At 51.1% G+C, this 60,686-nt stretch overlaps 1 protein-coding gene and 1 long non-coding RNA gene across 2 annotated transcripts; one reads left to right on the top strand and one right to left on the bottom strand.

The window, feature by feature from the left end:
* Positions 1-13,317: 13,317 nt before the first annotated feature.
* LOC117803369 lies at positions 13,318-26,091 on the bottom strand. Its single transcript, XR_004627161.1, has 3 exons — positions 25,820-26,091; positions 24,482-24,647; positions 13,318-13,376 (listed from the first exon to the last, which is right to left on the bottom strand). It is a non-coding gene; the product is annotated as an uncharacterized LOC117803369 (long non-coding RNA).
* Positions 26,092-26,095: 4 nt separating this feature from the next.
* Positions 26,096-48,471, top strand: P2RY2 (purinergic receptor P2Y2). The gene is given in 3 exon segments (XM_034666383.1): positions 26,096-26,252; positions 41,376-41,834; positions 41,836-48,471. Coding segments are annotated over 2 exon segments (1,131 nt in total). The 5' UTR covers positions 26,096-26,252; positions 41,376-41,379; the 3' UTR covers positions 42,512-48,471.
* Positions 48,472-60,686: the final 12,215 nt, after the last annotated feature.

Here is a 60,686-nt window from a genome sequence, read left to right as displayed (position 1 = left end):
GCCGACGCACGCGCACAAGCCGCCCCCGCCTCCTGCCGGCTTTTGGGCTGCAGTGTTTGTGTGTGTGTGTGTTTGTGTATATCGGGGGTGACACTCAAGAGTGAAGTTTTTGCCATGGCGCGGAGGGTAGCGTGCCTGTGGCAGTAGGAGAGTTCCGTTTTTTACTTCTTTTCGGTCTTCAAACACCCCTTTCTGGCGAGTGAATGCGCTGTCCAGATAGGCAAGTGTGAGGGGGCGAGCATCGACAAGTTCTTTCTCAGCCGCCACAGGTGCCTGACTGCTGCGGGGGCGGGGCAGAGAGGGAGGTCTAGTTGCCCTGCAAAGGAGAAAACGGCTCTCCGCTAGGGCGCATTCACGTAAGAGCACGGACTCTGCTGAAAGGGAACCGTGAGGTCGTTAAGCATCCCCAATTCACAGATGGGGAGGCTAGTGCCCATAGGAGAGGAGAGACTTTTTGTAGGTCACACAGCAAGACTAGACTCTCTGGGCCACCAAAAAACAAAAACAAAACAGGTGCAGATGATAACCATGAGGAAACGTAGAGGAGGCAGCAGGGGCAACGGAGGAAGCTCTTGTCTGGGAGTCAGGACGTCTGGGAGTCAGTCCACTCTGCCTCTGACTGGCTGGGTGAGCTCTGCATTCTTCATTTGTCAGTGAGGCTGTTCATCCAGCCAGCCCCCTTCACCCACGTTCCTGCCCTGTCCGGATCATCTGGGGATAGGGGTATGAGCCTCCCTTGGGGTCATTAGAAGAATAAAAATACCTCTTCTGGAGCCACATGGATGTATGGAGGGATGTGTAGATCGCCTCAAGGCTTTATCAGAAGTTGGGGTACCAGACGTCTGTTCTCAGAAGTGTGGTCAGGCAAAGGAGGAAAGTGAGGCCTGGAGAGACCCAACTAAATTGTCCGAGGCCGCAAGTGGCCAGAAATTGGGAAGATGGAACTTGAACCCAGGTTGTTCACATTGAATTACCTAGATTCTTGTACAGGAAGGTGATAGAATCAGCTGTGCATGAGTCAGATTGTGTAGGAACTAGGAGATCGGGCTTGTTTTTTCTAGTTTCCTTGAGGCTATTCAAAAGTCAGCCCTAAACCAGAGTCCTCAATCACTATCACGGAAGGCCTGGGGCAATGGAACCAGTGGGCAGAGGCCCTGCTCCTTGACAGCTGTGGGGCAGCAGTGAGAGCTCAGGTCTGAGGTAGCCAGGCTGGGCTCCAACCTCAGCTCCAGCACTAATTCATTGTGAGGCCTTGAGCTAGTCAGTTTCACTGCTTTCAGCCTTTATTCTCTCACTTGTAAAATGGGGATATAATACCAGCCCTGCAGGCTTGTTGTAGTAAATAGAATTTCTTCTACCACAGGCCCTGGTGCATAGTCGGTGCTCAATAAATGCTTACGGATTCATCATTCATTACAAAAATATTTTCTAAGATTCAAGCCCTGTGCCAGACACTGGGGGTACAGAGGTTAGCAAGACAGAATCCCCCTCAGCCTTCAGCAAGGCTGAGTTCCAGACCAGCCATTCCATGAATGACACTAGGCTAGTGGGGGAGGGGTAACAGTGCTTGCCCAGATGCAGTGTCATGCACACAGAAGGTGCTTAACAAAGATTTACTGGATCTTAGTCCTGGGTGCAACTAGTCTGGCCCAGAGATTATCCTCCGTTCACCTCTTTCCTGGAGGTGAGGACTAGGAGTATAAAATTGCTAGATGTTGGGAGATTTGGGATCCAGCCTCTACCATTGATAAGCTGGGCCTTTTCTGGGTCTTGATCCCCAACTATGAAATAAAGAAAGTGAATGAGCCTAGAATTTAGTAGGCTTTTCACAGATGAAGTACAATTCCGGGGCTCTATTTTGTGGGTTTACAAGGGCGTCCTCCACCTGATTTGCCATTATTCTAAAACCAGGAACAGCATTGACTTTCTGGGATGACTTCCTTTGAAGGTGTGATAAAAAGCTAAGGGGCAACACCAGATGACCTGCTAACTGCTTTTTCAAAAATGTGTTTGTTTTAAATGTGTTTAACATTTCCTAAGTGCCTTTCCCAAACTCCAAACTTTCGTATTACTTTCCTGAGCCAATCTTCACTATAATCCTGTGAGACTGTTCTTTTATTCATTTTACAAATGAGGAACTGGAGCCTCAGTGAAGATAAATAATTTGCCCTGAAGTGATGGATTTGGGACCAGAATCAGTTCTCCTATTTGCCTCTTGTTCAAAGGAATTGAGAGAGTTCACCCAGGAAAAAAGCAGACTTGGGAGGATACAATCCATATAATCCAAACTCTACAGGGACGGGGAAAGGGATTTCTATGATTTATGAAAGCCTGACTTAAAATGTACTCTTTGAACCAGGCTGGGAACTTCCAGAGCCTTGCTCCTACAGTGCAGATAAGCAGTGTGTGACCAGATGTAAGATCTCTTGAGATTCTTTGGGGTAATGCCACAGAGCTGTCCTGTGGCCACGGAGCAGCATGCATTATGGCCCCAGAGACAGAAGTGGGACAGGTCTCAGCTGCATCTAAGGAAGAAGCTTTTCCAGGCAGAGCTGCCCCTCGAGGGGCTGAGCTCCCCCATCCCTGGGGCAGTGCAAGTAGCTGTTGGCTCCTTTCCATCAAGGGGGCCACTGGTGGGATTCTCACCCTGGGAAGGAATTAATAACAGCTACCATTTATTTTGCCTCTTCTATGTTTCAGGCACTGAAGTAGGCATGGTATTTACATTATTTCTAACCTTCACAACTTCTCGTGGTACATATGACCCCGTTTCACAGATTTCACAGACTGAGGATCAGAAGTGAAATGACCAGCCCAAGGTCACACAGCTGGGACAGGAGAGCCAGGCCTGGCCCCTGGGTCCCTCTGGCTCTGAAGCTATGCTCTTCCTCCAGGGTGCGTGCTGCTATACAATCTCCCAGAAGGAACGTGATTCTAAATTTAAGTGAGACCCAGGATTAAAAGCTGGCCTAGAGTAGGCATATGAGTAGGGATTGGAAGATGAGCTATTCCAATATTCCGCAGGGCTCCCAGGAGATACTCCAAGGATGTGAAGTGTGCAGCAGCCCTTGAGCATGACTGGAATGTGAACAGCACCCCACCACAGTTGAGAGTGGCCACCCAGGACAGACTGGCACTCCATCCAAGGCTCTAGAGAAGATGGCCACCATCCCATACGCCCATGCTGCACCAGGTCACCTCCCTGTAGCTAAGGTTCACATCCTTCCCTGCTCCCTTTCCTGCTCTATCATTATCCCTCACTCACATTGGCACAGGCTGTTCAGGAACACCTGTTAGCCCATCCAGATGCTGGGTTTGAGCCCCACTGAGGCTACCTGGCTATGCTGCTGCAATAATGCAGTCTGCGGACCCTACCCCCATTCACCTCCCTACTACCCTAGTCACCTTTCTCCTTGTACTTCCACTCCCTGCCTCCCTCCTCACACACACATATCAGCTTTTGCTCCTGCCTGAGCTAATCCCCTCAACACAGCCCTCTGGTAAGCCTAGTATGGGAGCATGCCTACATTAGTTAGCTCTGAAGACAGAGAATCACAGCCCACTCAAATGAGGCTTCAAGATCAGTAGAAGAGGGCAGTGGCTCTCCCTAGAACACAAAGTGAGTTCGTGGCAGAACTAGACCTTGGATTCTATCCAGCATCACTCAACAAGTCCCTTCTTCTGGGCTCAGTCATGAGCAGGTCTCTGTGATAAGACCCAGGCCCTGGCTCCAGGAACTCCCAATCTCAACACATGGACCAAAGGTCATAGCAGTGAGTCCAGAACATGCAGGGTCAGGAGAGTCATAGGGACCCAGATTCCACCAGGTGGTAGCAGGGGTCTAAGGCCAGAGGTAGGTCCCTGAGAGGTAGGCACTGGGACAGGGTGCCAGGTCAGCTGGTGCCAGGGAGTGTTACAACTTGGGTGGGGGTGAGGGACAGCCAGTCCCAGCTCCCCAGTAGGAGCTGACAGTCACATGGGTTTGATATCAAGAAGCAGTAAACCAAGGTTCCAGTCCTGTCTTTGCCAGGCACTTGCTGAATGTGACCTTTTTGGCACAGCTATGTGCTCTGTAAAGAACTGAGGAGCTGTGTAAGCTAGTGACTGCCCATCTTGGGACACGTCAGGGAAGGCTGAGTGACTGCCTATGTGGGACACCAACAAGGGCCTTCCCACTGGGAGCTGCACTGTGATCACAACTCTGTGAAACTTGGACTGATGGATAAAACAGTCAGGTTTGGAAGGCAGATTGACATCACTGGGACTTGGGGGCAGGTAAACCGGGGTAAGATGTTTGGTTCCTCTTCTGCCTAGCTTTGGGCTCTTGACCAAGTTCTGAAATCTCCTTTCAACTGAATTCCCTTGCCCTTAAAAGGGGAATGATGACTTTTTGCAGGGTTGTGGTGGAAATTAAATGGGAATGTTTACATAAAATGCCTGCAACGGTCCTAGCCCACCAAAGTGAGTTTCCTTTGTGTGTGCGTGTGTTTTCCTTCAGTTTCCCTTCATTTTGTTCTGGTTTTGTTTGTAAATGTAAAAAACAAAACACAAAAAGAGGAATTCCCATGGGAGGGTGTTGAGCCCAACTACAGTCCCAGTTTTGCCCCTGACTCATTGTGAAGACCCGGGAAGTCCCAGTCCTCCTTCAACCTTCGTTTCCTCATCTGGGACACAGGGACTTCCACCAGGGACTTTCTTCAAAGCCCAGCTTGAGATGCTACCGCTTTGAGAGTCCCTTCTGTGTAGAGGACCCCCCAGGCTGAACCGGCGGTGGGGGGGGGTGGTCAGGCAGTGACCAGGGGAAGGAGATGGGAGCTGTAGGGGAGGGACAGCAGCATGGGGAGGTGGGAGCTCGGCAACCACGGCGACCTAGCCTGTGAAACGAGCAGGCCCCGCTCAGCTTGGGAAGCCTGCCGCCTATTTTCCCACAGCCTGCCCAGTTAATGCCAAAACAAAACATATTTGTCTGCTCCCTGCCGGAGGGCAGTGGGCCAAAATGAGTGTCCTGGAGGGCTGACAGATGCCCTGGCATGCTGCCTGTCCTCCCTGGGCACCCGCCCTTCCCCCGTCTGCAGCACATCCACACACCCGTGGCCTGTGGCCTGGGTGAGCTGAGCATCACCCTCAGCCAAAACCGGCCCAGGCTGCGGAAAGGAGCTTCCCCAGGACCTGTCCTCCCCCCTCTTATTTCCAGGGCTTCTAAATAGACACTCCATCACCTAAACCTGCCTGTCTTTGCAGTCCAGCCTTGGCCCCGAGATGTGATCTAATTCTCCCCCATGCTGCTGTGGGCAGAGCACGTGGCATTAGAAGCCGGGAGCTGCTGTTGGTGGCTACGGGAGGGAATTCCCTGGCTCAGGAAAGCTCTTCCAGAGGAAGGGAGCAGGTGGTGCGTCTCCCCGAAGAGACAGACACCGCCAACGCTGTAGGCAGAGCCAATCCTGGGGTAAGAAGCACCACACCCACCACCCCCACCTTCTCTCTGATGCTTGTCTCCACGGGGCACAGTAATAATAATAGCTTATACTTTATAATAGTCACTGTGTGTCAGCATTCACATCAATAATTTAATCCTCACAATAACCTTGAAGTAGGTACTATTATTAGCCCCTTTTTACCCTAAGGTCATACAGCCAGTAAGTGGCAACCTGAGATTTCTACCCAATTAATCAGGCCCCGGGTCTGTGCTGTTAACTATTGCCAATCTGCCAGCAGAAGAGGGTAGCCCCCATAAAACCCAAGTCCAAACTCAGAATGTGGCAAAATGTTTGCCCTGGTCTCCTACAATCCAAGCATTGACCCAGACTCTCCAGAAGCTGGAGAGTCACCTAGGGCTGCTTGTTTAAAACACAGGGCCCTCCTCTGCGGATCCAGTAAGTTTGACGTGGGAAGAGAGGCAGTGCCTGACATGTGGAAATTGCCCAAAAAAAGCATTTGTCAGACGAATGAATGCCCTGCCTTCTCTGAGTCTCCGTTCGTCGCTAAAATGGGGTTTCAGTTCCCCAGCCGACCCCATCTCTAAGTGCCGCTGTGTGCTGGGCTGTGTGTCTGTACCAGCTTTGCTTGGGTGTGAGGCGGTGTTTGCAAGCACACCCACTGGCTCCTAATAATAGCTGTAATGACAATAGCTAACATTTCTTGCATGCTTATGAAGTACCAGGCACAGCTCTGAGGGGTTCGACTGTGTTAACCCATTGATTCTCACAACACCCCATTATTCTGACTTTAAGGATGGAGAAACTGAGGCTCAGAGAGGGTGAGTAACTTGCCCATGATCGCACGATTAGTAAGAAGCAGGATTTGAACCCAGATGTTCCTGCTCTAGTGTCCAGAGGTTAACTACTCTATCATAGTGTCTGGTCTCCCCCAGCCCCTCCCCTTGGGAGCTGGGCTGTCACAGTTGAGCAAATGGTGACTTCACCTATCGTGTTCAGGAAGGGGAGAATGGAAATTAAACTAACAGAGACAAGATTTAGAATCCCCTCACTATTGTTTGAGCCTGAATAAGAAATTCCAAGGCACGGAATCAACCTGCTGTAGTCATTCCATGTGGGGAAGGCTGCCTCTGTCGAAACCAGGGGAACCCAGGAGGCTGCCTTGGAAGTGGCCCTGGAGGCATGGGAGATAGACACTCCCAGGAGAGCAAACACCACAGGCTGGATGGGCTGAGCCATGTTTGGGGACAGTCTGAGTATCCCAAGAAATGAGCCTACAAAGGTGGACTGCAGTCTTGGCTGTCCCACTTGGATATTTGCTCTAAATTCTGAAAAGCAATCTTCCTTTATGGTGTTTATCACACTCTGTAATAGGCGTGTGCTTTGCTTATCTCACCCATCCTATCGGCAGTGCTTCCGTCCCCACAGATCTTGGGAGGAGATCTTGTTTGTCGCTGTACCACCAGCACCTAGGACAAGGCACGCTGGATGGATGGATTTGAAGGCCTGAAGTCCCAAAGGTTTACCAGCCATGGAACATTCAGTGTGGGCAGCCAGTCACAGAATAGAAGGCCCAGGACAGCACCCTAAGGAAGGGTGTCTCCTGTTTGTATTCAGCCCTCTGTCCTCACACACTGCACTGAGGTCCCAAACCCAGTGACCTCACTGCTGTTCCTCCCGGGTGGAGGTAACATGATTCCTGCCCCTCCTTCATCCCTGGTCTCTGGGTGGGTGCCTCCCCATCCTTCTGTTTGTTCCCTTCACCTGCCCACATCTCAGGACAGCCCATCTTTCACTTGAACCTGAGAGGTGAATTGCTGCCTGCTGGCCTCCTGACTAATATAGGACCTCCCACCTGGATCTGCCTATTTGGTTCAATTAGTTCAGCACATTTCCCAAAACAAAGAACCAACCAGCCTAGCCCATGAACAGCCCTCCCATGTGCCTGCTCTAGGGAAGGCAAGTGCAACCTGGCTTCTTTGGGGGCCCCAGAGTCTGATTCTGACTTCCTGTCCCTCCTGAAGAACTCCTGTGGGCAGCGTCTGTTGAGACAAAGGCACCTGCAGCAAGGTGACATTGACCGGCACGGTGAACAAAGACGACAGAACAAAACAGGCCTCAAGACAGAGCATGGTCTCACCCCCACCTCGGCAAGTTGGGTGGCAAGGCTGTGGGAAACCAGGAACCTGCACTGCTCAGGGCAGGCCTCCTGAAGGGCTGGGAAGGGCCTGGTCGGGAACCACAGGTGCTGGAAAGGCAGGGAGAAGAGGGAAGAAAAGTTTAGCTCGGGAGACAGTTGAACAAAGGCTTGGCTGGAGGAAGTGGGCTTCCTGAGGGCAGGAGTGAGGGGCAGGGACTTGGTGGGGCACACCGTGGTCTGTGGCAGGCTGTCCCTTGGCCTCCCTCAGGACATAGCCTCTCACCCTACCCTAGCCAGGATCAAGGCTCCCACATTCCTCACAAGGTATCCCACCTTCCCCTAGTTTGGGCTGCCTGTCAGCCCAACGGTTTCACTTCCCTTGCTAACCGCACCTGCCCAGACCACAGCCATAGTAAGGCCCAGGTTTCAGGTCTCATTTCCTCCACAGCTCTGTAGACTCCTAAAGTTTCAATTTCTCAACAGGGGTTGGGCCTGACAAACACCTGGAGAGCAAGTGACACCCGCTACAACTGTTCAGCAGTGACACCTACAGACTGTGGAGCGGGTCACGCTCCACTCCGTTCATCTCCCATTGTCATCTGTTCCAGTCCTTATAAGGGTTTTAACCCCCACCCCGTTTCCTCTATTGTAACATACAGATCTTCCTCGGCTTATAATCGGGTTACGTCCCAAGGAATCCATCATAAATTGAAAATAGCTTTAAGTCAAGAATGCATTTACTAAACCTAACCTCCTGAGCATCATAGCCTAGCTTGGTCTGCCTTAAATATGCTCGGAACACTTACGTTAGCCTAGTCGGACACATCACCTAACCAAAGCCTATTCTATTTTATAATAAGTTGTTGACTGTCTCATGGACTTCGTTGAATACCGTACTGAACGTGACAAACAGAATGCTTGTGTAAGTACAGAGCGGTTGTATGCACATCGGTTGCTTACCCCCAAGATCGCCCGGCTGACTGCGAGCAGCGCTGGCCGCCACCACCCGGCATCAGCAGAGAGCCTGGCAAAGATCAAACCTCCAAACCCAAAGTACAGTCACTGCGGAATGTGTGTCACTTTTCCACCATCCTCCACTCNAGCACATCGGTTGCTTACCCGCAAGATCGCCCGGCTGACTGCGAGCGGCGCTGGCCGCCACCACCCGGCATCAGCAGAGAGCCTGGCAAAGATCAAACCTCCAAACCCGAAGTACAGTCACTGCGGAATGTGTGTCGCTTTTCCACCACCCTCCACTCGAAAAATCTTAAGTTGAACCCATTGTAAGCTGGGGACCATCTGTATTCATCACAGCTAATGAACCAACATTGATTCATTATTAACTAACTGTATTTTATTATTCATTATTAACTAACTGTTTGCATTTTATTTGGCTTTCCTTAGCTTTTACCTAATGTCCTATTTTTTTTAAAGATTTTATTTATTTATTTGACAGAGAGAGAGACAGCCAGCAAGAGAGGGAACACAAGCAGGGGGAGTGGAACACAAACAGGCTGCCAGCAGAGGAGCCTGATGTGGGGCTTGATCCCAGGAATCTGGGATCACGCCCTGAGCCGAAGGCAGACGCTTAATGACTGAGCCACCCAGGTGCCCCCCTAATGTCCTTTTTATGCCCAGGATAGCACATCCCCAGGCCTTTCTGCATCTGCCCTCCTTCTGGTCTGGGACCCTTGCTCGGGCTTACCTTGTTTTGATGACCTTGACAGTTTTGAGGAGTATTGGCTAGATACCGTGTAGACTTTCAATTTGAGTTTTCTTTCCTTTTTGGAGGTAAAGTTTATTTATTTATTTTAGTAATCTCTATACCCACCACAGGGATCAAACTTACAACCCCGAGTTGATGCTCTTGACAGTCACATGTTCTTCCAGCTGAGTCAGCCAGGCGCTGCTCGGTTTGAGTGTTTCTGACGATCTTCTCACGGTTAAACTAGAGTTACAAGTTCCTGGGAGTAAGATCAGGCAGGTAAAGCGCCAGTCTCATCACATCAGATCAAGGGTATATTTTACCAGCATGACTTAGCGCTGTGGTCATTAACCTTGATGACATGGCAAAGGTTATGTCTGTCGGTTTCTCTGCTGCAAAAACGATGCATTCTGTGTCATGCCAACCCCGATCACTAAGGTGGGAGGGACGGCACCCCTGGAAGTCTGCATGGTGGTGATAGTAGTAACCAGCGAGAGAATCTGCAGTGTGGAAGGTGAACTTCAGAGGGTAGCCCCCCTCTCAGCTTCAAAGGCTTTGGGCTCTACCAGCTCTAGCCGGGAGCAGGTCTCATTCATCTTTATGCTCCCATACCTGGCACAAGGCTGTCTCCTGAATGCGTTGGGTATCTTTTTCTTTTGTAGCTGCATTTTTTTTNCCCTGGAACCTGTGCACTTCTCATCCGCTTTACCCAAGAACCTTGACAGGAGTCTGAGACCTTATATACCAGGTACTGCATGAAGCACGTGACGTGAATTATCTCATCTCATTCTCCAACAAGCGTACGAAACAGACATTATTATTATCCTCACTTTACAGTTGTGGAAACTGGGGTTATAGGGTTTAAGTAAATTAATAAGTGATGGTATCAGGGTTTGAATCTAGGGTTCTGTATTCCAGACCATTCCGCTTAAACTCTCTACTTCCCTACCTTGCACTTGTAGCTAGGCCTTGGTCTAAGGCCTCCACGATGTCTTCATGTACCAAATGGAGGGATGTTTGCTCAGTAGAGAAGAAAATGACGCCTGGTTAATGGGCAGGAGTGTCTGTGAATATTATGTTGGATTAAGATATTGGCCTATTGTTGACTTAGAACGTAACCATCAGCCCCAAGACCACACCCCATGGGAAGACAGTGAGATGTCTCATCTGAGGTTCTTCCTGGTGTAAGTCCCCAGAGAAGGTGTGTCCAGGGCCTGGAAAGAAGGACTTCTGTAGGGTCCTAGGTTATTGAAGAGAGACCATGGTTCTCTTAGCCTGGATTTTTAAAGGTACGGGTGTCCACAAGTGGGCTCCCAAGTCAGGAAGAGACAATGAGGGACTCGGAAAGCAGGGTCACCATCAGGCAAGACCTTATCTTTCTCTCTGGGGTCAATTAACACCTGGAGAGCAAGTGACACCCGCTACAACTGTTCAGCAGTGACACCTACAGACTGTGGAGCGGGTCACGCTCCACTCCGTTCATCTCCCATTGTCATCTGTTCCAGTCCTTATAAGGGTTTTAACCCCCACCCCGTTTCCTCTATTGTAACATACAGATCTTCCTCGGCTTATAATCGGGTTACGTCCCAAGGAATCCATCATAAATTGAAAATAGCTTTAAGTCAAGAATGCATTTACTAAACCTAACCTCCTGAGCATCATAGCCTAGCTTGGTCTGCCTTAAATATGCTCGGAACACTTACGTTAGCCTAGTCGGACACATCACCTAACCAAAGCCTATTCTATTTTATAATAAGTTGTTGACTGTCTCATGGACTTCGTTGAATACCGTACTGAACGTGACAAACAGAATGCTTGTGTAAGTACAGAGCGGTTGTATGCACATCGGTTGCTTACCCCCAAGATCGCCCGGCTGACTGCGAGCAGCGCTGGCCGCCACCACCCGGCATCAGCAGAGAGCCTGGCAAAGATCAAACCTCCAAACCCAAAGTACAGTCACTGCGGAATGTGTGTCACTTTTCCACCATCCTCCACTCGAAAAATCTTAAGTTGAACCCATTGTAAGCTGGGGACCATCTGTATTCATCACAGCTAATGAACCAACATTGATTCATTATTAACTAACTGTATTTTATTATTCATTATTAACTAACTGTTTGCATTTTATTTGGCTTTCCTTAGCTTTTACCTAATGTCCTATTTTTTTTAAAGATTTTATTTATTTATTTGACAGAGAGAGAGACAGCCAGCAAGAGAGGGAACACAAGCAGGGGGAGTGGAACACAAACAGGCTGCCAGCAGAGGAGCCTGATGTGGGGCTTGATCCCAGGAATCTGGGATCACGCCCTGAGCCGAAGGCAGACGCTTAATGACTGAGCCACCCAGGTGCCCCCCTAATGTCCTTTTTATGCCCAGGATAGCACATCCCCAGGCCTTTCTGCATCTGCCCTCCTTCTGGTCTGGGACCCTTGCTCGGGCTTACCTTGTTTTGATGACCTTGACAGTTTTGAGGAGTATTGGCTAGATACCGTGTAGACTTTCAATTTGAGTTTTCTTTCCTTTTTGGAGGTAAAGTTTATTTATTTATTTTAGTAATCTCTATACCCACCACAGGGATCAAACTTACAACCCCGAGTTGATGCTCTTGACAGTCACATGTTCTTCCAGCTGAGTCAGCCAGGCGCTGCTCGGTTTGAGTGTCTGACGATCTTCTCACGGTTAAACTAGAGTTACAAGTTCCTGGGAGTAAGATCAGGCAGGTAAAGCGCCAGTCTCATCACATCAGATCAAGGGTATATTTTACCAGCATGACTTAGCGCTGTGGTCATTAACCTTGATGACATGGCAAAGGTTATGTCTGTCGGTTTCTCTGCTGCAAAAACAATGCATTCTGTGTCATGCCAACCCCGATCACTAAGGTGGGAGGGACAGCACCCCTGGAAGTCTGCACGGTGGTGACAGTAGTAACCAGTGAGAGAATCCGCAGTGTGGAAGGTGAACTTCAGAGGGTAGCCCCCCTCTCAGCTTCAAAGGCTTTGGGCTCTACCAGCTCTAGCCGGGAGCAGGTCTCATTCATCTTTATGCTCCCATACCTGGCACAAGGCTGTCTCCTGAATGCGTTGGGTATCTTTTTCTTTTGTAGCTGCATTTTTTTTTGAAAATTGAGGTGAAATTGACTTAACATAAAAGTAACCATGTTAAAGTGCACAATTCAGTGGCTTTTATACATTCACAGTGCTGTGCAACCACTCCCTCTATTTAGTTTCAAAATGTTGTCATCACCCCCATTTCCCCTCTTCCCTCAGCCCCTGTATCTATTCTGGTTTCTTCGTACAAAGGGAATCATATAACACATGACCTTTTGAGTCTGGCTCCTTGCGTGTAGAATAATGTTTTCAAGGTTCATCTGCGTTGTAACGTGTCAGAACTTCATTCCTCTTTATGGCTGAGTAATATCCCTTTGTATGTATATACCACATTCTGTTTATCCATTCATCCACTGATGGACATCTGAGTTGTTTCTACCCTTTAGTTATTGTGAATAGTGCTGCTATGAACATTTACGTGTAAGTATTTGTTTTCACGACCTGTTTTCAATTCATTTGGGTGTATACCTATGCATGCCTGGATTTGTAAAGAAGGTAATACTTCTCCACGGGTTTTTAGGATGCTAATCAAATACAGAGGCTCTGGTTATGGACCAGGGCCTGTGGGAAGGAGATTTCTGACTTGGGCCTGGTTCAGGTTATCGTCTTATCAATAAGTTGCATAAACACAGCACGCATGCATCAAACTCACCCACAACAAGGAGCCAAGAGGGAGAGCTAAAATTCATGATGCAATTGCATAAAGAAGGCAAAGTATTAAGTCTTACATTAGGTTTCTTCAAATGATGATCCAAGCACAGAATGTGGGAGAATAGTGATGCAAAAAGGAGCTCAGAGGGCGCCTGGGTGGCTCAGTTGGTTAAGCGTCTGACTCTTGATTTCGGCTCAGGTCATGATCTCAGGGTTGTGAGATCAAGCCCCGTGTCGGACTGTGCACTGGGCATGGAACATGCTTGAGATTCTTTCTCTCCCTCTCCGTCTGTCTGTCCGCCACCACTCTCTCTCATCCTTTCTCTCTTTCTCTTCCTCTAAAAAAGGAAAAAAGAAGCTCAGAGTTTGAGTTGACCATAAGCTTTACGCGAGCCAAGGCATGGGCTGCGCTAACAGAGGCATAGGGTCCAGAACACAGAAGGTGATTGCCCGGCTCCACTGCACAGTCAGCCCGACCCACTTGGAGCTCTGAGGCCTCTTTGACCTGCTGGGGTATGCTCTGGATCAGAGGAAAGTGACCAGACTACAGAGGCCCAGGAACCAGGTCATGCAACCAGTGGGCAGAGGCCTCAAGTGTAGGCAGGATGGCTGGAACAGGGTCTTTGTGGCCTGGGGTCTGCAGGGTTGGCTGTCTGGGAGGAAGACCTTTTTCCTACCAAGTAGTGAGTTCCCTTCCCTTTAGGGCTGGGCATGTGGAATGAGCAGGGGACAGATTCAGAAGGACATCAGGTGAGCTCAGGTGACTCTGGGGGTCAGGTGATTGCCCTGAGGTTTTTCAGTACTAAGAAACAGACTTAGCCTGAGAGAGGAGCAGAGAGAATGAATCTTGAGGTGTTGGGTTTTCTCTCCCCCTCCCCCTTTACCTCTCTTCCTCTCCTCCTTCTCCCTCCTCCTTTTCCTCCAGGCTGGCACCCCGAGCCATTCTATCCTGGGGAGAAGCAGCGAAATCCCAACACAAATTAAGGAGTTTGTTAAAATGAGGGGCTGAAATCAACAGGGCAGGATTTAACTGGCTAGGTTGTAAAAACCCAGGAAAATGCTTGTCTCGTTATGGTGACTGGAAAAAAGCAGAGTATACAATTATGGATATCTTATGACTAGGTTAGAATGCATAAAAAACTCTAGTATAAAACACACCAAAATCTTTTTTTTTTATTATTGAAGAATAGTTGGCATACAATGTCATATTAGTTTCAGGTATACAACATAGTGATTTGATAATTCTATACATTATTCAATGCTCACCATAGTGTAGTCACTATCCATCACCGTATAATGTTATCACGGTATTATTGACTATATTCTCCATGTTGTACTTTTTCATCCCCCAAACACACCAAAATCTTAACCTCAGTTATCTGTGTGGGTCAGAACTGTCAGAATTGTTTATTTTGTGTTTTACATTTTTCTGTACCTTTCAAATGTTCTATAATGATGTCTATAATCAGAAGAAAAAAAACACACTTTAATGCTTGAGAATGAATTTAACTGGGATAGACGTGGGATGCCATGGTTCCCAGAATTCTCACCTGGCCTCTTCCTGCTCTGCCCTGCGCTGGCTGTATGACCCCTCACGTCCCTGCACCCACTCTCCGTGGTTCTTCTGGTCCCCTGGAACCGCCCGTACAGGGCCCTGTTCCCAGCAGGCACTTGGGAAACTTTAGTAAACACATGACATTTAGCTTGAAGAGCCATACAAATAAGTGACTGTAAAGGAGGAGGGAGAACCCTTGCTCACTCTGAGGTAGAAAAGACCTGAGGGGTGGGGAGGCCACAAGATGGATGCAGCCGGAGGCGTGGGGCATCTGCCAGTGGAGCAGTCCTCTCCTGTCCCACTGGCGCTGCAGTCACCACCCGCCTGGCAGGGGACACAGGCTGCCAGGGTCCTGAGGAGCCAGGGCCAGTGTGTGGGACTCATGTGGTCTCCAGACATCACCACAGGAGAGCCCAGAGTCACTGAGCACCTCCCTAGTGCTGCCGTGGGCTGACCCTTTACCTGCATTCGTTGAATCCGCACAGGGAGCCCACCAGGTCGGTGTGGTTACCCCATTCTGCCTCCAAGAGAACCGAGACTCAGAAAATGAAGCACCAGGTCCCACAAACACACAACAGAGGTGCTCTTCACCACGATTGCACACTGCTTCAAGAGAGCCTCCAACACTTCAGCTTTCCGCTCCGTGGCTTGTGTCTTGTCCTTCTTGGCCTTGATATAACCACTTATGGTTTGGTTATCGCACGTGATGACACTTTAACTGTGGCCATGGAGGAAAGAACTCCTGCTCACTTCCTCCTCTCTCGAGGATGGCAGAGTACTGGAAGTGGGCAGAGACCCTCACCCCCACCCAGCCTTGGCTCTGGAGGGCTGTTCTGGGCCCTGAGGGCAGGGGGGATCTCTGTGGAAGTCACATAAGGGAGGTCTCAGGTCCCAGGTTGGGATGAGTGACTATAGCTAAGGGCATTGTCATCAGAGCCTGCCCTGGACAGTGGGACTCCCTAAAAAGGGAATAGGAGGACATGACTGCAGAGGGCCTTTCTATCCCTTCAGATTCTAAACTCTCAAGTCCAAGACTCTCAGATATTCGGGGGGAGGAGGCAGTGGTCAGGCTGTGGTTGGTGCCTTCTGTCCAGGGTTAGAGCCATGGGCACCACTGCCACATACCAAGAATGGCACTGGTGTTTGTGTGGCTGTTGGTAGGACTTCTTCTGAGGGTGAGAGAGACTAGCCCCTGGGGGTCAGGGTACAGCTTTCTCTGAACTAACTTGACAAACATTTTCTATCATGTGCTGGGGAGAAGGGTTATCTGGGCTGAGTGCTGGGGACACAGAGGGTGATCACCCAGTTCCTGCCCTTGGATGGAGGCAGATAGACCCAGAGCTAGGGGGCTCAATGTTAGGGCAGAAGGACATACAGGGGACACAGGAGGCAGAGGAAGGGCCCCTAACTCTGGGGACATGCACCGAAGGCTGGTTCTTTCCTCCCTCTGGTTCCAGGAAGGCCTCCAAAAACTTGTGTGGCCCATGCTGGTGACCTCAGGATGACCAGGTTTGTGCCGAATTTGCCTGCTGCCCAAGCCTCAAATACACCACATCGTGGCAGCCCCGCTCTGGTCCCTGGACGTTAGGAGAGAGTCATGACTGTCTCATGTGGCCCGTTGGGTAACTGAGGAGAGGCTAGTGGTTTGTGGGCATTGAGTAACCGCTGGGCTTCCTGAAACTTCAAGTTTCTTTCACTCCCCACCTTCCTCTTTCAGGGTCAAGCTGGGGGCTGGGGAGTAGCCACATGCCCACGTTTGTGTATTTTTTCATTCAGTAGTCAGTTGCTCACCACCTCCCCTGCTCCTGCCTGTCATGAGCTTGTAGGACTCAGTGAGATATCCATGGGGCTCTGCCCTTCTGGATTCCCTGGCTCAGATAATGGCATCTATCCCTACAGCCAAGGCAGAAACCTGGGCATCAGCCTAGACTCCTCCTTCACACCTCTTCTTGTCCCCCTTCTCTTTCCCTGTAGTGCTGCGTGCTTCTCCTGTCATCATTTATCATCTTTTCTTGAAAAATCTCCAATGGTCCATCTTTCCCTTCTAGACTCAATGAAGGCAGGGACTGTGTTTATCTTGTTTCCTGCCATATTCCTGGCACCCGGCACAGTGCCTGGCACTTAATAGATGCTCATTAAAGAGTGTTGAATGAATTAGTAAGTCCCTTTAATCCCATTTCCTTAATATTCCTTGGATCCATACTCTCTTCCTCTCCCGCAGCCACAGCCTTTCCTCAGATCTCATCCTTCACAAAACTACTCACCAGATACCTCATCATCTCCCCCATCCACTTTATTTGCCACACTACAGCCAGAGTGCTCATTCTAAATTGCCCATCTGCCCTACTCAGAACCCTTCCTGGCTCCGCACCACTCATAGGAACAAGGCCACATTTCTGGGATGAAAAACTGGTAGCAGATATGACTGATCAGCCCAAGCCCACTCTCAATTCCCTGTGTAAATGATCAGGAAGATAAGCAAAAATACAAAACTTGCAGTGATTACTATACACATTAAAGATAAGGGAAGATCACAAGGCAAAGTCCAAGGGAGAAATTACATTAACTAGATGACAAATGGGGACAGATTGAGAAACACATTCTTGGATGACAACATTACCTGCTCCTCCCTCTGAAACAGAACAGTATGTGTACATGGTGTCATTAACTGACCATGTCCCTCTCCTTTCTTTACTGCAAGCTCCTTAAAGACAAGGACCATATCTAATTTGTCTTGGTGTCTCTGGCACCTAGCTCAGAAGTTGGCCCATAGTGGGCACTCAGTAAATATTTATTGAATGAATGAATCAGAGGATTAAATGAATTAGTGCATGAAGAACCGATGGCTTCCAAAGTCGATAAAACAAACTAACCCCCACTGTTTACTCTTTTTTTTTTTAAGGTGGGGAGGAGGGGCAGAGGGAGAGGGAGAGAAAGAATCTTAAGCAGGCTCCATGCCCAGCACGGAGCCTGATGTGAGGCTCGATCTCACAACCCTGAGATTATGACCTGAGCCAAAATCAAGAATCGGGTGCTTAACTAACTGAGCCACCCAGGTGCCCCAACCCACTGTCTACTCTTCTATCAGGGACCCACCGACTAGATGGACATTTGGTCATACTCTGATAACACAGGATATGTTCTAAGCCAGTCAGAGTGGTTGAGGACCCAGATTCTAGGACCAGAAAACCTAGTTAGAGTACTGACTCCACTAGTTATTAGCTGTGTTAGCTTAGGAAAATAATATAACCTCTCTGTGCCTCAGTTTTATTTTCTGTAAAATGAATATAGTAATAATACCAATCTTATAGGGTTGTTGTGACAACTAAATTTACATCTGTGTGTTAAATTTAGTGTGTGTGCGTGTGTGTGTGTATATGTTCAGCCTATATATGCACACATACCTATATGTAAATTTACATATATCCTATAGATTACCCTATATTCACTATATACACAATATATATACTATATATATACTCTATATATACAATAGAGTATATATATACTATATACTATATGCTATATATACTATACTATATATACTAAATACTATATATACTGTATACTGTATACACATATAGTATATATGTATATACTATATATCCTATATATACCATATACTATATATACTATATACTATATGCACAATATACAATATAGTATTGTATATTTTCTATATATAAATATCTCTGTAATACTATATACATATAAATATCTATATAATACTATATGCATATATACTTGGCATCGCTGTTTAAATGACGGTGAATGTTAATGATGACGGTGATGATGGGGCGCCTGGGTGGCATAGCGGTTAAGCGTCTGCCTTCGGCTCAGGGCGTGATACCGGCGTTCTGGGATCGAGCCCCACATCAGGCTCTTCAGCTATGTGCCTGCTTCTTCCTCTCCCACTACCCCTGCTTGTGTTCCCTCTCTCTCTGGCTGTCTCTATCTCTGTCGAATAAATAAATAAAATCTTTAAAAAAAAAATGATGACGGTGATGACATATCCCTAATCCACCCCATCAGCTTTTATTTTTCTGTGTCTACACTGTCTGCCTAATGGTGGAACCGAGACTGCCATTGTTAGGAAGCAATGCCACATAAAGTTGAGAGGGTGAGGAGGTGGTCCCCAGCCTGGCTTTATTTCTGCCTGTTCAAGACAGTGAACAAAAACAATAAGGAACCTATGAAAAGACCACACACAAGGAGGAAGAAAATTGTTCTGAAGTTTCATATGAAGAGCTTATTATCTCCGAAATGATTTTCTGTAAGAAACGGAATAAAACCCTAAAAGTCATCTGTTTGGTATTCTCAGAACAAACACACAGCCCAGGAGGCTTTGATATTGTGGTTATTTGCTGGGTGCCCCCCAAGTGGGCAAAAGATGTGAATAGTCAGGTCACAGAAATGGCAAAGCAAACGGCTCTCAAGGAGGAAAAGATGCTTCTCTCACTCCTAAGAGAAGTGCAGACCAAAATTATAACAAGACTTGAGTTTTCACCTACCAAATTGGGGGAAATCCAGGACTTTGTTTTTTCGTAATGATTTTATTTATTTGTTTGTTTGTTTTAGAGAAGGAGAGAGCAAGAGCCCCCGGGACTATGAGCAGGGGGAGGAGCAGAGGGAGAAGGAAAGGCAGACTGCATGCTGAACCCAGCTCAGGGTGGGATCCCAGGACCCTGAGATCTTGCCCTGAGCCAATACCAAGAGTCAGACGCCCAACCGACTGAATCAGCCAGGCGCCCCCAAGTCCAAGACTTTACTATTGCAGGATCGTGAGGCCCTTGTGAAATCCATTGTGAAATCCATTTTAAATCCTTGTGGGGACTTTACTTCAAAAAAGTCATCCCTCCCTCATTCCCAGCAATGTTATTTAACTGAGATTTCCTCCCTTCCAGCTCCAGGGATGGCCCTGACAGGCTGAAGCCTGCTAACGTTCTCATCATCCAGAAGAGATCATCAAATATTATGGGGTGACCTTGGGCAAGCTACTTGGTACTCTGAGCTTTGTTTCTTCATCTGTAAAAGGCAGATGATGGCACAGTCTTGTGGAAACCAGCCAGGATAGTGGCTAGCACACACTCGGTAAGACATTTATTGACTTGGTAATTGGATACATAAGAATTTCAATACATGTGCTTGACTAACCTAAAGGTTTATACAATGAACAAATTAGAGTTCTACTTTCTAAAGCATTATAGAAGATAAAAACAAGAAAAGCCTAGAATATATAGCAAAGCAATAAGGAAGCACAAAAATAAAGAGGTAAAATGAGACTACATCATTTACGAAATAGTTACAAATAAATTAAGGTATGCTATTGAAGGCAAATTTTCTCACATTCTCACGTGTATTTTATTTTTTTAAGATTTTACTTATTATTTGACAGAACGAGGGAGCACAAGAAGCGGGAGCGGCAGAGGGAGAGGGAGAAGCAGACTTTCCACTGAGCAGGAAGCCTAACATGGGGCTCGATCCCAGGACCCCAGGATCGTGACCTGAACCGAAGTCAGACACTTAACCAACTGAACCACCCAGGCGCTCCTTTTTTAAGTTTTAAAATTTATTTTTAAGTAATGTCTACACCCAACATGGGGCTTGAACTCACAACCCTGAGATTAAGACCTGAGCTGAGATCAAGCGTTGGATGCTTAACTGACTGAACCATGCAGGTGCCCCAAGATTTTTTATTTTTCAAGTCATCTCCGCACCCAACGTGGGGCTTGAACCCACAACCCCGAGCTCAAGAATCACATGCTCCACTGACTGAGCCAGCCAGGCGCCCCGGAAAGACTTTCTGAGTGTATTGACTAATAGAGCGTCAAACTAGATAAAATACAAATAGGAGGACAGGTTGATGTAAATAAAAAAAGGAGTAAGAGATACATCATTATCAGCCTAATAGGTTATGTAGGCTAAAAATAAGTATGGGTATACTTTATTTGAAAACATATGTGTGTGTATACAGTGCAACTAGACTAATAAAATATCGAAAGATGGATCCTGTAAAAAGAGAACACATATCTCCTTTTTAAAAAGCCATAGAATGCATAAAATGAAATTCCAAAAAATAAAATATACACAAACTCCACACTTCAATTAAACCAATGTCCCCTATGTATCTGCAAATAAAACTAGAAATTCATAACACAAGTTTAAATAATTACAAGAAACAACAACAAGACCTAAATAGTCCCCTAAAAAGACTTCTGATGGGGTTAAAGAAAAATTAAAAATGCAATTATTTAAAAAACAGTGATAAAGAAAACTTTACATATAAAAACACAGGTAAGGGAGCCAAAGCAGAGGTCAGTGGGAAATCATAGCCTTAAATGTTTACATTATTTAAAAAGAATGACAATACGCAAAATAAGCATTCGCTTGAATACAATTGTAGAAAAAGAACAGAAGAGCTACTCTTTATTAAGAGAAAGAAAATAATAAAGGCAGAAACGAATTACTTAGTAAACTACTAGAAACTGAGAAATACATTCAGGTGCATTTTAAAAAATTCTGCAGTAAGACATATAAAGGCTGCACAGACTTGGTTCTTCCAGTCTATCTACCCCTTGACAACCCTCGCCCCTCAGTCCTGGACACTCGACACCTGTGATTCTGAACTATGGACCCCTCGCTACCTGAACTCAGGAACCAAATAGATTGATTCAGCTAAAACGTTTGAGAGAGGACTGGTGTCCCTGGTGTCCCTGAGCTCTTGTTCCTCGCCCACCACTGCCGTCTGCTAGTGACATTCACCTGCCTCTCAAGACCCAGCTCAAATGTCCCCTCCTCTAGGTCGGCCTTGTGGACCTAAACTACAACTCTAGCCAGAGAGGGATAAGCAAGAAAATGGGTAAATCCAACATTTGTGGCAGAGTGAAGGTTAAGTCCCACTGTGGGGGGTGAGGAAAGCTGCCTGGTTGAGGGGGCATTTGAGCTGGTTCATGAGGAAGAAAGGGCTCAGCCAGCCAAGGTCAGGGGAAAAAACACTCCAGGAAGAAGGAAAAGCATGAACAAATGCAGGGGTGTGTGTGTGAAATCACCAAGTGCTTGGAAGAAATCTGGGACTTCCCACATGACGGGGTGTGGGAGGCTAACGGGGAGTAGGGACTGGGGAGTGTGAAAAGGTCACTGGGGCAGGTCACGAAGGGCCTTGAATGATATACTGAGGAGCTTATGCTTCAACCTCCTGTAGGTGATGGAGATTACCAGAAGTTTCTGCGCAAGATTGTCAAGTTGGGACTGTCAGATGGTCAGCTGCCTGAGCCCCACCCTCATGGAGGTGGGGAAAATGGGGTGGTGGGTGGTATGAGGGGGGATTCCCTAAGCCAGCAGGCTGCCCAGGAGGAGCCAGGGAAAGGTAGGGAGTGCAGCTCTGGCCCTGGAGGCCTGGGGCTGGGGTGAAGGGCTCAGCCCTGTTCCTTTCTCCTCCTTGATCCATTTCCTGGCTCCTGTGTGCCGCCCCCACCGCCATCACGACCAGGGAGGGTCCAGGAGGCAGCTCCTGGCACCTCCCTCAGTCACCATGGGGCTTTTCTACCCACCCATTTGGCCCAGCCTACACAGGGGCCTCTGTGGTCAGGCCTTTGTGTCTGCACAGTGGCCCTCTTTGTCCTGAGCAGCCTCCCCACCACCAGCTCCCTCCTGCCCTTCTCTCTTTCCCTCTCTCTCTCTCTCTTGTGTCACAAAAAGTACCAGTTTTGCAGAAAGAAAGCTAGGGCTCTAATCTTGGCTTCTGCCATTGAATCTCTGTATGGCCCTGAGCAAGTTGTCTTGTTTCTCTGAGCCTTACTTTTGGGTCCACGACAAGACGCTGGGTGAGGAATCAAACTCCTGGCAAGACCTGGTCGGCTACCCAGTGCTGACACCAAAGCAACAAATGACGTCCCTGGGGACCCCTACCCAACATCCATGCTCTTCTCTGAACCTGCCACTTACATCTCCAACCTCATCCTGTCTACTGCCTGGCCAGGTGGCTCTCATTCTCCCACCCGACAGATGGGGAAACCAAGGCCTGAGGACAGGGCTGACTTCATGAGTGTGTGACCTGTATGGTTACACAGGGCCCCCCACTTTGAAGGGCCCTGCCCTCGATGGACTGCTTTGCTGTCCCATCTTGACGTTCTTATTAGTTTTTGAACAAGGGCATCTTCATTTTGCCCTGGGTCCCACAAATTGTGTAGCTGGTCCTGCTTGCGGGGAGCTGGAGGGGAGGCTTGCCCGGGTCTGGACCAGGCTTCCTGCCTCCTGAGCTGCCTCCCCTGGGTGCCTGCATCCTGGCATGCCAAGAGCCAGAGCTTCTAGTTTGCATTTGGCATCAGGGACCTGGCCCCTGCCTGGGAAACCTGAGGAGCACGGGTTCCCAGCCGGCTGGTGAGGGAGGGAGCGTTGTCCAGGCTGATGCCGCCTTGCGGAGAGCAAGACCGGCTGCTGGAGCCAGCCCAGCCCTGCGCGTAACCTGAGCCAACTTGTGGCTCCCAATGCCCGGCTCACTCCCCACTCCCGGAATTCAGCAGGGCCTTCCTTCTGGGCAGGTTGGGAGTTCCAGGGTCGGGAGACCCACCCCAGACTCACTGTGACTTTGGACATTCACTTCCCCTTTCTGAACCTCAGTTTCCCTGTTTGTAAAATAATCATGATAACCCCTGCCTCACAGGGCTCTGGGGAAGATTAAAGGAGAGGGTTGAACACAATGACCAGCACAAAGGTGATCACTACATCAAGTTCCCACGCACTCACGTAACACATGTTCGCGAAGGCTGACCAGTGAGAGGGGCAGTGCTAGGTGCTGGGCATCCAGCAGGAAGACCACGGCTCTGTCTTCAAAGAGATGCTCACTAGAGGGGGGGCTGCCGGTGTGGTAAATGGGGTGACCTGATGGCGCTCCTGGGCTGGGCCTTAGAGAAGCAACGGGGAGGGGGGAGAGCCAAGAGCAGCATGAAGGGACATTGCAGGCGAGGGGAGCAGAGAGGGCCGGGCAAGGGGGCTCAGAGGCAGGGAGGGAGACGGAGACCTGGGAGGGCCTGGCCGGCAGGCTGCAGAAGAGGGCTTTTTCTCGAGGGTGGTGGAGCCACAGAAGGTGTGAGGCAGTTGATGGCTGGGAGGGGTGACAGATACCCCACGTTGGCCTGTGAAGGAGGCCTTGGAAGTATCCCTGCTGAGCAGGGGTAGGGGCTTTCACTCCCAGCATGGATTCTCAGAGCAGAAAGTTTTCTCAGGGGATGAGAAGGCTTAAGAGCGCCAAGTGCCTCCTCAGGGTCGGAGAGACAGGAAGCCTCCTAATGCATGGGGAGAAGTGCTCTTGGGCTCACCCTTCCCCATCCTGACCTGCTGTTGCTAATGGAACCCCACAACCATCTCCCTCCCATGGCTCCATTAACCCACCTCTTGGGGACCATTACATCCCTGGGTCTTCACCACCCATCTGCCTGGGCTGGTTGGTTCCAGGAGGGCTCCTCGGAGGCCCCTCGACCTTCCAGAGAGGGCCTTATGTGGGGCTTATGGAGCCTCAATTTCCTGGCCGGGTCAATGGGTCTAAAATCTTTTAGCCACAGAAACGTCTATATTTTCTCGACAAATTGTCACCAGGAAATGTAAATAAGTACGAAGATAAAAATAAAGGCAATAAGTCTGCAGTGGATGGGGGCTCCTGAGGCCACCCCAAGTAGGGGGGACTCAGCTGGGGGCTTTGGAACCTGCTGGATTTGATTTCTCAAGACCGGTGATGAGAGTGTCAGGGGACTATGTCAAGAGACCCAGATTTCCAGCCCCTCATTAGAGGGGATACTAACCCCTCAAACCCAGGCAGCTCAGGAGAATGGGCAAAACCCTTAAAAAAAAAAAAAAGAACTTCAGTCAGGCCAGTGAGAAAACAGTTATTACCATTTTGCAGAAGAAGAAACTGAAGCTCAGAGTCAGGAGAGGTGAGGCAAGACCCCAAGGCTGTAGGGTTCAAGGACAAGTCCCTTTCTTCTGTTTCTCAGACGTCTTGAAGTCACTTGTTGTGGGAGCTCTGCCTCAGGGTGTCTCAGGAATGCGGTTTCTTTGACTGTAAGTAAGAGAGCTGGACTAGAGCACGAGCAGGACTCTGGACTCCCCACTCTCCAGGTGGCTGGAGACGGAGGCAGAGCCCTGAGTCCTCATCTTGGTGTCAAAGGAACTTTTTCTCCGGAGCTTAGTAGTAGCTACAGTAAGGGTCTGGAGGCTTGGGAGAGAGAGGAGAAACGGGTGTTGGCTGGGGCCTCCAGTGACCGGGGGACTTCTCCACATTGGGACCCCAAGGCCTGGGCTCCATAAGTGGGAGCCATAGGATTCTTAGGCCCCTAGGGCTGCATGGACCAGCTTGGACAATAGGTGGAGGATGCTGGACAAGAGGCCTTTGTGTCTTCCAGGCGGGGGTCCCCAGGGCACTGCAGAGGCGGCTCAACCACCCAGGGCTGTGTGTCCGCTCTGCTCCTGCTCCTGGCGAGACAGCAGCCAGTGTCCTTCTTGGGCCCTTTCTGGGCCCCTTGTGGGGCCAGCAGCCAGGCCTCAGTCAGCTGATGCGGAGCCCAGCAGCACCCAAGGCCCCAGGGCCCTGGGCAAGCTCCTTGGCCACAGAAAGAGGCCTCCTCTGCACTTTCTAGACACCCACTATCCAAAGCCCGAGACGGATGAACCCTGTGATTGCCTCTATGTCACAAAAAAGGAGGCTTCGAGAGGGACTGGAACTAGGGGTCAAGGTTTCCCCCAGTCAGTGCTGAAGCTATACTCCTGACACCTAGACCAGAAAGGGGGGGCGATTCATTCATTCGTTCATCTATTCAGCATTCAACAAATATTAAGCAACCCGTGGGAACACTGGCACGGGCTGTAGGCCTTCCTCCTCCTGGCGCTCACAGTCTAGAAAAGACACAGCCGTAGGGTCACTGGCCGGAGAAGGCCTTCAGAGTGGGGTTGAAAGCAGAGAAGGGAGTGCCGTGTGTAGTCTGAGAAGGCAGCTCAAAGGAAGCAGCTCAAGATGAGGGATGAAAACAAGCCAGCTGTTCAGGCATTTCTAGTGTCTATCGGCCCGCTAAAGGGAGCATAGGTGAGGCTCTCCCCCTAGCCCTGTCCTCTCTGGAACTGGAGAGACGCAGGACCCTGAATGTATTTCCACTCTAGGCAATGGGGACACCCTCCCCCGCCTCCGGGTCACAAGCCAGGGTGTTGAGTTCTCAGCCCGGTGCTCCCAGCAGGTACCTGGCAGGAGAGGGAGAAGGTTCGCTGAAAGGTCTCCCGGTGGGCAACGACAAGAGAGCCACACAGGTGCCCCACAAACTTCGCAAACTTAGTGTCTCTGGAAAGCTGCCCACATCTCGTGTGAGGAAGGCGAGTGGCCTCCGTCCCGCCAGGCGCTAGGTCAGTCGCCACAGACCCCTTCCCGCTGTACGCGTACCGCCCCGGTGTCCCCGCGCGACTGGCCCGGCGTCCGTCCTGGTGGGAGGGGCGGTGCCAGGGTCTGTCCAGAGTCCGCCCCGGATCGCAGGCGGGGAGAGGTCTGCAGGCGCGCCCGGGACGCGGCGGCGCCTCGGCGCTGGGCAGGCAGAGCCGTGAGCGTGGCCGTCCGAGTGGGACCGTGGTCGGACTCTGTCTCCACCGGCGCGTCCTCTCCGGTGTGCGATCGGCTACCCCGGTGAGTGCGTCGGCGTGTTCGGGAAAGTCTGAGGATCAGCGGGTGAGTGCGCGCGCCCCGGCGGGGCAAGTAGCTGAACCTGTAGGACTTGTTTGTGTGGGCGCCCTGGTGTGAGCGCTCCACGGCGTGCGCGAGCGCCCCGGAGACCCGCGAGCCCCTGGAGGCCGGCTGCGCCCCCTCAACTCAGGGGCACTCTGGGCGCCCCACCCCCACCCCCGCGCTCCGGCGCCTCGTAGAACTGGGGGTGGGGGCTGGGACAGTGGCCTGGAAGGAGTTAAGCCTCTCTCAGGGGACTTTTAATCTGGACGGCAGTGCTATAGGAAGGGTCAGTTTGAAGAAAGGCTGTGCCCTCCCTCCTCTCCCTAGCTGTCAGTGGCAGGGTGCCCCCGCTTCCCCCAAGAGCTAGACCCAAGGGCCAGGCCCAGGCGTGGATTAAAACTGCCAGTTTGGGGTCTGTGGGGCTGGTGTCCGCTCTTCCGTTCAGCAAGACATCCTCAGCTTCCCTGGGCCTGCAGACTGAGGTGCCGGGTTTCTTTGGGGCTCTAGGCTGGAATAATGGGGAGTTTTGAGGGCTAGGGTGGGGCCCTGGTAAAGTCTCAGTTATCTGTGTGTGGGAGTGGTTGGGAAAGAGATTCTTTAAGCAGACAGGGCCCACAAAAGCTCTCTGGAGACTCAGACCTATATTCCAATCCTGCCTTGGCCACGGTGTGACCTTCTCTGAGCCTCAGTGGCCTCATCTGTAAAAGGGGGTTCATAATAATATGGAACTTGAGGGTCATCGAGTTGCTGATGTGTGGGTCATGTTCAGTACCAATGTCCTTCTGGGTAGGCTCACTGCTTGGGGTCTGAGTGGGGTCAGTGCCTGGAGGGAATTTCCTGAAATCTGTATCTCCGCTATTCTCTTCCCTGGGCTAACAAGACCCAGCCTGAACCCCTTAACCTGGGACTCAAGGTCTCCAAGAACTGCTCCTTGCCAACCTCTCCAGCCCCTTCTCCTGCCTGACCCTTCTCCCTCTAGTGATCACATGTAGTTCTGCTACACACACTAGGCAGTTTCTTGCCTTTGGACCATTGTGTATTCTATACTCACTGCCTGAAATGCCCTCCTAGCCTCATCTTCCTCAGCTGGAGAATTACCCAGCCTTGGGGCCCAGCTCAGATGTCCCCTCACTGGGGAAGTCTTCCTTGATCCCACAGTTGGGTTGGAGCCTCTTCTGACCATTCCAAGTCCCCGTGCTGACAGCCCTGGAGCCACCTTGGACTGTTGTGGTCCCTGTCTCCTCCTTCCCTCTCCAGAGGCCTGAGGCTCCCTGGAGGACAGAAACTGGCTCTCGCTCCTTTCTCTTTTGCCAGCACCCTGCACAGGGCTGAGCTGAACTGAGAGAGCAGTAGCAGCCCCTTCCCCTGCCCCCCTGCCCCCAGCTTTCCCAGTGAAGGCATGTCTACTGTGACAAAGAGGGAGCTAAAATCCAGTCATCGAGGTAGGTGGCATAGGTTGTCAGAGGAGTGTGTTCTGGGACACTACAGGACCCAGAGTGTGCAAGCTGAGAACTGTGATTTCATCCTGAAGGCAATAGGGAGCCATGAAATGGACAGGGAAGATTCACGGTCAAAGCAGAATTTCCGAAAGATCTTTCTGGCTGCTGGGTGGAGAATGGATTGAGTAGTGCTGTACAAGGAGGTCAGCTAGAGACACCAGAAACATCCAGGCATTATTTATACCCTGAGCCCTTGATCCCTAGGCCAAACACTTCCCTCAGCCCTTAGATGCTCCGGCTGAGCAGTTAGGGGACACTCAGGACCCTCCCTGCCCAGCGGGAGCCAGGAGACCTGCAGTCGGTCCCATCCCAGCTCTTCCCCCAACTTGCTGGGTGACCTTGGGGCAGTTCCTGCCCTGCCAGCCTTCTAAAAGAGGCCAGCACCGGTAAGGTCCTGTGTCGAGAATATGTGCTTGGGGAGGCCACGGCAGGGAAGAATCATCAGCTTCCTCTTCTTCCTGCCTTGGGCTGTCCTGGGGTCTAGCCAGAGGAGTTGGAGGACCACAGTGGGCGACCTTCATAAACGGTTGGCAGGCTTGGGCTGCAGAGTGAGGCTACGACCCCTCCGTTCCTATCCTCTTCCTGCCCAGGATGCACAGGGCTCTGAGGCTTCTGGAACCTCTTAGGACAAGTTAAAAAAAGTACAAGAAATCACCAAGGCCTCATGGGTGAGTGCTTTGATTTGGCTTCTTTCCTGGCTGTAGCCCTTAGAGAGGCCCCAGTGCCCCTCTGGGTGTCAGTTTTGCCATCTGTAAATTGGACATGATGATCCTTGCCTCTTCAAATGCAAGGTTGCTATGACGATTCTTAAGACAGTAGTCAGGAAAGGGCATTGTAAGCGGTGGACTGCAATGCACAGGGAGACGTGTGATACTCAGAGACTCAAATGCATTTTGAAGATTCTAGAACATGGGTGCAGTAACAAGGCATTGTGCTAGTTTTTGGAATTTTAACTACTGACTGCCTTCCTCCCCCTGTGTCCCCTCTGCAGAGACAGCCTACTAGTAACAATTTATAAAAGTTCCTCATCTTATCCTCTACCAACCCTATGAAGGAGGAATTATTACCCCCTTTTTGAGGATAAGGAAAGAGAGGCTCAGAGTTTCCTTCTCGAGATCACAGAGCTGAGGTGAAAGCCAGGGCTTCTGCCTCCTTGACCCAACTTACCTCTCTCCATTCAAGACAGAAGCTACGTCTGAGTAAGGCCTGGTCCTCCGGCTTTCAGGCTGAAGGAAGTTTGAATCTTGCCCTGAAAACATGACTTAAGTCTTGCCTGTGGCCTGATTAACCATGCTGGTCACAGGACCAGGGAAGCCCAGCCCATCTGGTGAGAAAAGGTGGAGGCTCTCCCGCTGAAATCCTCTCTCTCCCTGAACTGTCTTCTGTGGGCCTGGCTGGTGCATCTTGGACCCACACTTTCCTCTTGGCGACCTTTGGGTCCTCAGTCCTGGCCTCTCCCAGCCATCGGGTCCTGATGGGGGCAGGCTGGCTGTGGGGCCTTCCCTGACCTCTGTGCTCATCCTAGAGGTCAGGTGCGGGACTACGCCAGCCGGCTTTCTCTCCATCCGTAACCCCCGGCACAGGCTGCGCACAGGGCAGGTGCCAGGGAGCGCCTGGGAGATGAGTGACTGTGTGGAAGCGAGGGTATAGTGGAAGAGGAGGGCCTTGCTCCGTGGAGAGCTACAGCTGGTTCTTGAGCAGAGGAGTTCCTCCACTCCCCTGTTATAGCATCTCCTGGGCCTGAGTATTTCTGGTCCAGGGTGAGTAGCTAGAGTCCCTGACGGGAGGGTGGGCAGCCTGGGCCCTCCTCGGCAGCTGCTTCCTCCTTGGCTCCCCATCCTGGCTGCCTGGCACGGTGTTTACAGTGACAGCAATACTGCTTGGGCCCTGGAGCATGGGAAGAGAGGGCCTCCTTCAAGCTTCTTGGGGCCCACATGACCCTCTCTTCTCCCCCTCCCTCAGGGGAGGCTCCTGGTGTTGCTCCAGCATCCCCAGCCCCTGCTGTGGGAGGAGGAGTCTTGCTCTGGCTGTGCTGTGGGCCGGCAAGAATGCTCCCCATCTCGCAGAGAAACCAGGGCCAAGAGACCGGCGCCTCTCGTTAGACCGTTAGTCTCCTCCTTGGTCTCCCTGCCTTTCGACTCCTCTGTTCTATCCACTTTGCATGTGGCATCATCATTGTCAAGGTCACTCTGACTATGTCCTTCCCTGCTTGCCCTGCCGTGGCTCCCCATTGTCCTCAGGATAGAGGACACGCTCTCAACGTGGCATTCAAGGCTTTACATGCGAGTCCCTCAGGCCCACACGCATTCTGTGCCACCCCCCCATACCAGCCTCATATGGCCCCCTGGCCACACTAGCACACCACTCTTTGCACACGCTCTTCCTTCTGCCTTCAGTGCCCTCCTCCCTTTGTTTCCACCCAACAAACCCTAATCTTCCATCAAGTTCCAACTCAAATGATGGGACTCTTCTGGGCAGCCCCCACAGGCTGGTTAGGAGTTCCTCTGGGCTCCACGGCTCCTGGGCTTCCCTTGGTCATGGCTTAATCACCCAAGTGGACTTAGTCCATGTCTGTGTCTTTCTCCCCATCCAGACTGGAGCTCCTGACCAAGTCTGATCAGAGTCTGGTTTGCAGGGTCTCTCTAAGGTTAGACACATGGGGACACTGGCAAGTGTTTGCTGAGACTTTATGGCTCCAGGGACAGTGATCTATGATTACATTGCTCTGAGAGTCCAGACTCCTGTGGTTTTGAGAATCTCAAAACCAAAGACTATCAGAAGCATTGAGTAACAGACTTGGAGAAACACTTAGAACCGGAGACTCTTGGAATTGGACTGTTGGAACCAATGAACTCAGAATTCTGGAAGCACCCAGAGTGAGACAGCCTCAGAATCACAGACTTACTTGTATTGTATTCTGTACTTTTGTCCCTTTTTTCTACCTTGGCTTTTCCAATTCTCCCTTTTTCCTCCCAAACTGGACCCTTCCTACTTCTCTCCAGACTTGACCACAGCCTTTTCCAAGAGCCTTCCTGCCTACTCTGACCATGACTTCTGCCTACCCCCCCCCCCCCCGTTATCCAGGAGGGCCCCCTGGTGAGAAGGGTTTCTGTGTCTCTTTGCGAGGACAGGTAGACGCAGCACCCGCATCAGGACAAAGCATGGTTTGCTAGCTGCAGGGAGCACCACCTGCCCCCTCGTCCTCCTCATTCCTCGGGAGCTGCCTGGTATAGTGGTGATTCTCCCCATCTGATCAGTGAAGAACTGGAGGCTCAGAGAGGGGAAATGACTTGACCAAGATTGCACAGCATGCGTGGTTCTAAGCTGGAGCCTGAGCCCAGAGTTCTTTCTTCTCGAGCCTGGCTAGAGGCATTTGGACGTGAGAGGTCAGGGTGGGGTCCAGGGCACTGTGGTTCTGAACTGGTTCAGGTTAGCAGTGTGTCTCTAGAGCAGTTTGCTGGGCTGGGCCATGCTGGGTCAGAGGAAGGACAGGTCGTTGAGCACCCTCACCCCCACACTGACTATAATTAGAACACCAGGGGCGCCTGGGTGGCACAGCGGTTAAGCGTCTGCCTTCGGCTCAGGGCGTGATCCCAGCGTTATGGGATCGAGCCCCACATCAGGCTCCTCCGCTGGGAGCCTGCTTCTTCCTCTCCCACTCCCCCTGCTTGTGTTCCCTCTCTCGCTGGCTGTCTCTATCTCTGTCGAATAAATGAATAAAATCTTTAAAAAAAAAAAATTAGAACACCAGACCTTCAGTAAGGCCCTTCCTCTTAAGGAGCCTCAGTCTTCTGATCCGTAACATGGGAGACCAGCCTGGTTATCTGAGACCCACACTCAGATGTCCTCCTAGGGTGTGGCCCTCCCAGCCAGGATTCTAGGGGCTTCCAAGAAGGAGAGAGCCTCCAAAAAGGGCTACCAAACCCAAGGGTCTCCTGGGGGAGGCTGCAGAGGCTTCGCACTGCAACGGCACTGGCTGATAACATCTGAGGTTACCCCTCAGCTATTTCCCCAGACCAGCCCCAGCACTTGTGGTGCAGAAAGCACACCAAGCAAACCTGGGAGCCTATTGGCCTTCAGCCCTAGGGAGGACATTCGGGAGGGGGTGGAGAATAACTTCCAAGATCCTTCCTGTCCTCCTAGCCAGACTTGCCTTCTCTACCTCCCTCAAGCCACAGGGATGACGGTCAGTTCCTGCAACATACTGTGTGACCTCTTGCTCTGGTTTTTGCTCACTCTGCTCTTCTTCTCTTTCTACTCACCTGACTCCTCTCCATCTTCCAAAATGCAGGTCAGGTGTCCTCTCCTCCAGGAAGCCTTCCCTGACCACCCCGTCCCCAATTGCCATTAAGGACCCTCTTGGCTGCTTCAGCCTGGTGCCTCTGCTTCCTTCAGCCCTGATCACCCCGAGTTGCCATTGCCTGTTTCTGGGCCTCCCCCCAGCCTCCCCTACATTTTCCACCTTGACAGTGAGCTCCTTGAGATCACAGAAGGGTCTGACCCACCTTGGAGTCCCCAAGTGCCCTGCACGGGGACAGGCATAGACGTGGTAACCTTTGTAAAGGGTGAGTGAATTAAGGAGTATAGTGGGGTCTATTTCCTGCGGGGGGTCAGTCTCTGGGCTGCCCTCCTTCTGAGGAAGGCCTTCAAGGCGGGAAACTTGATCCATAGCCAGTCTGGCTGTGACCTTGCTACTCTGCCCATGATTCCTGTGGGTTTCCTGCCCATCTTGTCTTTCTGGGATGTTCTCACCCTCCCTGTCTTCCCCACCTGCAGAAATCCTATCTTTTTAAATTATTTCATAAAATGAGTCTAAATCATCACCTCTAACTGTCTCGACAACCTTATGCAGTGGGTGCTCTTCTTAGATTGTAAGGAAATTGGGGCCCCAGTTGAGCTGAGACCTGTCCAGGCAGCACAGCTGGGGACGGCAGAACTGGGATTTCCCACCTGCCCATTGTCCTCCCCTGCCCCTCGATGGTGTTCTGGGTCCAGGTCCTCTGTGTCCCCTCACAGCACCTCACCCCCAGCAGAGGCAGGTTGCAGGGGTTTCCAGAGTGGTGATGTCACACTCCCCTGCCAGGCTGGACAGGACCAGCCAGGTAGGCGGGTGAGTGGGCAGTACGTTCATTCTGGAGCTGCCCTAGTGGAGAAGCTGGAATGTTGTCCAACCACCCTGGAAATTCTGCAGCCGGCCTGGAAACTGCCTCAGCCCCTCCTTGCAGCTTTGAGTTAACTAGCCTGGGGCTATAAGGAGAAAGACCCAAGTGGGATAGAGGTGGAGCCAGGTAGAGGGAGCAGGTGGTCTGCCCCTCCCTCACTGGTGACCTTGGATGAGATTTGGGCTACTTAGTTTTTTGTGGTTGCTGTTTTGAGTGGTGAAATGGGTACAGTAATCATCAGGGCTGTTTCACACTGAGGAAGTACCAGGAATAGTAGATTCTAGTACCCACAGTTCTAGAACACGAGGGTGTTCCCTACGGCAGAGAACTGACCAGACAGGCAGAACCATGGGGCTTGAAGAGGGCTGGTCAGGGAGCTTCCTGGAGCAGACGATCTGGGCTGCGGAGGGTAAGAGGTAGTGATCAGGCCACAGCTCCCAAAGTCACATCAAGGCTGTGCTGCAGTTTGCTAGCTTTGTGACCCTGGACAGATTATTAGCCTCTCTGAGCTTCTCAGGATTAAATGAGAAAAGGTCTACCTAATCCGGACCTGGTACAGAGAAAGTACTCCACTCTTGTTATGATATCTAAGTTAGAAGATAAGGGATGGCGTCCCTGAGCAAAGATATGACCTTGGGACTGCTTTTACTGTGCTTGAGAGGGGAAGATGAGGCTGAGGGCAGAGAGAGAGACAGTTGTCTAGAGGCGTGGCAGAGGTCAGCTCAGCCAGGGCCTTGAATGCCAAGCTCAGGAGCTTGGATGTTAGCCTGAGGGCAATTGGGAGCCGTGGAAGGGTTTTGAGCTCCACAGTATATGGTCAGATTTGTGTTTTAGGAAGCCCCGTGACTGCGGTATGAAAGATGGACTGTAGGGATGGGGTGGGGGTGAGGAGACAGGTGAGTAGGCTGGTGCAGTGGTCTGGAGAAGAAACACAAGCCGGAGGCCATGGGCTGGGGAAGAGTGGCCTGTCTGAGCCCTTGCATTGGTTGAACTGACAGGACTCGGGGACTGATGGATTCCACTCGGGTAGGAAAGAGCTACAGTGTCAAGGAAACAGAAGAGTTTTCTAGTGTGGAAGGGTGGATAGTAGAGATCCTTCTCAGAAATGGGAGGAATGGCTTTGAGAAAGTGCTCCGCTCTGTTAAGCGAAGGCGTCTCCTAAGGAGAAGAAGATGGGGTGGAGTGGGCTGAAAGGTGAAGCTCGTTACTTGGTCACTGGACTCTTCTGCACGTTGGCAAGAGCTCCCAGCCGGCTGCCCTGTCAGCCTGAGGCTCCTGGGGCAAAGTGCACTAGGAATGCAGTGGCCTGGGGGCATTTCCCCGAGCTACACCTCCTACCTCATTCCCAAAGCCCCACTGTCTCCTCCTCTCTTCTCACCTCCCCCCATGCTTGCACTTTGCTTCCAGCTTGGGGACCTGGCTTTAGCTGTCTCGGACCCACTCCCCCATTGTAGGGAAATGAAGTAGACGGGAAAAGGAAGGGGATGTCCTTTTTCTCCTCTGATGAGTCTGAGGTTCTGGTGGATGCTGGGACTTGCACATCCAGAGGGGTCCCTCCACCAGGTAACAACCCCCTCAATGAAACCTTGTGCCTGCTATGGGGGGGGGGTGCGGTTCGCAGACAAGACAAGAGCCAGAGCCAGAATCCAGAAGTTCTGTGCTCCAATCTTGGTTCTGCCCCTGGCTTACGGTGAGGTCTTGTGACAGGGCCTCAGTTTCCTCCTCTGTCAAATGGGAGTTTGGTGCAGGTGATTTCTAAAGTCTGTCCTAGGCCCTGTCTAGGACGGTGTGTGTGTGTGTGTGTGTGTGTTTGTGTGCGTGTGTGTGACTCTGTGTCTCTTGGTATCTGGGTATGTCCGTGCCCGTGTATGTTCATGTGCATTTAGAACATCTATGTGGGGGGCGCCTGGGTGGCTCAGTCATTAAGCGTCTGCCTTGGGCTCAGGACGTGATCCCGGCGTTGCAGAATCGAGTCCCACATCGGGCTCCTTCACTGGGAGCCTGCTTCTTCCTCCCCCACTCCCCCTGCTTGTGTTCCCTCTCTCGCTGGCTGTCTCTCTCTCTCTCTGTCAAATAAATAAATAAAAAATCTTAAAAAAAAAAAAAAGGACATCTATGCAGGAATGATTAGAGGTGGGATACGGAGGAGGAGTATTCCAGACAGAGGCATAACTTGAGCAGAACTGTGTTGGCGTGAATACTGTCGAGTGTATACCAGCAAGGAGGGTGTTGACTGTTCGCTACTGTAGGCACTGAAGCAGACCAGGACGGAGGGAGGGGGCATTGGAGACTCAGCTCAGCTCTGCAGGATGTGGGGAAGACCTTTGCCAGCAGACCACACTCCTGCAAAAGGGGCTGCCTGGGGAGGGAGGCTGGGAACAGCCATCCCTGGAACACGTGAGCCGAGGGTGGACAGCTAGGGGCTGTGGGTGGGCAGAGGGTGCTCCTACTGGGACAAGCACACCAGTGCTTGCCTCTTTGGGACCAAGGTCAGAGCATCAGAAGCCCACCTGGGAGGGCTCTGCCTGGCTGACTTCCTGCGACCAGGACCCCAAGAGCACATGCTGTCTCCACTTCCCACAGAGCCCACACCACGGCCTGCCCTGAGAAATGCTAGAAGCTGGGTGCGGTCCCAGGCCAGGTGACCTGTTTTTCCTGTTTCCTGTAGAATTCCCTGCATCCTGGTCCAGGGCTGCGCATTCATGAGTGAGGACCCCGAGCAGGCATCCTGACTGAGCAGGGGCTGGTCAGGTACGGGCGTGCGAGGGTGGGGTCCACTGGCTCGGGCAGCCTCACTTGTGCATGGGGATATGCTGAACCAGAGTTCAATCGAGGGGATCCCCACCCTGCTCCCTCATCCCAGGCTGTGATGAATTCAGGTTTCAGAGCCAGAGAGCTTGGATGTTAGCCTGAGGGCAATTGGGTATCAAGTCCATCTTCAAGTCCATCAGGTTTCAGAGCCAGAGAGCTTGGATGTTAGCCTGAGGGCAATTGGGTATCAAGTCCATCTTCTCCAATTCCTAGCAGTGTGACCGTGAACAAATAGCTTAACCTCGAAGGCGGTATCTACTGAGGAGTGAGGTGGGGGGTGAAGCGAAGACGCTGCATGGAAGCTGTCCAGCTTGGCTTGGCCCTTACAGAATGAAGGGCTGGGGCTGGGGGGCACCAGACCAGGAGCTCCTGGTCCAGACTGACCCACGGCCTGAGCCAGGGATGAGCGAGATAAAAGAATGTGCTTGGCTTAGACAGCTGACCCACCTCCAGAATGCCTAGGTCCTGTTCCCCTCCCCCTGGCATTTCCCAGGCCTGTCCAGAGAAAGGCAGGGCTCTTGAAAGAGAGCCAGTCCAGGTGCCTGTCTAGGGCAGGAGCAGGCCTCAGGTGGGGTGGTCCCCAGAGTGTTCCCCAGGAGGCCACCTAGGGTCAGCAGCTGAGAAATCTGTGTCAGGACAACTCTGGGGCCCTCAGAGGAATAAGGGAAAGGAGAGCCACTGTCATAAAACTCAGCCTCCTCTGGGCTCCTATATCGTCTTGTGCTTGCTTCATTCATTCATTCTCTCTTTCTCTCATTCATGTCACACCTGCCTTGGATCAGGCCTCTTGCTGGGTGACTGGACAGAGAAAAGAATCAGAAGGACCCAGCCCTCTAGGAGCACCTGGAATGTGTTGGGGTAGAGGGTGGAAGGACAGATTCCCAACAGGGTGTGAGGAATGTCGGGGATGGTGGAGGGGGAGCGTTTCAGAGATGAGGTGACATTTGAGAAGAGCCTGGAGGGGTGGGCAAGATGGAGTACAGTGTGAGTAGGTTCTGGAAGGGCTTTCCAGGCAGAAAGAACAGCATGAGCAAAGGCAGGGAAGCCTGGCAGGGCACTTACAAGGCAGGGCCAGCCAGAACTGGACACAGAGGGGCTGGCAAGTGGTGTTGGACAAAGTTAGGTGGGAGCTGGTCTCTAGGGAAATGGGGGTGAGACCCCGAGGGCATTGGGGATAAGGAGAGGCAGAGCAGAGGGCCAAGGGAGAGGGCTGGGAATTTGACTGTCTTCATAAGCAGGGGCTGGGGGGCAGGAAAGATGTACTCACAGGTTGGTGGGCCAGCCAGTGGAGGGAGAGGGCAAGCAGGGTCATTCTGGACGGGGGCCACGGCAATGGAGTCCCCAGCTGGCCTGAGAGGGTGGAGGCCAGGATGTCTTAAAACAGGTGGAAAGGACAGCTTCCTTGGTTCATGAGAGACTTAGGGAAGTCTCCACCCCTCCCCTAGCATCAGAGATTCCACCCTTAGTTATTAGCAAGAAAATCATTGTGTAGGGATACTGACTATGGCTCGGGGTTGGCAGGGGCAGGGGTGAGGGTGAGGGAGAGGGCCCTGACCCAGAGGAGAGACCTGCCGGGCCTAGGCACTGTCATGCCTGACAATGAGTGCCCCTCTCCCCATAATGCTCCTCCTCCGGACCCCTGAGCCAGGCATCCTGCCAGCCTCTCTCTCCTGCCCCTCCCCTCCCCAAACTCCCTCTGGCCCAGTCTCTCTGGCCTCTGTCCCTAACCCTTCCAGATCTCTCCCCTCTCAGGGTCCCCAGGCCTGGCCCCAGCTTGGGCCTTAGCATCACTCCCCTGGCCCGTCACACTCCCCTGCCACACAGCCTCCAGTGAAGACCCGTTGCTCCTCCCCTGGTGATCTGAGAGAGCTTCCCGAAGATTTCAGGAGAAAGCCACATCTGGGTGGAGCCTTGTAGCTCATACCACGCCAGTGTACCTACTGTGTGCCAGGCACCGCTCCAAACGTTTTACACAAATGACTCAATCCTCACAGCAGTTGTATGATGTGGGTATTAACCTCATTTAATGAATTAATTAATTTATTTATTTATTATTTTATTATTCCTCATTTTACGGATGAGGAAACAAAGGTGGTCTGGCTCCAGAGGCCAAGTTCTTAATCACTGGAGTTTGCTGTGCTGAAGGATAAAAAGTTCTCATTCCAACAGGTGGAGGTGAGGGGTGTGAATGGATTCCAGGTTGAAGGAGCGCCATGACCCGGGGCTGGGAGGCTGTGTTAGGCCACAGAGGACGGGGCCGGTGCAGCTGACAGAGGCTGGGCTGTGAAAACCTCCAGTACCAGCCTGAGGAGGAGCAGGGTTCTCTCCTGAGAACAGGCAGGAGCCACAGAGGGGTTCAAGCAAAGGAATGACTGTCTTTACAAAGACTCGTCTGGACTGGGGGGACCTGAGGCTAGAGGCAGGGAGGCTAACGCAGTGGTTCCAGCTGCAAGGGTGGAGGCAACACCACGCTGCATGGAGCAGGGGTGGGATACAAGAAATGCTTTAATGTTGGGTCCTGAGTCCTGGCTCTGGGCAAGAGGGGTCCCAGCAGGCCAGCCCTAGCCGCAGTTCCCCCTGGCAGGGGGAGCTGCCCCCTCTCAGCTTGGCAACACATGCTCTCCCTGCCTCCTCGCCCTGGGTCAGCCCTGCCTCCTTGCATCTGACAACAGGAGACAGAGAAGATTCTGGGGTCGGGGGATGGGGAGAGAAGGGAAACTGAGGGACCTATGTGTCTTGCAGCCCCCTAATCTCAACCTCAGGGGCCCCGAACTATTGCTGGGCAGGGAGCTCATGGTCTACGAGAGTGGATGTTACTGGCCTTACAGAATCCCCAAGTCCCAGCCTCTCAGGACCTCAGGTTCCAAAATGAAGGGAATTGTACAGCCCCAGATTCCTAGGATGGGGAGGACTCACATGTCAACTGCCTTCTCTGTCCTCCCAGACACACCCACACGTAGACACAAGCCTTTCTAGCAGACTCTGCTAGAAGAGCCACTTGCATACCCCCCAAACAGGGAGTTCACTACCTCCTTCCTATACCCCCTTCCATTGTAGGGTGGACCTGGATAGGAATTGCAGGCATCCCTAGCTATGTGACCTTGGCCAACTTATTTGAATGATCTGTGTCTTCAACTCTTTAGTGGAAAACTGGGGATGATAACCTGGTTTCCAGAAGTATGTTGCAAAAATGGAATGAAATAACATTTATACAGCATACCCAGTAATAGGGTTTGAAAAATATCAGCTCCTTTTTGGGGTGCCTGGGTAGTTCAGTTGGTTGAGTGTCTGCCTTTGGCTCACGTCCTGCCCTGAGTCGGGCTCCCTGCTCAGCAGGGAGCCAGCGGGGAGCCTGCTTCTCCTTCTCCCTCTGCCTGCTGCTCCCCCTGCTTGTGCTCTCTCTCTCTGTGTGTGTCAAATAAATCAAATCTTAAAAAAAGAAAAATATCAGCTTCCTTTGCCCCTTCCCACTGTTAGAAAGCTATTCCTCCTGTTTGCCCAAACCTGCCTACCGATGATTTCTGGCCTGCCGCTGGGACCGTGGGCACATCTTTATTCCCAGACTGGAATATCTGTCCCCTGCCTCCCAGCTGAGGGAGAGCTCTTATTTGTCACATTGGGGGGGGGTGAGGAGAGGAAGAAGGTGGACACCTGTGCTCCAGGGGCTCACTCTCTGGGCAGTCTGGCCCCACGGGTGTGTTATCTACCCACTAGGGACAAGGTAAAAGACCATTAAGGGGGCGCCTGGGTGGCAGAGCGGTTAAGCGTCTGCCTTCAGCTCAGGGCGTGATCCCGGCATTATGGGATCGAGCCCCACGTCAGGCTCCTCCGCTGTGAGCCTGCTTCTTCCTCTCCCACTCCCCCTGCTTGTGTTCCCTCTCTCGCTGGCTGTCTCTATCTCTGTCGAATAAATAAATAAAATCTTTAAAAAAAAATAAAATAAAATAAAAGACCATTAAGATAGTGGCGGTGTGTGAAGAGAAGCTAGGTACACCTGGGGGAAGCTGAATTTGCCCCACAAAAGAAGTCCCCCTCTGTCCCACCTCTGTCCCAGACTTCCCTGGACTCTTCAGGAGGGTCACTGTCCCTTTTGGTAGCCTCATAGGCCAGGGAACAGACTGCCTTTTACAAATGCAGAAAGTGCCAGAATATAGGAGTACCTAAAAACTATTTGCTGAGAGGTGAATGAATGACTAATGGGGAGACTCTTGGAAATATTCCCTCAAATACCAAAATACCGGGCACGGGGCCAGAGCCTCTCCAGAGAGTGGAAAGATGAGCTAAAGGAAAGAACTTTTTTTTTTTTTAAGAGAGGGAGAGAGAGGGTTTGGGGGGTGCGTAGGGAGCGGAAGAGAGAATCTCAAGTAGGCTTCATGCCTAACACAGAACCTGACGAGGGGGCTCGAACTCAAGACCCTGAGATCATGACCAGAAATCAAGAGTCAGACGTTTAACGGACTGAGCCACCTGGGCACCCCTAAAGGAAAGAACTTTCTAATACCTCCGGGAAGTTAGGAGCTGCCCACTGGTCAGAAATGCCTCGACGGGCGCGTGGGTGGCTCAGTCGTTAAGCGTCTGCCTTCGGCTCAGGTCATGATCCCAGCATCTTGGGATCGAGCCCCGCATCAGGCTCCCTGCTCGGTGGGAAGCCTGCTTCTCCCTCTCCCACTCCCCCTGCTGTGTTCCCTCTCTCGCCGTCTCTCTCTCTGTCAAATAAATAAAATCTTTAAAATAAAAAAAAATTAGGAAAAAAAAATGCCTCAGCAGGCAGTGGATGCTGGGCGTGAGGTGGTGCCAGCCATCCTTAATGGCTCCTTTCCGTGAATCTGAGATGACACCGCTCTGGGACCCTGAGCTGTTCAGAGTCTAGAGCTCAGGATCCTCGATCTAGAACTCTGTGCTCCCAAAGTTCTAGAGCAGGGTTGCCAAACTTTTTTTTTTTAATATGAAAAGATCTCTGAGATATTTTTTTAAAAGATTTTATTTATTCACTTGAGAGAGAGAGAGAGACAGAGAGAGCACAAGCAGGGGGATAGGCAGAGGGAGAAGGAGACTTCCCACTGAGCTGGGAGCCTGACTGGGGTTCGTCCCAGGACCTGGAGATCATGACCTGAGCCAAAGGCAGAGGCTTAACCTCCCAGCCACCCAGGCGCCCCCAAACTTTTTTTAAGGCCACATGGTAACTATTTTAGGTTTGGGGGAACATATGGTCTTTGTCACAACCATTCAGCTCTTCATAAATAGATGGGTATGATTGTGTTCCAATCAAGCTTTTTTTTTAACAGAACCAGACTGGTGGGCTTCCTCTGGCCCTCCGATGTAGTTTGCCTACCCGTGTTCTGAAGTTTTAGAGGTATATGGCTCTCGTATTCATGGATCTCATGCATTCTCGAAGTTCTAGGGTTCCTAGGTTCTGGGCCCTCTGGGTCCAGGGAGAGAGTCAGGTCAGATGGCTACAAAGGCCTTGAACGTGGTTGGGCTGGTCTGAACCAAGGGGATCTGTGGGTGCGTGGGGTCCCTCTGGGCCCCAGTCAGGTGCGTGTGGTCAGGCCCCCACCCCAGCCCCGGCCATGACCCTGACGGCTCTTCTCCCCCCTCCCCCCTCCCTTCAGGGCGATGGCCACAGGCCCGGGCCCCTGGAACGGCACGGTCAACGACTCCTGGGAAGGGGACGAGCTGGGCTACAAGTGCCGTTTCGACGAGGACTTCAAGTACGTGCTGCTGCCCGTGTCCTACGGCACGGTGTGCGTGCTGGGGCTGTGTCTGAACGCCGCGGCGCTCTACATCTTCCTGTGCCGCCTCAAGACCTGGAACGCGTCCACCACGTACATGTTCCACCTGGCCGTGTGCGACACGCTCTACGCCGCCTCGCTGCCGCTGCTCGTCTACTACTACGCCCGCGGCGACCACTGGCCCTTCAGCGCCGTGCTGTGCAAGCTGGTGCGCTTCCTCTTCTACACCAACCTCTACTGCAGCATCCTCTTCCTCACGTGCATCAGCGTGCACCGCTGCCTGGGCGTGCTGCGCCCGCTGCGCTCGCTGCACTGGGGCCGCGCGCACTACGCCCGCCGTGGCGGCCGCCGTCTGGGCGCTCGTGCTGGCCTGCCAGTCCCCCGTGCTCTACTTCGTCACCACGAGCGTGCGGGGCGGCCGCATCACCTGCCACGACACGTCCGCGCCCGAGCTCTTCGGCCAGTTCGTGGCCTACAGCTCGGTCATGCTGGGCCTGCTCTTCGCCGCGCCCTTCGGCGTCATCCTGGCGTGCTACGCGCTCATGGCCCGGCGGCTGCTGCAGCCCGCCTACGGCACGTCGGGAGGCCTGCCGCGGGCCAAGCGCAAGTCGGTGCGCACCATCGCCGTGGTGCTGGCCGTCTTCGCCCTCTGCTTCCTGCCCTTCCACGTCACCCGCACCCTCTACTACTCCTTCCGCTCGCTGGACCTCAGCTGCCGCACCCTCAACGCCGTGAACATGGCTTACAAGATCACCCGGCCGTTGGCCAGTGCCAATAGTTGCCTTGACCCTGTGCTCTACTTCCTGGCTGGGCAGAGGCTCGTGCGCTTTGCCCGGGATGCCAAGCCACCCACAGACCCCACTCCTATCGCCCCAGGTCGCCGCCGAGGGGGCCTGCGCAGGTCGGACAGGACTGGCATCAAGAGGACAAAAGATATATCGACCAGCAGTGAGGACTCTAGGCGGACAGAGTCCACGCCAGCTGGTGAGGAGAACACTAAGGACATCCGGCTGTAGGACCTGAACCCCTCAGGCTTGTGCAAGTTTATATGGGGGGGGGGAATGGGGCTGTAGGGACTAGGACTTCTTCAAATGGGATAGTCCCCCTAGATAGGGCCCATTCATGACTCATGCCTGATGGTCAAGGGAGCCATGACCTCAATGCTATGTCATTTGGCAGGGGCTCAGAACGTTCTCTGTGGTCCAGAGATCTCAACAGTCCCTGCGACGCTAGTCACAATTTGTATGTGAGTTGGGGAATAAGGCTTCAAGAAAGGCAAGGGTAAGGGGCCAGCGCTGCCCCTGGCCTGACTCCCACACAAATAGCTGACTGTGCCTGCCAGGATATCTAGCCTGATCAAGTCAAATGGAGAAACAGGCCCGAGAGGAAAGTTACTTACCAAGGTCACAGTCTGGGCCTGAGCCACCTAGGAGGGGCAGGGTTACAGGTCGAGCAGAGGACCCTGGTAAGGGGCCAGGGCTGAGCCAGAGCTTCCTACAGAGGGGTCCAGGGCAGGTCCGGATGCCCCAGTGAACACACCTCTGAGGAGCAGCCCCAGCCTGAGAGATGAACGTAACGTCCAGGAACCAGCGTCATAAACCCATCTGGAGGCTCCCCTGGGCTGGGAGCCAGTTTGAGGCTGTAACTTCTATTGAAGTTGTTGCCTGCTGCGTTGTGCCCCATTCTGTGGTTTGAGGATGAGGACACAGCCTAGGAAGCTCTCACCATCCACACTGGGGTCCTTTCTCCAACCTGTACTCTTCTGCCACCTGCCTTCCCACTAGCTGCATCAGTGCTCATCTCACACCAGGGATCCCCTCTCCAGACCCCAGGGCATCCTTCACTTTAAAGCTAACTGGCTTTTGTGCCTGGCTCTGCTGGCTGTAGACAGGAGTCAGACGGGGTCCTGTCCTTGGGATCGCCCAGTTTAGGGCTTAATGGCTATGACCAGTCATGTGCTGGTAAATGTCAAACTGCCTAACTAGCTCTCCAGGGGGTGGGGGGAACCCCTTATTTGTAGCCTTGCCAGTTGCCATGTTGCAAATACTCCTGCCTTAGCCAATTTCAGACTGCTCAATGTGATGTCAGCCTCCTTGCAAAATCCCTGAAAATTTAACAATTGGCTCTTGCAAGCAGGTCCAAGACGCTCCAGCACACCACGGATGATGCTGAGTGGTTGGGGCTATGGACCAGGGGGTTAGGGAGGCTTCCTGGAGCGGGGGACACTCCTGACCTACAGCTTCTAAGAAAAGCAGTTCATCAGAGAAGAGCATACAGGTGCAGGGTGCATCCTGGGCAAAGACATGGGGGACAGGAAAGGGTATGCAGGAACTGGAGGCAGGCCGGGAAGCTGGCGCCCAGGCTCGCAGCAGGAACGAGGTGGGGGGGGGGTCACCAGGATACCAAGACAGGGCTCCCTCTTTGCCTTTACCTGAGGTTTCCTCTGCACAGGGGCTAAGTATGGGAGAGATTCCCTTCTCTTCCTGTCCCATCGTCTGCCTCTTGGGAAAACCCAGCTATATGGCATAATAGTTGGAGCTCAGCCCGGGTGAGAGCATAGAGTGAGGGAGATCTTTCTCACCTGTGACAGATTCTGGGTTCAGCCAGGACCACTGTGGAGATTTGTAGAGCTCAGCTGAACGGGGCCCAGCTCAGCCTTAGGGCATAAGGCAAAGCTGAGAAGCCTCACCCCTAATCTCAAATGTAGAGATTCACACCCTCCCCCTCTCAGAGACCGCTTGCCCTATGGGCCCACTCTGCCTGAAAGAAGATTCTTTTCCCACCCAAATTCTGCCTGCCTCTTATGACTTCTTCACCTTCCCACTCTACTTTGTCCGAAACGGGCACCCCCAAGATTCTCCATTTAGAGTCTAGCTCCACAGCTCCTTCATGCAACAGGGACCCATCACAAGCCACGACCCAGAAAAACTACTCCGCATTGTGCAATGTGGGTAACCTGCTCAAAGTAATGTGAAATGCTCACCTCCCACATTCTATGTTCTATACTTCTGTTAATGTAACCATAGTCCCTATGAGCTTTTTTGTGACTATCTTTTACAGACTGTCCTTGAGCCTTTCCTGCAGGCCCAAGACTCTTTCCTACCAGCTGCTGCTCAGGCTGAACCCTATCCTAGTTTATAGGAACCCCATACCGAGGTAAGATTACACCCAAGAGTGTAAATGCTGGGCTCTGATTCCCTCAGCCCAGAGGCAGGAGGTTATACATCATGATTCTGGGGGCTCCTGAGTGTGCATTTGTGGTTGGGGGGAGGGCTATAGCCACCACGGGCCCAAGTACCCTTAGTTCCCGTTCCTTTCATGTCCTGCCTACCTACCCCTCCAGCAGCTTCCCTGGAGATCCTGAGAACCCAGGGCCCTACAGCACATGGAGCCAACACTATGGCCTAGTCCCAGGAAGCCTTCCTTCAATAAGCCACCTGCACATTTCTAAGGACAAAGGACCTAGGGGAAAGGAGGGCCTTACTCACCATCTAATCCAGTGGCAGACAGTGGTGTGGGTAGGGAAGAAAGACTCTAAGGGAACCAGGCACAGGCCCAGGGTTCCACCCCTGGACCCTAGTGATACTGCCTGACCCCTCAATGTGGACAGCTGGCCTTGCTGCTCAGTGCCTAAACCGTCCACCTAGCGGGTGAGGTTTCTGACTCTCCTGCCTTGTGCTATTTCCAGCCCAAGTAAGAGCAGGATTTTCCACTCCCAGCCCCAGACCATTGTCCAGCAGTGACGTGGGGGGACCTGCCTGCTCTCAAAATATCTCCTCTTACTCACTGGGCCTCCCTGCTCCCTCCCAACCACCCCACCTCCTCGCCCTGACATCACTTCCTGGGGCTGTTGACTCTTGAAGGCCACTGTGAAAGGTTATAGCCACCTGACAGGGACCCCAGGGATTATCCAGCCCAGCTGTAGGCTTGAGAGGGGTGGGGCCTTGCCCGAGGTCACTTAGCAGGTCAGCGTGGCGCCTGGATGTGTGCCAGGGGCTCAGGCTGTCCCTGCTGCTCTGCTCCCTTTAGTTCAGGTCGATGCGTCTGTGGGATTCCTGCCATCACCCCCACTGCCCCAGCTCTCCCCAGCCCCGTGGATGGAGCTGGTGGGTGGAGCTTTGGCATTGAGGCCAGGGGTCTAGGAGAGGAGAGCGGGCTGGGGGAGGATAGTAAAGGTCTGCTGTCCTGCCTGCAACAACTGTTCTCAGTGAGCTCTGTGCGTCCAGGACAGGGGCCCTGGCACGCGGGGGGGTCTCTGCCCTGGAGGGCAGGTGTCCCAGGGCCCAGGAGGGAGGTCAGGCCCCTGTAAGCGACCCCTCTGCCACTGCCCTCATCATGGCAGACTTGAGCTGTTCCGTTCAGAGTCAAGCTCATGAGGCAGGGTACTCACGTATTAACCCTGTCCTAGGCACCGTGCCAGACTCTCTCGTCTCTATTATTTATTCTTCCCCACAACTGTATGAAATAGACATTATTCTCCCCATTTAGCAGAGGAGGGGACAGGCTCTGAGAAGTGAGGACTTGCTCCAGATTAAACAGGCAGTCAGGGGATGAGTCAGGATCGAATCCAGGTCCATCAGATGCCAGACTAGTTCCCTTTCCAGCATCCCATGCCACTTGCAACCCCTGCTGGGCAGGAGGGTCTGTAAGCAACCCTCCATGGGATTCAAGATGAAAGGGGTGGTATAGTGGGGATGGGGTTGAGAGCACAGATCTGATGCCTGGACTACCTCTGTCTGAGTGTTGTCTCCGCCTCCTCCCGCTGCGGCACCTTGGGCAAGTTACCAAATCTTGCAGGGCCCCGGTTTTCTCATTTCTGAAAAGACATACTACCTCCCACGCAGGGCATTGGATCAATACACACGAAACACTTAGAACAGTACCAGGCACCTGGGAAGCACTTACATGGCAGGCACGGTGCCAAAGTGACACAGAGGCAAACCGGCTGGACCCTGCCCTCATGGAGATGACATAATGTAATATATAACCACACTAGGAAACATTATTTGAAGGAAAGGAATGTCCAGCCAGTGAGGAACAGTGGGCCTCCTGTGACCAAGGCTTCCCCAGGATGGAGGAGGAGGAAAGCAGGTCTACCCTGGGGTGAGGTGTGGGACCACCCTTGGCACTGGGTGGCCTTCAGGCCCATGGGCCCGTGTGTGTTTACAGAACCTTGTCCCTGTGCCAGGCTGTGAGAGGGCAGCAGGGAGAAGCAAGGGGGGGAGGAGTTGGGGGAGGGAGGGAGGCCCTTGATATCAAGCTTCTGGAGGCGGTTCCTATGGACCAGAGAGCTCCCACTCGCCCATGGCAACAGGCTTAGCCATTTCTCCCTGATGGTCCCCATCGTGGGGTGCTGCAACTACTTCTTGGTTCAGCCAAGAGCCCGGAGACCCAGGCTGGCAGGACCGGCTGGGACCTGGGCCAGAGCAGGTGATGAATGGGCAACTTTTGCTGTGTGACTGGAGGCCATCTGCCTGCCCTCTCTGGGCCACTCTCTGGAGCTTGGAGCCCTGGTTCCCACATCCCAGTTTATCCTGCCTCAGTTAGGGCATCAGCCACCTCGATCTTCAGCAAAGACAAAACTAACAGTTGCTCCTCTAGCCATTCCCCAAGTGCCCCGGGTTCTCAGTTCTGAAGACTGGAGTTGGCAGCATTCCTCACCCCCCAGCATCAAGTGACAGAGAGGTAAAGTGGTAAAGTGACTCCATGGGCACCCCCCCGGGGGCTTGGGGCAGAGCTGGTCCGCTATCTGATGGCCCTTCCTCTTGCAGGCGGAGTGTGGAGTCTGGCTGGGAGTGCCTGGACCGCAGGGTGAGATGTGTTTGCCTTTCCAAGCGACATGTGCTGCTCAGGGTTGGAGAGTAGGGGGCAGATGAACCCCAGAAGCCAAGCTCTCATCCTCTTCTCCCCTGTGCACCATGTGCCTTGGTGAATCCCTTCTCCTCTCTGGGCCTCAGTTTCCCCATCTGCCACGGGGCTTGGCTCTGCCCAGCCACTCTTCCTCCAGTACAGGCTTCCTGAGCTTGCCTCGGTCTTGGCTCCTGCTCAGCCAGGTGTCTAGTCTCAGGCCTGTCCCAGCCAGGAACAATGGGCTGGGCTGGGCCAGTCACTCAAGGTCCCAGACTCAGTCCCCAAGGGCTCACCCTGAACTATTTTCAGCCCTTGGAGATGGAGTCAGAAAAGGATTTTCCACTCCCAGCACAATGGCTGCCCTGGACCATTGTCCAGCAGTGACCAGGAGATCCACCCACCCCAAAATACCTTCCCTGCCCCTACCCTCTGGGCGTCCCCACCTTGACGTGGCTTCCTGGGGCTGTCAACTCCCAAAGGCTTTTGTGAAGCAGCACGTGAGTCCCCCGGAAGACAGGACCGGTTGGATTCAGTTTTCCCTCCTGGCAGGGACCCCAGGGATTGTGTGGCTTCTCAGAGGGACGAGAGGCCCAGAGAGTGCCATGCCTTGCCCAAGGCCACACAGCAGTCAGCATGGAGACTAGATGCGAGGTCAGCGAGGCCTCTGCTGCCTTCATCAGCTCTGGGCTGCACCTTCTGAGGGCTCACCTTGGAAGGGTGGGCCTGCTGGAAAGAGGCCTGCTGGAAAGAGGCCTGAGGGACATGGGTGGAAGGGGGTGTACCTTGGGAACCTGGGGCACCCTATTCAGTCCTGTTTTTACCAAATGCGGTTTTTGCTTGCACTGAACTCAGGGTTACCAAGTTGTGGGAAAGAAGGAGGTTGGGGGACCAAGGGAAACTGAGGCAGGAGGAGCAGGGTTCTGGCCCCGCTCAGCCATCACCAGCTCTGTGACCACAAATTCAATGTCTTTGTCTGTAAAATGGAACTGCTAATACTTCTTTTTCCAGTTTACTGAACAATGAGAATGCAGGAAGGCACAAACACAGCTATTTTATTTTCCTATCAGTACTGCCTACTCAATGTCTAATTTCCTTTCCCATCCATAAACTGTTTATATGGCAAACTCCAAATATTTGAGTCACTTGTGAGTAACAAAGTTCATTCCAGCTTAAGGTTCCAATCCCTACTTAATTTAATGCCCACCCCTCTTCTTCCCCAGTGCTGGGAGGACCCTCCTCACCCCTCCTTTGGGTCCCTCTCTCCTCCGGGTGTCAGGCAAGTTGGGGAGGAGGAAAGGGACCAGTATATCTTCCCCAGGACTGCCACAGCCCTTCCTTGCTTCTCTGGCCGTGACAACATGACCATCAGTGACCCTCCGTGGGGAGCCCTCCAAAAGCCAACCGACACCTTTGTAAAGAGTCTCTTCATTCACCCAGTCTGAGTGTGCCCCATCTTTCTTGCTGAGACTAACGCCTACACCTGTCTCCTGAGTGACTTTCCTAGAGCACCCCTCACCCGGCTTGGTTGAGAGCTCACAGCAGCAGGGATGTTTTCAAGGTCACTGAGCCCAGTGTTCAGTTTGTAGAGTCAGCATGGAGGGTGGTCGAGGGCTGGGGTACTAAACTCTTGAGAAGGTGCCTGACCCCAGTTGTTTTAGGGTTTCTTTCAAAAGTAGGGTATTTTACCCCTGTGTATCCTTAGATTTATGTCCTGGAGCCAAATTCCGAATCAGCAGCCACATGAAAATCCCACCTTATTGTGGGATTAAACTGTTAGACCAGCCTTTGTGACCAAAGCAACTGCAAAATGTGGGGGAGGAAATTCAAAGCCTCAGGCATGGGTCACCATGCAGCCTGTGCTAACGTGTGCGTGTGTGCGTGCAAGCGTGTGTGTGTTTATGTCTGTGTTGAGTTGTCACATCAGTGTTCTAGGGGGAGCGCTGAGGGGGAAGGGCGGCCCCCACAGACACCAAGTAGATACCTGGAGACAGAAGGGCTTCGGGTGGATGGCCACCCTGCAGGAAGCAGAGGGAAGAGGGCTGCCAGGAGGTCGAACTAATGGAAGATGGTGGGCTTCGGGATGGCAGGAAGAGACGGGGAGTGCGGAGAGGACCCGCGTGTGCGTGCTTCATGGCCCAATTCAATTACGTTCTCTATTCTTAATTTACTACTAACTCCCCCGCTGCCGGCTCTGCGGACCCCTTTCTACTCCCCTCGTTCCCCATTCTTCTTCCTTTTCCCCAGCCCCCGTCCCTCCACACTCCCCGCTTTCCTCCTCTTTTTGCTTCCTGCCACCCCCCCCACCCGTCCCCGGGGAAGCAAACGGGCCAGTTCAGAGCCTCAGACCCATTCCTTCCTTCTTGAGCACTGGCTCCCCTCCCTTCGCCGGCTGTGCTTCGGCTACTGTAGGTCCCCAGTTCGCGGACGCTGCCCTGCTGCCCCCTGGTGGCCTGCATGGTTGTAGATGCAAGAAGGGGGACAGGTCCAGACCTTCCCCCCACCGTGGACTGATGAGAGGGAAACGATCCTGCTGGCAGCCAGGTTGTTGGAGATGCGAGGTGGGGGTGGGACTGAGAATTGAAACAGGGAACCCAGTTTGCAAAACATACCCCGACTTGCAAAACAGGCGCACACTTATAAACGCCTATGTACTTAGACTCACAGGTTCCAAGAGAAGACTGCAGACTAAATGGATCCAATAGTAATACTCGTGGAGGACTCCTGTGTTCTCAACATAGGATTGCTGACTGTTCCAGCAGCTCCCTGCTCTGCAAATTCTGACCAATCTCTGCCAAAGACCATCCTTTGACTAACTCCAGGCCCCCACGATCCTATAAGCACGCTTCTCTAACTCCCCACTTTGGAGACACCCCAGGGATCCCCCAGTGTGAAGTCTCTGTTGCAGCAAATAATAAGCCCAGGCTTGTTGGCTCCAGGTGTGTTGCTGGTCAGCTGACCCTCACTGACAAGAGATTCCTGGATGAACGAGTGAGAGCAGGTGACACTGCAGCTCTCTATTCCAGCCTCCCCACCCCCACGGGATCTCAGGGAAGGCCCCATGTAGAGCCCTGCAGCCCCTAGCTGACCCATCATGCTGCGCTCAGGCACCAGGACGAAGTGCTGCACTGTGGGTGTTTTTGTCCCTTGGAGGAAGCACACCACGTCCAGTTGTTGGCTTCGTAAAGGCAAGACTGAGGGGCAGACCCAGCCCCTCCATCTTTGGGGCATTGCGCCTGCCAGCCTCCCCAGCCTGAGGCTTCAAAGATGCTGACTTGATCCTCTCTGGCTCTTCCAGGAGCAGGGGCGGGGGTGTCCCTCAGGACGGTGCCATGATGTCCTCTGGCCTTGTGCGTCCCTTTGACCTCCTGCTTACCTTCAAGGCCCCAGACAGGGCTCCCCCGCTTCACTGGCTGTCAGACTCTCAAGTTCTGAGTTTGAGGGCGCAGCTGAGCGTTTGGGAGAGGGGCTAGAAACCCTCCTAAGGGAATTTCTCAGGCCCCTGCCCCCAGCCCTGCCCCATTCCAATGCCTCCACCCCCACCAGAGCCCCTGACCTCTGGATTCCCCTAGAAGTCCTTGCCTGCTCACACAGTAGCCTCTACGACTGGACTCCACCTCCTGGGAGGTATGACCAAGCTCTGCTGGTCTTCCTAGCGGCCCTCGTGACTGCATCTGGGCAGGTCAGGGTTCACCCACTGCCCATGAGATGTCTGTAATTTGGATCCCACCAGCACTTTAGTATGTAAGATGCATCTGACTCTCAGTCACGTGGAAGAGGAGGCCCAAGTGCAGGGCCCTTGGAGCAGAGTGGAAAGCACAAAGGTGAGCCAGCCCTCCAAGCCACACCCCCACATCTTCGCTCTACACCTGCAGCCCTCACCCACAAGTTTTTCCTCCACCTGAATCCAGGTGCCTTCATTCACGACACTCAGCACAGAAACCCTGGGCTGTTTCCATTGAATCTTGGCTCTGCCACTCTAATCAGATGGGCACTTCAGTTTCCTCATCACAAAATTCATATTTTGTTGGTACTATCTGTCTCTTCCTACTAGGGTGAAAGCTCCTAGAGGACGGGGTCTTTGTCTATTGTGGTCACTAATTTATCCTCAGTGCCCAGAACAGTGCCTGGCACATGGTAGGTACACAACGACTACTTGTTGGATGAATGAAAGAATGAATGAATGAATGAATGAATGAATGAATGAATAGTGATTCATAGTGAGGAATAAATGAGATAAATTCTACAAACTTTTGTAGAATATCCAGTACCAGTGGATACTCATTAGACATTAATTCCTTTCCTTTGCAAAACAGGTCAAATTAATTATTCCATGTAAGCTTCACAATGGCTCTTTGAGGCAAAAACATTATTATCAATTCATTCACCCATTTATTCAACAAATATTTACCAAGAGCCTACTATACCCCAGGTACTGTTGTACATAGTTGGAAATTATCAGTGAATAAAAAAACAAAGACCCTTCCCTTGTGGAGTTTACATTCTAGGAGGGGATGAGAGAGACCAAAAGCAGCAGTCTTAGTTAAATGTAAATTCCATGGTATGCTAGAAAGTGAACAGCAGAGAGAGGGATTGGGAGGGTGGGCAGGTAGAGGGTAAGAGGTGGGGGGTGTGATTTTAAAGAGAATGGTCAGGTGAAGCCTCAGGACGGGCCCAGAAGAGGACATTTGAGCAGACTTGAAGGAGGAGTGGGAGTTAACTGGGGGATCCCTGAGGGGAGAGTAAATCCGTACTCCCACTGCCTGGGTAAGGAGGCAGTGACTGGAGTGGAAGCAGGAGGAGTGGAGGCCAGACATGGGGGAATCTCATAGGACAAGGAATGAGGAGGAAAATCGTGACAGAGATACAACCTGGCTTGCATTTTAGAAGGATCTGGCTAGTGGTGCCTGGGTGGCTCAATTGGTTAAGCAGCGGACTCTTCATTTTGGCTCAGGTCGTGATCTCAGGGTTGTGGGATGGAGCCCCATGGTGGGCTCCATGCTCAGCGTGGAGTCTGCTTGAGTTTCTTCCTCTCCTTCTGCCCCTCCTCCTGCTCCCACTTGCTTTCTCTTTCTCTCTTTCAAATAAATTTAAGGAATAAAGAAGAAGAAGGTTCTGGTGGCTGTGTTGTGACTAAATGAGACTGGGGGCGAGAATAGGAACGGCAAGAGCAGAAGGAGCTAATGCAGGAAGCCAGGAGGGAGATCATGGGGGTTGAAGGAGGTAGCCATGGAGGTGGTGAGAAATGGATGATGCCAGATGTATTTTGAAGGAAGAGCCGATAGGATTCCTGATAGTTTTTTCCTGCAAGGTTTGGCAGTCCAGAGGAAGTCTAGAGGGGTGGTACACACCCACAGGTCCCTGAGTGGGATGGAGAATGGAGCTAGGATAGCGGGAAGGTCCCCAGGTCTGGGGCAGTGCCTGGGAACGAGAAGGCAGCATGGGAGGAAGGATTCTGTCGCAGCAGGTCACAGACCAGCTCCAGGGCAGCTGGGCATTGATTTGATCAATGACTTTTTTCTCTTCCTCTGAATTCCCCCATGATGGTCTTTTAATTGGGTCCATTTGTTCCAAGACCATGAGCTGAGCAGACGCCAGAGTATTTGCCTATTATTAAATAGATTAGAAAATGGCCCTATGGTGTGGGCAGCCGGAAAAGTAAGAGCAGCTGCGTGGCTTCTCTGAGGAGTAATCACAGGCTTCCGGTTCACGGCAGAGCCCATGCCAGGCATCTTGTCTTCGTCCTTGCCCCTGCCTGGCTCACCTGCTAAGTGTCTCCTCCTCCTCCAAGACTCACATCAAACTCCCCTCCTCAGGAAGCCTTGCTGATTACCAACCCTGCCCTCGGCCTCACCTCCCTGCGCAGAGAACTCTCACAGGTAGGGTGAAGGATCCCTCAATGGGGAGCCTCCCTCCAACAGAAGACATGGTCCAAATGGGGGTTTTTAGGGACGAAGGACACCCAAAGAGCATTTAAATCACAACCCCACTGAAGTGAAAAACACTTTTTCATTTCCCACAGTTCTTCCCCACCCAGACGCTGGAAGAAGGGGTGCGGGGGGCGGTGCAGGCAGGGAGGGGAGGAGAGAAGTGTCAAATTCCTATCATGTGTGGAGAAAAGAGAGCCCTCTCGAGTCGTTGGTGCAAGCCACTCTGGAATACAGTATAGAGGTTCCTCAAAAAGTTAAAAATAGAACTACCCTACAATCCAGCAATCACACTGCTGGATATTTATCCGAAGAATACAACAACATGAATTCAAAGGGATACATGCACCCCGATGTCTTAGCAGCATTATCAACAATAGCCAAATTATGGAAAGATCCCAAATGTCCATCGACTGATGAGTGGATAAAGAAGATGTACAATATACATACAATGGAATATTACTCAGCCGTAAAAAGGAATGGAAACCTTGCTATTTGCAACAATGTGGATGGAGCTAGAGGATAACGCTGAGTGAAATAGGTCAGTCAGAGAAAGACAAATAGCGTATGATTCCACTCATATATGGAATTTAAGAAACAAAACAAATGAGCAAAGGGAGTAAAAAACAGAGAGTAAGAGAGACAAACCAAGAAACAAACTCTTCACTATAGAGAACGAACTGATGGTTCCCAGAGGAGGGGGGGGGGGATGGGCGAAACAGGTGATGGGGATTAAGGAGGGCACTTGTTGTGACGAGCACCGGGTCACGTGGGGAAGTGCTGAATCACTGTATTCCACACCTGAAACTGATAGTACGCTGTTTGCTAACTGGAATTTGAATAAAAACATAAAAAAAATAAAGCGCACAATTCACCATTTAAAAAATTCATATCATGGGATTGATATGGAAACGTACACTTGCCTGGAGAAAAAGAAAACCATTTCCTGCCAGTAACACGTTCAGACAGTTAAAAAACAAACAAGCAAAAACACTTACTTCCATGTTAGACATTATCTACTGATTTGCTCTGGCAAAGATGAGGATTTCATTTGCTGCCCTCATCCTCCCATTGCAACTTCTGGGTAGAACAGTATTTAGTGCTTAGATTTTTACGACTTTGAAAGTATTGTTTGCAGTAACATCTTAGAGCATTCTATGATTATATTTTCTTTCTTGCATAACTTTTTGTTTTTCCTAGAATTAATAATTATCTCACTGTATACACTTAAGAGGGACAGACACTAAGGACAAAGAAAATTACAAGGAAATCTTAAACAGTATTTGTAATCATATTATGAGTGGCTATTGAGCACTTGAAATATGATTCATCTGAATTGAGTTCTGTTGCAGGTATAAAACACACACTGGTTTTAAAGATTTGGAAACAAAAAAAGTGGTAAAATATTAATTTTCATGTTGGTTGCATATTGAAATGGTAATACTTTGGATATAATAAGTTAAGTAAAATATATTACTAAATTTAACTTCATCCATTTCTGATTACTTTTCTAATGTGGTTCCTTGAATATTTTAAATTATACCTGTAGCTTGCATTGTATGTCTGTCGAAATCTGGACAGTGATTGTCGATGGCAGCTGGTGGATAGAGCGGTCTCCTAAGACCTGGACGCACTGACCAATATAACATCACAAAAAAATAGGAAGAATTAGATGTAATGTCTTGCTGATGTGCAAAAGGAAGTACACACCACCACCTATGAATTTTTTGCCAAAAAATTGAACCTGAGTCTGATCAGATCTCTGGATTTAACTACCACTTTTCAGAAGATTCAGGGTACGTAGGAACGTGTTAAATGACAACGTGGACAATTGGCTAGATTCAGAATCCGAGAACTTTTACAGCATAAATGACCTAGTTTCTTCATAGATACATGGGGGGAAATGGCAAAGAATAGAAATGGAAGTCAAAGCCAAGGTCCCATCTCTCCTCACTGCTACGAAAGAAGGCAGCCCCAACTTCCTAAATGCTCAGAAGCCATTTATCCTGAAGGGAAATAGGAAATCTGAAAAAGAGAAAAGGCTGCATAGCATTTGGGTTTTCTCCACTGTTATAAGCGCACTGTGTTCCCCCCTCAAATTCATACAGTAAAGTCTTAACACCCAGTACCTCAGAATGTAACATTATTTCAGGAAAGGGCCTTTAAAGATGTAACTGAGTTGAAGTGAGGTCACTGGGGTAGGCTCTAATCCAGTGTGATTGTAAGAAGAGAAAATTTGGGCACAGACACATCCAGAGGTAAAGTGATGCGAAGACACGGAGAAAACAGCCATCTACAGGCCGAGGAAAGCCAAGATCCATCTCTCACAGCCCCCAGAAGGAACCGATCCTGCTGTCACCATGATTTTGGACTTCTAGCCACCAAAACTGTGAGAAAATACATTTCTGTGGTTTAATCCCACCGTCTGCTGTCCTTATTATGGCAGCCCTAGAAGCCTAATCCATCCAACTGTCAGTGGGGCAGGCACTCAAGAGAATCCTCCCATCTGTTATCGGGGGAAAGGGAGCTGGGTTTTCTTTGCCCGTATCTCCCCAGGTGGGAAAGCCCGGTGGAAACTACTTCCCAAGGCCGGAGTCTCCCCTTTCTGGGTTGACAAGTTGTCACCATGGTGGGGGCCCTGGCTAGGCACTCTAATCAGCCTAAATTCTCATCTTTACCCCCTCCCCGTTCTGTATTTCCTTTTCAACCCATGCTTCACAGACTTGTGTTTTTACCCCCCAAATGTTGATGATCTTTGTATCAAAGAACATCACCTCTTGTATGAGTTGCATGACTCAGCTGATTTTCTTACTTTTTATTGTCATCTTTAAATACCAGGCCTTGACATTAATGGCCTAGAATTGCTTTGTGGTTGTCTGTAATCCATCATTGTTATAAGGCCACCACATCTTATCAGGTGTGTTTGGTGTTGCTGTTTGGTGTGTGTGAGACAGAGAGAGAGAGAGAGGGAGGGAGGTATGACATTTGCTGGAGCCACTGCCCAGGAAGGGCACATGCTCAGGTCAACCTTCTGCAACATCAATGGCATCGACCATTATCTATATGATAATTTCCTGATCCTCCAAACGTCTTGCACCAGCACCAGTGTCAATAAGGAGGTCGTTTTCATTGTGGTGGGCCCTAATATCCAGGGCCCAGTCTTTATTTCTTTCATTTTCATTCAACCTGCTCGAGGTACGTCAAACCCTTTCAGCACCAGCTGCTCTCACATCCATGCCATTTCTCTTTTGTTTGGGTGAACAGCATTGATGTGTCTTAAAGATTCTTCTTCAGGGTGTATGAATCAGGGTCTATGAACTGGTGTATTTTCTATTCCAGTGTGGGTCCATGCTGACCCCCCTCTGTAGAGCCCGAGGAAAAAGGAAAATCCTGGTTAAAATCCAGGAGGGGCGCCTGGGTGGCTCAGTCTTTGGGTGTCTGCCTTCAGCTCAGGGCGTGATCCCGGAGTCCTGGGATTGAGCCCCACATCGGGCTCCTCTGCTGGGAGCCTGCTTCTTCCTCTCCCACTCCCCCTGCTTGTGTTCCCTCTCTCGCTGGCTGTCTCTCTCTCTCTGTCAAATAAATAAAATCTTAAAAAAAAAAAAATCCAGGAAAGCAATGACAAAGCAAGGAGATCTAAATTTTTATTTTATTCATATTTTCTCATGGTGGGATTCTGTTCCCAAGTAAGTTCATTCTACATATGGAAGCATGTTGAGTCTTTTCTTAAAATAGACTCTTTTCTTCACTTCCCTCGTAGGTGATCGTGACTCGTTCTTTGCATTCTCATCTCCTGCACACTGTGTAGACAGGTTTGACTAACTGTAGCTGCTTATACCCTAGACACTTTTTCCTTCTCTTTGGCACGCCTTTGTCTCCTGCTCTTTTCCCAATTCTTCACATGTACTATGAGTCCATAGTGACCTGGAGAAAAGTTGAGCAGTGCAACTTGCTTACCTAAACACAGCAGTGCCAACTATTTTGCAAGGGCTCTCCTTCTTGTCAGTTCTGTTACTGGAAGAGGTAGCAGGATTCCAAAGAAATGCCTCTCCTTCAACCTCTGTAAACAGCTCACAGTGGACCTGAACCGTCTTGATCTTGGTTTATTATTCCTAGTCACCCTTGCTTTGTTTTTCTGGCTTTTCTTATCTACTTCTAAGAGTAGCAACATCTAGGAGCTTCTGCCAGCCATTCCTTTAAGTGGTGGCAGGTGGAGATATTTCCACATAAAACCAAGCTCCCTGGTGAGTAAGGACGGTTGAGGCCCCCTCCACAAAAGAGAAGGAAGTCAGGGCTTTTTCCTTTGAAATGTGAATCACATCCCCTTATTCTCAAACTTTGGAGACAAAAAATAAACTGTAAAGAACAATTATGTTGTTTCTTATCTGATAATTTTTTTTAAGATTTATTTGTTTGAGAGAGAGAAAGAGTGCACGCATGCAGGGGAAAGAGGCAGAGGTGGGGCACCTGGGTGGCTCAGTCAGTTAGGCATCTGCCTTCAGCTCAGGTCATGATCTGGGGTCCTGGGATGGAGCCCCGCATTGGGCTTCCTGCTCAGTGGGGAGTCTGCTTCTCCCTCTCCCTCTGCTGTTCCCCCTGGCTCTCTCTCTCTTGCTCTGCTCTCAATCACTCTATCTCTAAAAAATAAATGAAACCTTTAAAAAAATAATAATTAAAAAAAAAAAGAAAGAAAGGGGCAGAGGGAGAGAATCTTCAAGGAGACTCCCTGCTGAGCGCGGAGCCCAACTCAGGGCTCCATCTCATGGCCCATGAGGTCATGACCTGAGCAGAAACCTAAAGTTGGACCCTCAACCCACTGAACTACCCAGGAGCCCCAATTTCTTATCTGATAATTTTTAACACAGGACAGCAATATTCTGTTAGTATTTTTTTAAAGATTTTTTAATTTATTTATTCGACACAGATAGAGACAGCCAGCGAGAGAGGGAACACAAGCAGGGGGAGTGGGAAAGGAAGAAGCAGGCTCATAGAGGAAGAGCCCAATGTGGGGCTCGATCCCACAACGCCGGGATCATGCCCTGAGCCGAAGGCAGATGCTCAACCGCTGTGCCACCCAGGCGCCCCTCTGTTAGTATTTTCTGATCTGCAAATTGTCAGAAGCCAAAATGAGCATCGTGTGTATCAATACAATAAAACATTACATGATAAAGAGAACACGTGACAACACCACTGTTCTAACACTATTAATACCCCAAACAGCACTAATCCAGGGTCATGAGAGGACTAGACATATACCCAAGAACTCAGGGAAAGGGAGGTTGGTGGTATAAAAGTTGAATGATATTATCTAAAATGGCAGCAAATAGTCTGAAAAAAAACTTAGTTCTTTTTGCAAATTTTGTCATTTGTCATTTAAAGCCACTGAACACAAATTTGGATAAACAGGGGCACCTGGCTGGCTCAGCTGGAAGAACACGCGAGTCTTGATCGGGGTTGGGCATTTGAGCCCCAAGTTGGGTGTAGAGATTGCTTAAATAAATAACACTTAAAAATAATTGTAGGGGCGCCTGGGTGGCTCAAACATCTGCCTTCAGGGGCGCCTGGGTGGCACAGCGGTTAGGCGTCTGCCTTCGGCTCAGGGCGTGATCCCGGCGTTATGGGATCGAGCCCCACATCAGGCTCTTCCGCTACGAGCCTGCTTCTTCCTCTCTCATTCCCCCTGATTGTGTTCCCTCTCTCGCTGGCTGTCTCTATCTCTGTCGAATAAATAAATAAAATAAAATCTTTAAAAAAAAACAAAAAACAAAAAAAAACACATCTGCCTTCAGCTCAGGTCGTGATCCTGGGGTCCTGGGATCCAGCCCCATGTCAGGCTCCCTGCTCAGCAGGGAGTCTGCTTCTCTCTCTGCCTGCTTCTCCCCCTGCTCGGTCTGCTTCTCCCTCTGCCGCTCTCCCTGCTTGTGCTTTCTCGCTCGCTCTCTCTCTCTCTCAAACAAATAAATAAAATCATTGAAAAAGTAAATGTATAAACAATTCATCTGCTTCTTAATTTTACAGTGAGGTTCAGCATAGAAAAATCAGCTGAATGCTGACAATAGTAAGCTGTCTGTCGCCCTAGAAGTTTAGGTGTGTGGGTCTACCTGAACTCTGTCTCACTAATAAGACCATGGTCATCATTAGGACAAAGGTGGTTTCCTATACGTCCTTCATTTACTCAATGCTTCTCCCCTTCTTAGTTTATATGGCAAGAAATATCGAGTTGAATATCAACTTGAAATATCAAGAAATATCAGTTGAATTGGAATGTCTCGTTCTATTACTTAAATAAAGCACTGCAATCGTTAAAGAAAGGTTTTGCCTATTTACTCTGGGCTAGGCACAGTGCTAAGAGTTTGAACTACATTACCTCAAACCGCACAGAAGAACAGAATTATTATCCCCCTTTTTATGAAGGACTGGCTCTCTGAAGGGTGAAGGTGGGGGCTTTGTTCTGCCTTTTCTGTTGTTCCTGTTATCAGGGCCCTGGGCTCCAGTTCCAGTTCCTTTCCTTAGAGATTGGGTGACCTTGGACAAGAACATGGGTCTCTCTCCCTTTCCTCTGAAAAATATGAGTAATCATGTGTTTTATATAAGGCCTAAGGAGATTAGTGTGCACGTTTATGCAACCTACTTAGAAAATGTAAATCCTTATGTAAGTTTTTGTTTATATACATTTTCAATTTTTCTCAATAATGAGATCAAGCCCCAGCACTTGGGGCTACTTTATAAAAAGTGACATCTTGATTTAAGAAAGTGATACGTTTTGGGACGCCTGGGTGGCTCAGTCAGTTGAGTGTCTGACTCTTGGTTTCGGTTCAGTTCTCGATCTCAGGGTCCTGAGATCCAGCCCCATGTGGGGTTCCTCACTCAGCCTAGCCCGGAGTCTGCTTGGGATTCTCTCCCTCCCTCTGCCTCTGCCCCTCCCCACATTTGCACTCCCTCTCTCTCTCTCTCAAAATAAATAAATAAATCTTTTTTAAAAAGTGATGTTTCTTCTTTATTTAATTTTTAAAAATATTTATTTGAGGGGCGCCTGGGTGGCACAGCGGTTAAGCGTCTGCCTTCGGCTCAGGGCGTGATCCCAGTGCTGTGGGATCCGAGCCCCACATCAGGCTCTTCTGCTATGAGCCTGCTTCTTCCTCTCCCACTCCCCCTGCTTGTGTTCCCTCTTTCGCTGGCTGTCTCTATCTCTGTCAAATAAATGAATAAAATCTTTTAAAAAAAATATTTATTTGAGAGAGAGAGAGCACAAGCAGGGGAATGGGCACAGGGAGAGGGAGAAACAGACTCCCCACTGAGCAGGGAGCCTGACGTGGGGCTCAATCCCAGGACCCTCAGTTGACAACCCGAGCTGAAGGCAGACACTTAACCGACTGAGCCACCCAGGCACCACTCTTTATTTAATTCTTTTTTTTTT

Source organism: Ailuropoda melanoleuca, chromosome 8 (genome assembly GCF_002007445.2).
Source record: "Ailuropoda melanoleuca isolate Jingjing chromosome 8, ASM200744v2, whole genome shotgun sequence".
NCBI classification, from domain to species: domain Eukaryota; kingdom Metazoa; phylum Chordata; class Mammalia; order Carnivora; family Ursidae; genus Ailuropoda; species Ailuropoda melanoleuca.
The sequence above is the reverse complement of the archived record's forward strand: the minus strand, read 5'-3'. Positions and strand labels throughout refer to the sequence as shown.